This window comes from Anomalospiza imberbis, chromosome 14, assembly GCF_031753505.1.
Source record: "Anomalospiza imberbis isolate Cuckoo-Finch-1a 21T00152 chromosome 14, ASM3175350v1, whole genome shotgun sequence".
NCBI classification, from domain to species: Eukaryota; Metazoa; Chordata; class Aves; order Passeriformes; family Viduidae; genus Anomalospiza; species Anomalospiza imberbis.
In genome coordinates, this window is record NC_089694.1 from 6,269,584 (window position 1) to 6,341,121 (window position 71,538).

General features: G+C 49.4%; 1 protein-coding gene across 1 annotated transcript; it reads right to left on the reverse strand.

Annotated features, from left to right (window-relative positions):
• Nucleotides 1–1,589: 1,589 nt before the first annotated feature.
• Nucleotides 1,590–36,984, reverse strand: AR (androgen receptor). Its single transcript, XM_068204623.1, has 8 exons — nt 35,854–36,984; nt 18,536–18,687; nt 11,481–11,597; nt 5,861–6,148; nt 3,633–3,777; nt 2,745–2,875; nt 2,387–2,544; nt 1,590–2,117 (listed from the first exon to the last, which is right to left on the reverse strand). The coding sequence occupies exons 1-8, from the start codon at nt 36,759–36,761 to the stop codon at nt 1,962–1,964; spliced, it is 2,055 nt and encodes a 684-aa protein (XP_068060724.1). The 5' UTR covers nt 36,762–36,984; the 3' UTR covers nt 1,590–1,961.
• Between the last annotated feature and the right edge of the window lie 34,554 nt (nt 36,985–71,538).

Genomic DNA, 71,538 nt, shown 5'->3' on the forward strand with positions numbered 1-71,538 from the left:
TGGTGTGTAGGGATGGGGGATGGTGTGTAGGGATGGTGTGTGGTGTGTAAGGGATGGTGTGTGCTGTGTAGGGATGGTGTGTGGTGTGTAAGGGATGGTGTGTGGTGTGTAGGGATGGTGTGTGTTGTGTAGGGATGGTGTGTGGTGTGTAGGGATGGTGTGTGTGGTGTGTAGGGATGGTGTGTGGTGTGTAGGGATGGGGTGTGGTGTGTAGGGATGGTGTGTGTCGTGTGTAAGGGATGGTGTGTGGTGTGTAAGGGATGGTGTGTGGTGTGTAGGGATGGTGTGTGGTGTGTAGGGATGGTGTGTGGTGTGTAGGGATGGTGTGTGTGGTGTGTAAGGGATGGTGTGTGGTGTGTAGGGATGGTGTGTGTGGTAATAGGGATGGTGTGTGGTGTGTAAGGGATGGTGTGTGGTGTGTAGGGATGGTGTGTGGTGTGTAAGGGATGGTGTGTGGTGTGTAGGGATGGTGTGTGTGGTGTGTAAGGGATGGTGTGTGGTGTGTAAGGGATGGGGGATGGTGTGTAGGGATGGTGTGTGTGGTGTGTAGGGATGGTGTGTGGTGTGTAGGGATGGTGTGTGTGGTGTGTAAGGGATGGTGTGTGGTGTGTAGGGATGGGGGATGGTGTGTAGGGATGGTGTGTGGTGTGTAAGGGATGGGGTGTGTGTGGTAATAGGGATGGTGTGTGTGGGTGGTGTGGTGCATACAGGACCATGTACATGGGACAGTGAGTGCACAATGGTGTCCTCCTGGGCTGCAATCAGCCACTGCCATCAGCAGCAGCTCTGTGTGCTGCTTCCAAGAGCAGGGGGCCTCTTGGTGTTTCCCATGCAGCCTCCCAAAGCGCCGTGGTGGCAGCAGCCAGTTCCCACAGCCACCTCCCCACGGCCAAGATTCAGAGAGGAGTCCCATGGTCCCACAAGTCCCACAGACCCTGGCCTTGGTCTTGGCTCCAGAACAGTCATCTGCTGGCACTGGAAAAAATAGCTGGGACAAAATATTTGGCACAAATGAAGGGAAAGAGCATAGCTGTAATCCCAGGTCTGCAGAGCCATGACAGGAGCAGAGCAGGTGTGGGGGCAGGGGCTGCAGGTGCCCAGGGGAGCCAGGCAAGTGTGAGGTCCGAGGGCATCAGGCACTTTCAGAGGTGGGTTCAGCTTTGTCAGGGAGCAGCAGCTGGCAAGGACAGGAATGTGACTGTTGAGCACCCGGGGGTCTGCGGGGCAGACCAAGACCCAGCTGGACAGGCCATAGGAAGAACATCCCAGGTGGAAAACAGGAGCCAAGCGTTGTTGGGGGATTTCCAAGGTGATCTTCCTTGGCAGGCCTTCCACTGCAGCCTGTCCGCTCCGTCGCTCATCTCTCGGCAGTGCAGGCAGGTCCCTGGGCTGAGCTGAGCGGAGCAGATCCCACAGTGACTGCAGGCCCGTGAACTCCTCAGCCACAAATGTGCCTTGTCCCCCAGCTCTGCTCTGTTTCTCTTCTGCAATGTTTGAACTTATCTGCTTCCCAGCACCATAATGCAAACAAAACATCCAGAAGGAGGCTGGCAACATAACTCACACCCAAATGCAGAGCTGCAACCTGCTTAGTGTTGTGTTCTTTTTATAAAAGTCACCCCAAACCCACCAACCACTAGCACTTCTGCTGTCCCGCAGCCCTGGGCTGCTGGAGTCACAGTGACAAACAGAGGAGAACACTCAGACACTGCCACTGCCCCCACCAGTCCCCGTCCAGCACCGTGAGCAGCTGGAGCCAGGCAGAGGCCGGCGCCACGGGTTCAGTTCAGAGGTACCTCAGGAAAATAGTAATCTCAGGAATCCCAGCAGGTCTGCCACTGCCTGTCCCCTTGGCCACCACTGCAGAGGGATTCCCCAAGGCACTGCAGGACAGTAGTGCAGAAGTAACAGGCAGGAGATGGCTGGAATGGGGGTGGCAGCACGGGGGTCCCTCTGAAAGATCACTGTGCGTGGAAGTAGATAGGCTTGACTTTTCCAGACAGGATCTTGGGAACCTGCACAGAGATGATCTCAGCCATCATTTCTGGGTAGTCCACGCTCACCATGTGTGCCTTGATTAGGAGATCAAATGTAAACTGATGCAGGTCCTTGGCAATCTGGGAAAAAAAGAGAGCTGGTTAAACAAGTCCCTGGGCAGCGCTTTCTCTGGGAAGATACATAACAGAGGTCCCACCTTCCCTGGGAAAGGGAAACTGGGTGAGACTATCCAGTGATCTCTCCAATTGCATCTGAACTCCTCCTATGATGGGGAGGTTGCTCCAGGGAATGATCATTCTCACTGTGAAAAGTTTCTTTTTTATATTGTTTCTTATGCATTTAGATGGACATTATGTGTACAGATGGACATTTTCCTGTCCTCTCTTACCGGATGCACAGAGTCCAGGACCTTGGTGAGCTGGTAAAACCTCCGGGAACAGGAGGTGGGGTTCTTCCTCTTGCAGGCAATGATACGGTCAAGTTCCTTAATGTAATTCATGCGAAGCTCATCAAAGAGCTTCTGGTTCTTCAGGCCATCCACTGGAACTGGTGGGATGGGAAGGAAACAGTGAGAGGAACCCAGAGAGTGACAACAACAGGAGAGCAGGAGGAAGGCTGAAGCAGGGGACATCCCCAGCCTCCTCCTGGGAAGTGAAAGTCTAGGCACAGGGAAAGCACCAGATACCTCAAGGGCGATGCAGCAGCAGGTGCTGGAGCTCTGGGGAGGGAAGGGTGTGGACACTTACTAATACTGAAGAAGAGGAGAGCCTTCATACAGAGGAACTCCTGGGGTGTGATCTGAAGCCACCCAAATTCCTGGGAGAGGTGCCGCATCCTGATGCACTGGCTGTACATCCTGGATTTGTGCATGCGGTACCTGGCAGGGTGAGATGGGGACAGATGGCACGGAGCCCAGAGTGCACGTGTGTGATGGGGAGGACACAGCAAACCCCCCTAGCCTGGCACACCCCTCTGCCAAGGGCCCGAGCTCTGTACCAGGGGTGCCACATGCAGGAGTGGAGCATTTTCCAGAACGCCTGTGTGTGGTCCTCACTGGACACACATGGCTACAAGGGACTTGCAGCGTTTGTCTGAAGAGCGACTGCAATGATTTCCCAAACATTTCTGTCTGTGAGGGATATGAGGCCGAGTTGGAGCTCCCAGGCCAGTGGGGCATTGCCTGCTGCTGTGCTTGGTTATTGGGTTCCTGCTCTTCTATCTGTGTGCCAGCAAACCCTCCCCAGCTCTAAGCTGATGGTACATCAAGGAGAGCCCACCAGGACCTTACAGTACATTTTGTCTCTATCTCTGCTCGCCCCAGCTGCCCAACAGAGCTGGAATTCAAACCCCATAGCAGAAAAGCAGAAATGGAGCAGCCCCTCACCCCACACCAGCTTCTTCTGCTGGTGGGTGTCAGCCCATGGCAGGGCTGAAGGAGTGGGCAGAAGGACCTGGAGAGGCATCACAGTGTCCTCACTGCTCCTGGAGGTCACCATGGGTGGTGGCAGTGGGGAGCAGGCTGGGCACAGCCAGGCTGGGCTGGGCTGGGCAGCTCAGTGTAACTGCTCTAAGTGTAGCTTGTCACCTGGGCTGACCCAAAGCCCAGCATGAGGCTGTTGTTGTTTCACACTTACTCATTGAAGACCAGGTCTGGAGCGAAGTAAAGCATCCTGGAATTGACATTGGTGAAGGATCTCCACCCCATAGCAAACACCATCAGGCCCATCCAAGAGTACTGGATTATTGACATCTGGTCATCCACGTGCAGGTTGCGAAATCCTAATAAACAACGAGGGAGGGATGTTACAATTACTGCTGGCTTCCTGCAGTTTCCAGGGCTGTTTCCAGGCAGACTCCTGCAGTGCTCCTCTTAGGACAAGGTGGTCAGTCCACAGCCCAAGCTCAGCATGTCCCAGGACATGAGTCATGACATGGAGCTTCCACCTTGACTGGGAATCAAGGATAGAGAAGCACAAGCCTGCCCCTGGAAGGGAAGAAAGGGGACTTCAAACACAAAGAGGGGAGAAAGTCCCATTAGGACTTCACTAAATTTAAGTAACTGGATTTTAATGTGATGCTCAGAGCCAGCAGGCAGCCCCTAGGCCTCCCACCATGGTTACAGGTGCTCTGGTTTCTGCCCCATACACAGTGCATGGATTTATTGACTGTGGGAATGAACATGGAAACCTCAGCTACATTGCAAGAGAAACAAAAATAGCAGCTAAACTCAAATTACAATTCCCAGATGGCAGCCCAGAGTTAAACCCCAGGCATGCTTACACCACCTCCAACGCTGGTTTTTTCAATATTCTTGTAAATAGGCAAATATAAGCGAGTTTCGAGGCAATCATACATTATTTCAATCAAATATTAAAGCAATTTAACAGCTCCAGTGTATAATTACAACCCATTGAGGCAAGGATCTGTGTGCTTTGGAGAGCTCTTCAAGGCAAACAAGCTGAAGAATGAACCTTGCCCAGATGCCACCCTGGCACAGTCGGTGCTGGGGCTGGGGGGCAGCAGGGCAGCAGCTGACACTGCTACACCCTGAGGGGTCAGGCATCAGGTGCAGTTCAGGAGAGTAAAACCCTCTGATAAAGGGGTGGTTATAATAGAAAACATTTTCCAAATCACTCTCCCTTTCCATCAGCATTACTGTAGTGGTAGAGCCTCAGCCCTGGTGGCTTTGGTGGTGTCTCTGTGGATCTTGATGTCTGGTGTAGACAAGCCAAAGAGGCAGCAGGATTTGACCCTGGTTTTACAAGCCAAGTGACTCAAGAATAGCAAAACCAGAATGGGCTACTCTGCATTTAAGGGTATACAGACCAATAACCCATTGGGATCACCAGTCTAGGGGCTGCTAAACTCCTGGGAACATCAGACACCCGACCACAGTTCATCACCAGGGTTTGGCAGAAAGTGGCAAACTTACTGTGCCTCAGTCTCCTCCTCTGGCTGTATCACCCCACACATACGAGGAGTGGGGTTCCTCTTTTCTCTGGTGTCCCCTGAGGAGTGGGGCCAGAATGGAGAAGGCAGCAGGAATGGCCCCATGCTCCAGCCTCCAGGATGCTGGGAGGTGAGCTGGGTGCTGCTGTGCCCAGACTGAGCTCAGCCCTCTGCAATCCCACTCACTCAGTTCCAGGATTACAACGTGGAACAGGCAGCATGTCACCAGCCTTGCAGAGACACCTTGCAAATCCAGCTCAGTGAACACATCATTCACGGGGATGCTCCATTTACTGCACCTGCTGACCAGCATCTGGAAAATTCCTGACCCCTATTACCTCTCCGAAGGCATCACAAATATACCACACCAGGCTATCACATGGGCAACCTGAATGACTGCCAGGAAGAGCCCTTTGGGATTCTGCATTGCTCTTCTGCCATGTTGCTATTTACCCTTTTCATCACTTCAGGCTGGTCCTGGGACAAGGCTGATCCTGGTCTAGAGGGCAGTTCTGCAGGGCTGGCAGACACGGCCTGGAAGTGAAGCAAAACCTCCATGGAAAGAGGGGGAGAAGAGCAGGACCCTGAGTCCAGATCAGCTGCAGCCGTGCCATGGGGGGAAGTGCCCTGTGCCCACATGGTATCGCTGACCAGGGGCTATCAACCCAGAGTATAAGTTCCAACACATTCCATCACCCCTCAGTTCCTTCTCCCATCATCAGCCCCTCTAGAGACAAGTCCCACGCTGCTACAGGCTGCTTCCCAGCAGGGGGACACACACACTGCCCATGGAGATGGTCCCCCAGGAGCTGTGTGATGGGACACAGGCTGCAGACCACCGCCTTTGCACCTGCCCCCAGCAGTGCAGATGGGCTTTGGAACTGAGAGGGGATTTGTTTGCTTTCCTTCTCACCTGGCAGGGCCTTTGCCCATTTGACCACGTAGACCAGCTGCCGCTCCCCAAGCTCATTCAGGCTGCTCAGCAGGTTGGAGAAGGAGTCAGGCTGGCTGTTGTCGTGGCCAGCACACACCACACCAGGCTCGATGGCCTCCAGCACGTTGAGGAAGATGGGCTGGCACTCGTAGCCGTCAATGCGTGTCATCACCAGCTTGGGAGCTTGCTCCTCCGTCGGGCTGGACGAGCTGGCTCCCTCCATGTCGTCCTGTGCCTTCACGTTACCCAGTTTCTTCAGCTTGCGGGCTGTGGGAAAGATACACTTTAGTGTGATACTTAAAAATATACATAAAAAAAGTCAGGGCTTCTTGGCTCCATCATTGTTGTTACGAGGAAAGGAAGAGTGATGACCAGCAGCAGCTCCTCCCTCAGTGGGCACTGCCCAAGGAGTGCCCCTGGCATTGCAGTTCTCACCTAAGGGCAAGAGAACACATGGCGTGACAAAATCCATTTTATTGTTAATCTGACATGGAAAAGAACCAACATAATTTACATCCTCAGCAACGACTGGTCTCTAACTCCCAATTAAAACAGAGAGGAAGATCCAGGGAAGAGAGAGAAGAGATTTTGACTTGACTGAAGCTACTGCTCATATGCAATCAAAAAGAGGAGCAGCACAAGATGATAAACTCAATACATAGTCATGTTCCAGGGAGAAAAAACATTGCACTTGGATGCCAAGTGGGATTGTTCCATCCCAGACCAGGGTAGAAGCAGGATGCATCCGAGATAAAAGCCTTCTCCCTGCAATTCCTGCTGCCCCACAGCCAGGCTCTCCCAAACACACTGCACACATATTACAGAAAACACAATTCAGAAGCCAGCAGGTGGTTCCAGGGTTGTTCCCCTGGAGTCCCCACCGAGGGGGAGTGTTCCTGAGCCGGGTGGCCTCACTCTGCTGTGCAGCCTCATGAGCCCCATCAGCAGAGCAGGCAGCTTGCAGGGGGACCAGAGCAGCCGGTGACTGTGCCTGTGCCCAGCACAAAAAGGTGTTTTCCACACACACCTGGCTCTTAACCACAGCTGCTGGTCTGCCTGCAAGGCACACCAGCCCTCCAGAGGCGTGATACCAGAGGTCTTGGGGAGCCCGTGTTCCCCTCATTGATTCCAGCATGACATAGCTCAGCACAGGTGGCCTGCCATTGCCACCCCTCACCGAATCCAAAGCCCAGCTAATTAGAGAACAAAAGCCCGTGGCTTCAGCAGCTAATACAACATCAAACCAGTTGTCCTTGGGGTTTCAGCTGCTTCATTATATGATACTTATCTCAAATTTCCTTTCAGCTGTAATTAGAAAAATAAGCAGCAAAACATAAAAATGTCAAGTCAAAGGGCAGCTCTGTAAATTAACTCCAAATGTTGATTTTAAGCATTGTACTCTGTATGATCTGCTGTACAGGCAATGAAGACAAGCTTCTCCGTTAAAAGGGAGGAGAAAGGATTAATAAAAATAAAGGAGAGTGAGAGGAAAACAGTGCTGCAGCACAGCCACTCGTTTGATACAGCCTCCTCTCCCTCACCTCCAAAGTCACAGCTCTGCCAAGGCCACCACTAACCCACATCCCCAGGTGCCACAGCCACCCATGTGTTAAATCCCCCCAGGGACGATGACTCCACCACTGCCTTGGGCAGCCTGTGACAGAGTTTGGATTTAGAAATAACCACTGCCCCAGGTCATCTGTGTGAGTGACGCCAAACCCACAAGTACAAAACACACATATGGTTTGGTTTAAATGCTTGGTGTTTTTTCCTTACTATTTATTATCTATTATTAAAAGAGCCTGAGTGAAGTGAGAAGACAGCAAGTACCCATTGCATTGGCTCTGAAACCACAGCCACAAACCAGACTCCTCTGTGACAACAACTGCACTATCAGACGGGCCTTGGGTTTGTGCATTCCAGGAGCTGCTGTCCCACAGGTCACTGAAATACTGACATTACCAGGTGGAGAAAACCTTCAGAGGTAAAGACTGGCTTCTACTTAGTCACCTGTGCCAAACCCCTTTGTGGTGGTGGCTCCTACTCAGTAGGTAATATAAACAAAAATGTAAAAATTGGAATGAAAGATATCTGTAATGTTTTTACTCTAGGATGAGCTAAGCTGGGTAGAAGTCTACACTGCACTTCTTCAAACCAAGGTGGGAGGAACCTTAGGACGTGTGACCAATATTGGGATGTTCCTGCTTGGCTGTCAGCAGGGACAAGGAGCCCAGGGAGCCTCGAGGTACAGCTGCAGCACAGCACTGCACCAAGCCCTGCAAGCTGACCTGGGGGTCTCTGGGGAACTACTGGATAGATTTGGAAAAAAGCTTAAAGGACACAATTATATATCACAATAAAATAGTCACCAGTGCAAGAACCCCCAGGAGCACACAGAGCGATGGCCAAAGTGATGCACGTTTTAAGCATCTCCCCTACAGGCACTTCTAAAGCTCTGAGGAAGGAGTACTCTGGGCTCCAGCACCAATTTTCATGGTGCCAGGACTTAAGGAAGTTATGGAGACCTGGAAGAAGCTGTTCTCACACTGGATACGATGGAGAGATCCTGCAGCACATGTCGAGCTCAGCTGCCAGTGGGACACTGAGGAGCTGAACAGAACTTGATTTATATCCTGCTACCCTTTGCAGTTTTTATGAACTTCATACCAGGCTTGTCAAACCCTGAACCTGTCAAGCTATCAATTTTGTCTGGCCCAACAATTTCAGTTGATAATAATAACATTACTGGTTGTGGCAGACACATTTAAGAGATCTGAGTCAGTCAGGTCCACATTAATGAAAAGAACTTGAAGGATGTAATAGTAGATAGTGTTGCTGAGTGATTGCAAACCCCCTAGTGATACATCTCAAAGGCAACTGTAAGTGCTAAAACAACACCAGGCAGGTTTGTTTCTTCCAAGAGTGGCTCATTGCTACATTCACCCCAAAACCAAACTTAACTATTTTTACTCAACGAGCCCATATGACAATGTATGGATGGAAAACAGGGATGAACATTAGGGATGATCCCTGAACAGATGGACTGAGGTCAGCAGACAAGGGCTGATAGGTGTTGGCAAACTGCAGAAGTCACGAGGACACTGAAGACTTGACAACATGTCTTGGAGCAAGGAGGGAAGGAATGTCACTTGGGTGGCTGTGTAGGAGGCAAAAGGGTTATTGAGTCAAAGGTGACAAATACACTGTGGGGACAGAAAATCAATAAAATTAGGGGTTTTAATCAAGCAAACCAAGTTGTAATATAGATCCAATTGCTGTAAGTCAAGGGCAGACCAAATGAAAAATCAGGTATATCCAACATAACATAACTGATTGCAACTACTGCAATGGCTCTGCAAAAGCTGTGTCAGATTCCCCCTGGCTGGAATCAATCCCCACTGTGTTGGTGAGACATGGGCTCTGCTCTGCCCCCAGCAGCTGAAACTGAACTAGGACTAAGCACACCTATGCCTCAAGCTTGGGCTTCCACAAGCTTTTGGCTGTTACTACAGGAGATTTCTAGCTCTACTATAAACAAAATGAAAGGAATTACACGTGTTTTGAGATTTTGCTCCAGCCAGGACCCATATGGTTGCAGCTTGAGTGGCTGCTAGCTCTGGCTGTGGGCACAGGAGCTTGGAGTTCCCCACAGGAATAGCCCCTGGCACCTCTCGTGCTCCCTGGGTTCAGGGCTGGCAGAATCCCTGCAGCTGTGCCCATACCAGGACATTTCCCGGGCTCAGGGCTGGCAGGATCCATGCAGCATCTTCCCCAGCACCAGACACAGGTGCAGTGGGACAGTGGGCACAGGTCAGCACACCAGTAGGACCCAACACACTAAAACAGCATTATCACTGGTTTTTTGCTCCTTTTTTTTTTTTTTTTTTCCTTTTCCCTCTCTATAGAGAGAAAATCCTGCTTAGCGGATACCAGCTTTCAGGTCACTGTGATCTCAATCAATAATGAAGTGCTTCAACACATTGCCATCCTGTTCCCAAGCAGAGCCTGCAGAAGGCACTCAGTGTGTCACCTCCCCCTTCTCCTTCTCCTCCTCCTCCTCCCCCTTCTTCTTCTTCTTCTTCTCCTCCTCCTCCTCCTCCTCCTTCTTCTCCTCCTCCTCCTCCCCCACGAGAGCCGCAGGGTTGCCGGGGTTGTACCCCATCAGTGACTGTAATTAACCACCAGTTAAAAACAACTGGCTGGAACTTGGGAGTGATTTCAAACGCCCTGCCTCCGCTGTGGGAGAGGTTACTGTGGGCAACCACAAGCTTGCCTGTTTGTAACAATTGCTTTTACACCGACATCCAAACCAAATGTAAAATAGACCAGGCAGAACAGGTCAGGGTGACCCAAAGAGCTGAAGAAAAAAGAAGGGAGCAGGGTATCCGTATTAGCATTAATTTTGTCAGTGTGTTCTGCAGAAGAGGGTTACATTGATGTATGTCTTTTCCTACTTATGGAAACTTCACCAGAAAAAAGCACTTAAAAATAAGCTAAGAAAAGGGAGTGAGGGCTGCACTGCATTTGGGACCTTTGGGGAGAAATCAAACTAAGCCCTCTGCTCCTTGGTGAGTCACAAATCAGAGCCACTTCAGTAACAAGTCCTTCAAGACAGTGTTGTTGCAGCCCAGCAGCTCTGGAGGCTCAGCCCATCCCAGCAATGGGGTCAGGATTTAACCCAAAATGCTGACACACCCCAGCAGTCTGGGCTGCCTCCGTCCCCCTGTGCTGTGCCTGGCATTGCTGGGGCTCCTCTCTGCAGCCCCAGAAGCCCCCTCAATCCAGGGCTTCCCAGCAGGTGCAGCTCTGTCAGCCCCCTTTTCCAGGATATTCTCCTCCTCACTGTAACATCACAGAATCACAGGGTGGTTTGGGTTGGAAGGAACCTTAAATTTAGATCACACAGTTCCACCGCCTGCCATGGGCAGGGACACCTTCCACAGGTTGCTCCAAACCCTGTCCAAGTTTCCAAGGCCTTGGAAACTTCCAGGGATGGGGCAGCCACAGCTCCTCTGGGCACCCCATGCCAGGGCCTCACCACACAGGAAATAATTTCATCAAATGAACTCAACAAGGAGACACCCAGCAACCAACACTACTGGATAGACTATGAGCAGAAAACATCAGATTTTGGATATTGGCACCCTGTCAGTTTTGGAGGGCTACAGGTTTGGGAACAGAGACAAATTGTAACAAGGACCCTCACCAGGGACACAGGAGCAGCTTCCATCCCGCAAAAAAAAAAACAAACAAAAAAAACAAAACACTGAGGTTGTGATTTCACCAAGAAATTGCTCTTTTCTGCCGTGGAATAATCCCATCAAAAGAGGGGAGTGCTCTGCTCTGAGGCTCCAGGAGCCAGAACCAACTCACCCTGCTGTTTATATTATTTTTTAGATTCCCAAGGTTTGAAATCAGGGAAAAGTCTGTTTCCTGAAACACAAGCAGAAGCTATTGAAATTCACCATTTTGGTATTAGAGCCCTGAAAATGTTTCCTGAGTGTTTGATCACCCTCCATCAGCCTCATTTTCCAGCCACTTACTGACAGTTCATGCACCAAGTGACATACAGGGACCCAGGAGGGGACCCCGGCCGTACCTCCGAGAGTCATCCCGGCCTCGTAGCACTTCCGCAGGCGGCAGGAGGGGCAGTTTTTCCGTCGGAACTTGTCAATGGTGCAGTCATTCCTGCTGGCACAGAGGTACTTCTGTTTACCTAAAACACCAGAGAAACAGAGCATGGGTGCTGGGTACCAACGGAGACACGGGCTGGGCTCTTTTGGGATCACCAAGGGCAGCCTGGAGAGTTTGGTTCTTGTTTTTTAAATGTCATCCATCTATTTCATGGCTTTTGGTGGTTTTCTCCCAGACCACCAAACCCCACAGTTTGATCCTTCTGCCACAATACTCACCTATCACTCAATGCTCACCATGTTGCTGTACACACCTTTTTGGGACTGAGTTATTTTTTGTGCAACCCATTGATACCACTTGGGTCTGTTTTCTCCAGGTTACAGATATGGGAGTTGGGGAGCTGCTGCTCCACAGGTGAGTCTGATGCCACCCTGTCCCCTGGGACATATCTGCAGTCAGCCAGGAGGGAACTGGGACCAGCAATTCCCTGTATGGGGGACTTTGTGCAGCCAAAGGTTTTGGGGTGGCGCAGAAAATTCAGAAGTTACTTATGGTCAGAGACACTCATACCTCAGACTCAGCCTGCACTTGCTCAGAGAGCAGCTCATGCAGCTCCATGCCACAGCTTTTTTTCACTGCCCCATTTGCCAGACAAGCCAAGAATCATCACTTTTCTTGTCAAGTTTGAACACATTTACTGGATCAGGATTTATCTAATGTTCTTTAGGCTGCTCCAAACCAAACTGGACTCAGCACACAACAGAGAGCTGCATCTTATAGATCCACATGGGAAACCAGCCCATGGACTTTATTTATCATCCTGCAAGGGGTTACTTTCTGCATTCCTATAGGAATAACCCTTTGGAGTCATCAGATATCTATGAACAACCCCTTAATGTGCCAGTTTTGACATGAGATGCACCAATTTTGGTGCACAGATTTTACAACCCCCATAACCTCCCCCATTGCTGCCCTCGCTGCCACTACCTGAGGCTTTCACAGTTCCCTCCTGGGTCCCCCCAGCTCGTGCCTGGCCACAGTTTTGGCAGGACCAGCTGCCACTGTCACCCCCACAGATCCCCCTGGCAGGGCTCAGCACCCAGACCACTCCTCCCACAGTGCCCAGGGGCTGCACAAACACCCCATGTCTGACCTTCCCAGAACTGTCCTCTTCAAAGTGGATCATCACCCACCCTGCCTCAGCCCTCACCTGCATTACTCACCACATCTCACACCTGTTAAATCATTTTAATACTGTCCTCAGAACAGCTCTTCTCACCTTCTCCCTGGCTCATTTCCCATGAGAAGGATACTCATGCAAGCCTTGATGACACCTAAATCCCTAAGGACCCTAAAGGGAGTACAAATACCATCCTCCCTTTCAGCAGCTCATTGAGGAGGAAGATGAGTAACAAAGAACTTCAGCTGAAGTTACTTGGAGTTATTTTTGCACCAGGGGCACTGAGTGCTGAGGCCACACTCCCTCCACTCAGCCTTCTTAGGTACTCTCAAACGGGTGCCCTACTTTCTGGAATGGAGAGCTGGAAGGAGAGATTTGGCTGCCTGAGCCCCCGCAAGGGTGTTCCAGGATCAGGCACAGCTGTGTCAGGAGCCCACAGCCCCAGTCCCCTGCTCATCCCCAGGATCTGGACAGATCCCAACACGTGGGCTCATCCCCACCCTGCTCTGTCCCCGCTAGGCACCCACGGGAGGGAGCATGGAGGAGTTTGGCAGTGAAGTCTGAGCCTTGCTCAATGAGGCCACTGTGCTGTTTCCCATCTGCTCCGCAGCAGCACCTCCCAGCTCCAGAGCTGCAGAGAAGGGACACGGAGAAGGAGCCTTTCCCACGAGCCAGGAGCAGGTGGAGGGGCCCAGAGACGAACACGGCACGCTGGAGGAGGCTGCAGGATGGCCACAGCACAGGCTGTGAGCTGCAGCCAACAGCTCTCCCCACGGTCATGGTACAGTGACATTGCTGAGATGGCCAGGACAGCTTCATGGTTCGTGGACAGGCTCTCTGGGGCAGGAACCTGTTCTCTGTTGCCTCGGCCTGCACAAGTGAGCCCTGTTTGCTTTATGCTGTTCACCAGTAACAAAAAGAGAACCAAACAGCCACAGCTGGTCATGGTGCTGCTGCTGCTGCTGGGCGTGAGGATGAGCCGAGCTCGCCTCACCATAATTCCAGGGGATGCAGAGATTTCCCCTTAACCACCAGGAAAGGAACCACCAGCTCTAAAAGGCAGGAGAACAGGGAAGGGTGGCTGGAATGTGCATGAGTTCCTTCCCTCTGAAGTGAAGTTCCTTCCCTTCTCACACACAGAGACCTGTTTCTAATTTCAGGGTAATTCACTCTCTGCATTTCAGAGTAAGGTGAGGCATTTGCAATCAGCTGTTCTTTATTTAAAGATAAGTATTCTGTTTTGTTCTTCTCTAGATTTTAACACTGAAACTACTTCTTTGTTTTCTTTTTCTCCCCTGCAAACAATAGAGGTGTTTTCTTGTGTCAATCCAAGGCAGAGGCTCTTGCTTTGCAAACCTGTACATAAAGGTCCAAACCTCACACCCATTCTCGCGTGTTCCCCAGTGGTCCTGCTCCTTCCAAGGCCCATCACCCAGCCTGTCCTCCTCCACAGACCACTGCCCAGCTGAGGACACTGCAGATGTCACCCAGAGAAGCCCCACCTCCTCCCCTGCCACCCAGGTCCTGTTCGACACGTGCACAGGTGAGGGGGGAAGTCACACCCAGCACCCTCTGCTTTCCAGACCAGCACAGGCACCCCAAGAGAGCATCTTTGCAGCAGCCCCCACCATGAACACACTGCAGTGCCCGTGTCCCCTCTGCTGGGAACATCCCCCCCACCTTGGGCCCCTCCTGGCCCCCCTCACACCAGGCAGAAATACTCTTCCTCCACCTCCGAGCCCTCCCACTCATCTCCTGGGACCACAGCACACACTGGGAGCCAAGGGGAAGAACTGCTCTCTAGTTCTTCCTGACTAAAAATAATAATTTTATGGAGGTGAGTTGCTCAATCCAGAGGAATCATCTAACAGCCTGTTGCCACACGAGCTGCTGTGCCCAGACTAACTTTCTCCTCCAGACAACAAAGTAATCTCTGCAAACATCTGGAGCTAGATAGATGACTGCAAATGTGAAAAACCAGTAAATACCTTTTGGAAGACAGAGATCCTCATATTTCAGGGCATGAACTGAATTTTAACAGCTGGGGGATGAGGCCAAGCTTTCTGCGAAAGCAACTCCCCTGGGTCTCATGTAACCACGCGGGCTCTAGAGCTCCCCTGGAAAGCCTCTGGTCCTTGGGGCTGTCACCAGCAGGGCCATGCCCAGAGCTGAGCCTGTGGGTTTGGTAGTGGCACCCTTCCCATGTGATGCTCCTACTAATACCTCAAGAGGGCTCAGCCACAGGACTGCCAGGAGCCAGCACTGAGCCACTGCTGAGGAGCCTTTGCAAAGTCGTTTTCTGAACAGCCCTCTCTATTTACCAGATGGTTGCAGTGAGCACTCAGAGCTTTCCCTAAACTCTGGTTGTCCCACCTTTTGCTCTCCCCATGACATTTTAAGGCAAATAACACCCAAAGAGTCGTGAGAAACCCACCACTGGAGCATCTTCTGCAGACTCAATTTCTTTGTGTGTCACAACAGCCTGGGAAGGAGGAGAGAGATTTTGACAAGATGGCAAGGCTCTTTGCTAACGCTCACTTTAACTTGGTGTCATCTTGAAATCTGGCAAGAAACTGTTGAGTTGGCCCAGAGACATCTCTGTGGTGTAAGGCTAATCCTCAGCAGGTCAGAACATAGAACACTAATCCACACGGAGAATGATGGAGGCACTCAGAGCAGCCTGCACAGCAGCCTGGCTGGGTGCCTGCTAGGAAAATTGCCAAATACTGAGTTATTTTTTTCGTTTAGCTCTCTGCTATTTAAAGACAGCCCCATCAGGAGCACAGCCCAAAGCATCCCAGTCCTACACTGCCAGGAATGCTGTGTGGAGGCAGCTCTGGGCTGGCTAAGGTCACCACCAGATCTCAGAAACCTCAGAGGGACAAGGAAGGTCTGCTTCTCTCCAGGGATGTATGCAGAGACATGATGATCTCCCTCCTGGACAGAATGGGAGATCAGGAACCCCTGGGCTGCTAACTGATGCAGGAGCTGCGTTTTTTGAAGCATTTTTCTGTTTCAGGGACAAGGGTGGCATCACTTGGTCTTCAACCCACCCCAGCCATGCTCACCTCACCCAGAGGTGTCCTGCTTACTCATGTAGGGAAAAACAACATCTGTGCTGAGCTGGAAGAGCTTTTTGCTCACCAGATGAGGAAGGGGAGCCTTCCTTTGTGGGCAGCAGGTCAGCAGCAGCCCTGGTGACAGGGCAGCCACCCAGACTCTCCCTGCTGGGACCCCGGGGCAGGTGACTGCAAGGGAGGGCTGGGCTTGGTCACCAAAGGAGGGTGGTGACCCTGCAGGCGGGGCAATCCCCACCAATCTGTGGGGTGTGCTTCAGGGCTGGCCTGGACACAGCTTGGACATCTTGAGAGAGTCTGTGAATCACGAGAGCTGGCAAAATGAGACAGGACAATTTCCTGTCTTTTCTATTAACTCTTCCAGCAGCTGAACCTGAACTTGTGAAACCCCTCAAATCTGTCAACTATTTCGTCAAAGCAGGGGTGGCCTGCTCCTGCCCATAAACCCCTCAGTTTGTCCAAAGGGAAGAAAAATCAGTGTCACAACTTTTTTTTTTTTAATATTTTCTCTTTCTCACCCCTTAGAAGCCAGTGCATGTCTCTAAAACCTCCTTAAATATCCCCGAATCCCTGCCAGATAAGTTCACTATTATCTCAGAAGAATATAATAAAAAGGAAATGATGTGTCCAGCTATTTCCCTCCCCTCCAAGATGCTGTTTGTGCTGCTCTAGCCACAGCCCTCTGCTGCTCCCTCCGCTGAAGGCTCTGGCTTGACACCAGCACCAGGAAGGTAACAGGCTTCTTTTCTCATGGGGAAGCATTTTCATCTACTGCTGTAAAGTCTCCAAGGGCGACCTAAGGTTTTCTGAGAGGCATTTTATGGACTTTAAAACATGAGAACACGCTGAAATATCAGCTGTCAGTAATGCTCCTCAGCTTTAAGAAGGAAGAGATGTATCTGGAAACTCACCAAAAGTTAGAACAGAAATCACCACCTGCCATCTCTGCATTCAGTACCTATAAAGGAGCACAATTTATTGTCACTTCCCCAAAATAAAACTTAGCCATGTGCCTCAGGGTAGCATAAGATGAAACCTCACAATTTGGCAGCCCCCATGCCTCTCCCTGCACACACATATGGCTCCTCAGGAAAGACAAAGGGCTGCTGCCCAATCCCAACAAAACCAAACACTCCCAACCCTCTGCCACACTGCGAGGCTGGAGAACCACGAAGAGACATAAATGCCATTTAAATAAATGATACAGCAGAGGGAACAACTCCACGGTACGTGCCTCGGAGCAGCCTGGGCTGCCCCTCTGCCCATGGGCACCTCCAGTCCCCGTCAGCCACAGCACAGAGCCCACCCTGGTGCCAGGGGAGCACAGCTCCACACCCAGCAGACACAGGCACTCCAGCAGCCGTGCATCTGACTGAGAGCCAAGGCTCCGCTTACTATTAATCAACAATGACTTGCTGACTTAGACAAGCATCTGCTATTTACTCTGGCTGCACAAGCTAACCCACTTGGCTTGACACAGAGCTGGTGCTCAGCAGAGACAGATCTGCAAATTATTTACTTGGGAGAAATATGCAAAAGTTTGTTAACTATTATTTGACTGCCCTTTTTGGCAACACTGATGTCCCCTGTGGCATAGCCCCTCTTCTTCCCTGCACCAGCACTGACAAGTTGGCTCCTGGCACCAAGGAATGAGGGAAACATGACTCCAAAAAGAGGCAGGATAATGATAATTGATCTAATTGATGTAGAAGCAGCATTCTGACAACAGCAGGTGAGCACCCCTAGCCTGGGACTTCTGCTGATATACAGGAGAGGTTGAGCACAGGGAAAGGTCATGGTGAGACAGAAGCTCCATCCTCTTTTTGCTGCCAACCCTCTCCCGAGGGCACCACAGCCAGTGACACCAGCTGCCAACGGCGTGCCCACATAAACTCTGTTAGCAACAAGGAAAAAGGATGGCTTGTATTGGCTCATCTCTCCTGACAGCAAGCCTGATCAGTGACTACAGGCACGTTACATTGCTGGACAGTTCATCTTCCACACCAGAGGCTCTCACTGCTGCCCAAGAACCACGACTCTGAACTGCAGGTAGAGACCAGCCATTGCTGAGGCACAGCCTAAGGAAACAGCTGGGCTGGGTGCTTCTGCTTGCTCATTCCCCAGGAAAGGTGGTACAAAGTCCTTGCTGTTGAGAGGGAACATTTGGGCTCACACTTATCCCTGACACTACGGAGCTGGACATGAAGTTGCTTTCTCACGGGCTGGGGAGAAGGAACACAGATCCCAAGGTCGGAGCATGGCTCCTGATGGACAGAGGGTTGTGCTGTTTCATGGGCAGTCACAGAAGGGACCCCCTGCAAGGGGTGCAGGAGAGAAAAAGCCTCCCCTGAACACCAGTTGTGCATCTGAGACCGCAGGTGGGCTGATGGGATCTTAAAGTACTCTGGAGAGTCAAGAAGAGAAGCAGAAACTGACTGCTCCAGGGTCTCACCAGGTCACTAAGATAATCATGGAATCACACAAACATTTGGGTTGGAAGGGACCTTAAAGACCATCTTGGTCCACACCCTTGCCATGGCAGGGACACCTTCTAAGAGACGAGGTTGCTCAATGCCACTGGAAAGAAGTGTATTTTGGCAAACTGGTTTGGCTACTTTTTGAGAGCAATCTGTAAAATGAAATGACAAACACAGGAGAGAAAAAAATCAAATTATCTTTGATTTTTCTCCCTTCCCAGTTTAAGAAATCTTAGAATGCCACCACAGTGGGGCAGTGACCTCCTCCCTCCTCTGTCCCCATTACCTTCAGCTGCCCGTTTGAAGAACACTTTGCAGCTCCCACATGTGAGGGCTCCGTAGTGGCACCCAGACGCTTCATCCCCACAGATCAGACAGGTCTTCTGAGGTGGGAAGTAATAGTCAATGGGCAGGACATGGTCACGGCCAGTCTCCAACCTGCAGCATAAAACAGAGAGAGCAGGAGAGGGGTCAGCAAACGTGGTCAGGACAAGCTGTGGGGAGCACGGTCATGGCAATCCCAGAACTGCAGTGATGGATCAGCCAAGCACTGAGCAGCAAGAGGGTGAGCAACAACTGAGCCAAGCCTGGCCCTGACCATGCAGAGACCCTGCTGGGTGCCCCTCCTGACACTGCCCACTGCGGGCAGCATGTGACAAAGTGTGACAAAGTACAGTGACAGTGACACACAGTGACAGCACAGCCTAGGGACAGAAGGCAACTGAGACTGGCTGCTGCAGTGCTCATGGAATTTTGGCTTCAATAACGAAGCTCATGCACCAAACAAGGCAGAGCATGGCACTGCTGGCCACTTGATGCCACATTAACCACCATCCCAAGATGTCCCAGCACCTGACTGCCCTTCTCCAACACCTCACTACTCCTCACACCCAGATTCTCCTCTCTCAGCTGGTACTGTCCCCTCCCCAACCTGATCTGATCTGTTTGATCAGATCCATGGAGAAACTGCTCTTCCAGAGGGGATGGCAAGAGGAGAGAGGCTTATCCAAATCGGGAGCCAACATGTCCAGGCAGTTTGGAAAGCACCAGCACTTAATTAATTGAGTTACTTATCAGAACTTATTTATCTGCAACCACTGGATGAGGCAATTAGCTTTTAACAGTCTGCAAGTCACTGGAACTTTTGGGTAAAAATTAGATCCCCTTTCATTTTTGGCATTGTTTATTGCTTGCAGGTGAACTCTGAGAAATCAGGTTACATCAACAGCGAGTGTGACAAAGATGGGACTTCTTGAAAAAACACTTATAACCCAGCAAAGCCCCACTGTCCTTGCCTGTCCCTCACCTGGGAGCTGTGCAGATCCCACCTCAGTTTCGGGTCAGTAACTGGAGCAGCAATTTCATCCTCAGTTCTTATGGTGGAAACCTTCTGAGTGATTTCTCATTTCTTTAACAGGAGCAATCAGTGACTGATCTGTAGATGCAGCTACACCACCCTTCCCCAGCCAGCTCCATTTCCAAGGCTTTTCTGGAATTACTGATTAAATGGAGGAGACACAGTTGGCTGCACCATGCCTGCCATAGTCAAGTCCTGTTGCAACCAACGTGTTCCTTTCTTGGCTTACGTGGCATCCCACCTGTCCTCCTGGTGTGATCCCACCACCCATCTCAGGGTACTGCCACATCCCCCAGCCATGTGCTGCAGAGCCCTGGCACTGGGTGAGAGGGGCTGCTGGAGAGCTGACCCTGCTGAGGAATACCAGCAGCACACAGAAAAGACTGGCTAAAAATGTCTTATTTACCCAGTGTGTTTTAGATGCACACGTAACAGACCTTCCTGCTAATGACCTAACACCTCTTTCTCCTGTCTGTGCAGTCAGAAATCCAAGAGTGCTCATTTCCCTGTTCCCATAAGGCTTCCCCTCTGTCTCCCCCGTGTGCCGTGAGCAGCAGGGCCTCTCACAGCAGGTGTCGTGACACGGGACTCCCAGAGGACCCTGGGTCGTTTTTGAGGATCAATTATCTGAAACTGCAAAGCAGGTTTGCAATTGAGTGGCTCCTGAAACAGCTTTTAAAGAGCTGCTCGTGTATGCAGAGATTTGTGCAAGTACAGAAACACCTTCCAGCAGGTGTGCATCAAGAGTACCCCATACACGTGCCCCTGCCAGGGACAGGGCTGGGCAGGGCTCCCTGCACACCCCTCCATGCTCAGCCACCCTTGTCCCCACTGCCACCAACAGATGGAGACTGGAGGACACTGGCTGACATGGAAGGTGATTCCTGGCCGTGGGACAGGCTCCTCCTGGGGTAAGGCTTGGCAGGGTGTGCACAGCCCCAGCACCCCAAGGGGCAGGAGATGGTGTTTAGGCAGATGGGGAGTGGTTCTACCACAGGCCCTGCAGCACCAATGTTGTTCCCTGCCAGCAGCCACTGCCCAGAGCCGAAGCATCTGCCCAGGAATGCCCTTGGCTTTAAAACAACGCCAGTTTGCCTTTTTTATTTTTAGAGAGAGAATTGCAAGAAAAACATAATGTAAAAATGTTCTAGCAACTCAGAATGAGCTATGTTAATGGTTCCCTTAATGATCCATTTTCCAGTTTCCAAGGGACATTCACAGGGTGTTCTCAAAACGTGCAGGTAATACATAACACAGGCCAATGAACCAAAGAGGTGCCTGGAGAAGCTGCAGGGCTGCAGGAGTGGCAGCGCTCTGGGCAGAGCCCCAGGTGCCACCTGCCCCAAGGTGCCGCTGCACAGCAGTGCCACAGCCCCTCACTCCCGCTGAGGGCACAGGAGGGACACGACGGGTGGCACAGCGGCCAGCTCACCCCCGGCAGCTCCGAAGCTTTCCTCTGGCTGGAAGTTTGTGCTCCGTGGGGCTGTGCTGGCCCACAGAGCCACAGGAGTGCTCAGGTCAGGCCAAAACAACTGCGGGGGGCTCGCAGTTGGTGTAATGTGTGGCAAGTGTCAGCCCCACTGCAGAGCCCAAAGCAGGGCGATAGCGGCCGGGGCAGACACAACTGGGGTGCGATGACGGCGGCGCCGATGCCAGACCCGCCGCACGCCCCCAAGGCCAAGGTCGTGGCTGTCACAAAGGAGCTTGGTGGCTTTCGGGGGCAGGGAAAAAACAACCTCGGTATCTCTTTTACAGCTCTAGGATGAGTTTTACTCTCATTGCAGAAGGGTTCTGTAAGGAAATGGAGGGTTTACTGAGCTCCCCTCACACGCAAATATTTCTGGGGGTAGAAACTGTCATGTGATGAAGCATTCATTGTCATTAGTTAAATTTCACCAAATAGCCACATTTCACAACACCCCCGGAAAGCCAAGAGCAAGCGCTGGTAAAAGAGGAGCCAACCACTTCTCCCGACCCACAGAGGAAGTTTCCATCTCAGCAACAGCCGGCACAGGCTGCTCAAAAGGAGCAATGGCACAACTGCCCCCTTGCCCATGACTTCCCACCCCTAAGCAAGGTCAGGACAAAATGATGGCAGCTGCCACACACTCCCAGCTCATCCCACACAGGAGCCCCAGAGCAGAGTGCCCTGGTCCCAGACTCCCTGAGGAAAGGGGGTTTGCACCTTCACCGTGCGGTATCCAAAACCTGCACATCTGTGATGCTCAGGAGGGTGCTGAGACCAGAACTGAACCAGCACTCACTCTCTCAGGTGCTCAGGAGGATGCTGAGCTCAGAACTGAGCCAGCACTCACACATGAAGTCAGCTGACACAGAACCCTATCCAGTCATTTCAAGCACTGTCATTTCTGAGACACTCTGATGTTATCAGGGGGAATCTCTGCCTTTAAAACAGCATCACCTGTGCATGACATTCTCCAATGCAATATTAAATTTAATTGGCTTCCCCTCAGTGCAGCTGTGGTGCTCCTGCCTGGATGAAGTTCTGTGACTCCCATCAAGAGGCCAGACCCATGCTCAGCAAAGAGCACGACTGCTCACTTTAGGCACATCCTCGTGTCCCCGTGCACTGTCATTTGGCTGCTGCTGGCTCCAGCCAGAGCTGAGCCAAGCCTTGCAAGCACAGCCACCACATCACACTCGTCCAGATAAAAAGGCCTGCACAGAAACTTTGAAACATTGATCTGTTAAAATGCTTTCAGCCATTTAATCTATCAACATGCAGCTTTGTACACTGAATTCATGTCCTTTCTGCTAAATAGCCTTGAGTATGTTTCCAGTCTGCCCATGCCTTGCTTTTGTGTGTGATGGCAGCAGAGGCACGATGGCATCTAAGAGCAGAGCAGGGTGCAGCATGAGCCCCAGGCCTGGTAAACACACATAGGAACAGGATCCTCACCGGATTTAAATAAATATTAGCACATGACAATGGGTTTCCAAGCATCCCAGCGGTGCAGGCTGCCAGGAGGAGCACACTTCAGAGAAAGCAAATGCCCCCCCACCAGCAACTCACAGGAGCAGGCTTGGCTCTCCAGCCCTGGCACTGCCTCCCAGCCCAAGGGGCACAAATAGCTTCCACAGGTCCACTGCACAAATCCCTTCTCAAATCCCCAAATTAAACTCGGTTTCTTTGTTTTCAAACACTCTGTTTACTTATTTTGACAGTTTATTTTTCACACAGCGCATCCCCACTGCAGCTGAAGCCCCACCATCCCAGCCCCTTTCTCTCCTGTGCTCCTCTGCGGTGCGTGAAGGCTGCTCCAGGCCTGGAGCTGCATGGACCCAGCCACTGCTTGTCCCTGCCCTCAGGGGACAGCCCCAGCGTGCCACCTGACTGGCTGAGGCAGTGCACATAACCCAGCCTGCCAGGGAGTCCCCTCATTTAATGGCCATCCTGGGCTCCCACCTTCCAATCTTCCATAAGGAAGAAGCAGGAAATGAGCTTACAAAGGTGAAAGGTGGCAGGTTTGCTACACCTGGAATGCAACGCCTGGGAGAAGCCACCCTGCAGCCTCTGCACCTCACTGATGGCCACAGCAGAGGCTGCTGCCCACATTTGGTATGGCTCACACCAAAACTTCTGCCTCAGAGCCTGAAGTCCATCCAGAGGCTCAGGGAGCCGCTTAAATAAATCAGCTCAGAGAAGATGGAACACTTGATCCCCCAGATGGAGCAGGTACCCACAAAAAGAGATGGCACAAGGACATTGCAAGGCCTCTTCAGATGGGAACTCACCTGATTACGAAGCACAAAGGGGACAAAAAAGCAAACAAGGAGCAGCAAGGCTGCAGGCAGGCTGCAGCCCTGAGGAGCACTCCCGAGGTCATCAGAGCCCTACACTGTATCCTCCTGGTGACTGCAGAGTCACCTGGAGTCACCAAGGACAGGACCTTGGCATCCTTGTTGCATGGAGAACCCTACTTATTTTCCAAGGAAACCCTCTGTCCTCACTGATATTTATGCAGTTAGTTTAAGCCACACCATAATCCATTTTCAAATCCATCTCCTCTGCTCACTAAAAGAAAATGTGCCTGTAAAGAAAATCACAAATAATGAGACACTTGATACATATATTTCATGCTGCAAGAGACACTGCCATCATGCCAGATGCAGGTACAGGCTTACAGCTGCCAGGAAAGCATCCAGGGTACAGACTTGTGGTGCCACATACCAACATCTTCACCTGCAGGAAAGCTTTTACCTTTTCCTCTTCCAAAATCAAGTGCAGTGATGCTTACAAAATGCTCTGGAAGAGGGGATGCGAGTTCTCAGTGCCTTTTCTCACAGCTGGTGTGCCAGGCAGATCTCCAGAGGAACAGAACAGTACCAGTGTCCAGCCATGGGGCACAGCACCTCAGGTGAACTGGCCATGTGGCCCCCAAGGCCACCATGGTCCCCCAGCACCCCCAGCTAAGCACAGCATCTGGTACAGGGCTACCAAGAGAAACCCAAGGCAGAACGATTCCAATCAGTGTCTCACAGAATTCCAAATGTATCTGGAATTTAATTCGGCAACAAGGATCAAGTTGTGCTGATGGCCAGAGGTCAGTGGTCGGCTCCCAGCTGGGCTGCTGAAGGAGATGCCAGGATTCATTCCCAGACTCAGATATTCAAAACACAACATATTTTCCCCTCTTCCTTTGGCAGTGGAATTATTGCTAAGGAAACCAATGCTGCAAATTCTGCATTTTTATTTCTCCACTGGAGGATGCACAAAGCAAAAACAGTCAGCAACAAGGGTGGGACCCCGCATGGAAACATGAGACCACAAATACCACAAATTTGGCACCGAGCTGGGGCGGCACATGGCCCGAGCCAGCACCCTCCCCATGGCACAGCACAGAGCCCTGGGGATGGATGGGCATGGGAGCAAGAAGCAGAGCCCTCCATCTCCTCCCACCCCTCTTGCAGTGGGGGATCACTGCAGTGGCACTGCAGCGCTGGTCCCAAAACTTGCCAGCAGAACTGGGTTATTTTTAGGCACGTTTCTATCAAGACCAAACCTTTGCAGAGACCAGCTGCAAGGGCATAAAAATCCTTTGCCTTATTATGTCTGGGAGTGGATACAAGCTCTATCTGCAGAACTTCCTTTCAGCTCTGCTGGCAAAGCACTGAGTTTCGAGAGGAAACTTCACGACTTGTACAACACTATCATCTTCCCGCCGTGTCCTCCGAGTGGATCGTGCTGTGACTCATCCCCGACATAAACACACTAATTATAACGAAGGTTTCACATATTTAGTGCCAGGTCACCCTGCAACTCTTAGCCACAGTCTCAGCAGAACAGACAACATAGAAGCAAATCCCCCAGCAACTCACAGCCATTGGCTGGCACCCACCAATCCCTCCGGCTTCCCTGGTCCAGCCTTCCTGGCATGCCTGCGGCTCACAGCTGCCCACACCTGCCAGCTGCACACGGATTGGGGCAGGAGCAGGGCAGGACTAGGACAGGAGCAGGGCAGGACTGGCCCCTCAGCAGGGCTTGGATGGTGGGGATGGATGGATGGATGGATGGATGGATGGATGGATGGATGGCAGCGGCACTAGTACCAACTCCAGTGGCACAACCAGGGTATTCCAGACAGACATGAGCTGGGAAACAGAGCTTTGATGCCAATTTGCACTTTTAATGACATATGGCAGGGACAGCCAGACCTGCTGTTTTGGGGGCTGAAAGCATTCCCAGGAAAACACGGAGAGCAGAGCCCCACAGCCCTGCACCCGGCTGCCTCCAGGGACCTGTGGGTATGGGTGGTCCTCCAGTTATCACAGACCCACACTGGAGCTTTGACTGGCCCTGCTGAGCAGCCGTGTCCAGAGAGAGCCGTGGCACACCAGGGATCAAAGCCCTGCCCACTACCCCTTGCCCACGCTCTTCCAAGCAGGCGAGGAATGAAAGCAGCCAAGAATCATTTTCTTTCAAGCCCGCCTGCAAACCAAAACACAGATGCTACATCTAATTTTAGGCCTCCCAGCCTTGAGAGTGTTCTCCCGAGTCTCTGTGAGTGAGCAGTGAGATAGTCATCTCAGGACACGCCGCAGCCACAGTGGCTGCGCACCCGCCTTGACCCCAGCTCTGGATAGGAGGGCAAGGGCACAGCAGGGCCAGGAGTTAACAGATCCCCGTGGATCTCAAGGGATCCTGCAGGACAAACTGAGCCCCCTCCACTAACTGCAATCGAGGGCAGAGGGACTGGCCAGCCACCCTGCTAATCCCAGGCTGCCACCTTCTTCCTGCTGGACATGACAACTGCTTCAACTCAGGCCATAATCCAAGGTTTAAGCACCCACATAGCAAAAGGGACTGTGAACTGAACAAGAAGAGAACAGCTACCTCCAGAACCGTAGTTCCCACCTCAGCTCAGCTCTGCCCAACCCTCAGCACAGCCCCAGTGGGATGTTCTGTCCTGCAAGCTTCCCAACACCGTGCTCTGCTCCCTCTTCAAACCACCCCCAACACAGCCCAGAATCAAAGACCTGGCACTTGGCACAGGCTGTGCTGTAAAGAAGAAAGGGAAAAAGTCCCTGCTCTGCTATTGTTTATCTAACCATTTAAAGATGCTCCAGGGCACTGGGGAGCAGACTGGGAAGTAATAGATTTCTTTGTAAGGGAAAGATCCTATTATCAGGGAAAAGACTTTTTGACCACAGGGAACACGTGAAAACAAAGCCAATTACAGAAAGCTAGTAAAACGAAATCCACGTGAACTGGCTGAGTTCATCGAGACGATGTCACATGTTCTGGAGCACAGGAGCATGCATAGGGACAAAGCCCAGAGCCAGCCCACAGGGATTACAGCCCACACTGGACCCATGGCTCCAGACATGTGTCCCCCAGACTTGCCCTGCTCACAGAGCACTGCCAGACAGCAGGAGAGGGAGTGGGGGTGAGTTTGGGGCTGGTTCTCAGCGTCTGAGCAGGGAGAAGCAGCAATGCCGATCCCACACCAGCCCTGTGCTGCCTGCAGAGGCTCACAGAGCTCCAGCCACCTCTCCTCCCTGTGGGCAGCACATGGCACAGTGCCTGCCCTCCAGGGACATGTGTGCAGAGGGAACGCTGCAGGCCCCAGGGTGAGGGGTGAGGATGTTCCTCATGCAGCAGAGAACACACACATAATCTATGTGTGGTGCTCATGGGAAGATGATGAACAACCACAATGTGCACACACACGATTCAATTGAAACAGTCAATCATCCGCGCTCTCTTTGCAGGGGGATTTCATTTTCCAGTTGACGCACCCCATTGCTTCCCAGATGTACGCTATCAACCCAATCAGCACAAGAATTCCTTCCCAGTATTTCTCTTTCAAGAGGAAAGTGGAGCTGCCGAGATATCCCGTTCCAGCCCTCCCAAGAGCAGGTCGGGAGATGTGCGGACGCTTGCTCTGCTGATTGGCGCGAGGGGGAGGAGGCAGGAGCCTTCACGAGGAAATTTGTGATACAGAAACTTGTGCTTGGGCTCTGTTCTCAGCACACAGGCCAAGGTCAGCGTGGTTTTTTCTGCCATTTCTAACCGGCAAAGAAGCAAACACAGCTAAAATCTGTAACAGCAGCCAAAATGCTGAGGGCTGGTAAAAACTCCAGAGAAAGAAGGTTGTGTGATTTTGGGAGAGACAAGAAGCCCCCTCCATCCACCCCCAGGCAGAGAGAGCACAAGGGGGAGGAAGCAAACCCCAGGGTTTTCCCACCTCATCCCAGAGACTGAACACATCCTCTGTAAAATGTATTCTGGAGATCTGCAGCCTCCCCTCTGGCATTTGCAGGGATTGCTTCTCTTGGCAGCAATTCCAGAAGCACTCAGCAGGATGGGGGTCTGGAAGGTGAAGATGCTGCTGTGACACAGAAGGAACTGCCCCGAGGTTCTTCCCAAAGCCACTGGCTACAGACAGCCCATGTATCATCCCTGCTGGAGCATATTGGTGCAGAAGGAGAGGTCACCCACCAGAATGCACCACCCATCCTTAGGTGACACAGCCAGGCAGGACACGGCTCAGAGCAGCACGGTCTAGTGGGAGGTGTGCCTGCCCACAGAAATGGGCTTTAATGCCCCTTCCAAAAAAAACATTCTCTGAGTCTATGACTGGATTCCCCAGACTCCAGCAAGAGCTGGATCAGGCAGCCAGCACCCAGGACATCCCCCCAGCAGTGCCTGTCACAAACACCTGGCTACAGACATGAAAAGTAAATCCTCATGACTGCTGCCATTCCCAGTGCATGAGGGCTGGCTGGGACTCTGCATGGAGCTCTCAAACAGCTCTCCTGCTCTGCACAGCCCAAGCAGGGCTCTGCCAGCACAGACACACCCCAAAACTGTCCTAGGAGCACCCAGATCCCAGGGCAGACACACCAAATGGTAAATGTGCCTGTGCCCGGCTGCTTGCCCAGGCTAAGGCTGCCCACAGTGCTCCCTCCCCACACCAAGGGTGTCTGGGGCCAGCACTGTCAGTGTCCCAGCACTGGTGCCTCTGCACTGACTCTCCCATCCTGACTTAAGCCATCTCTTTTGCCCCTAGAGCTGTTTAGGAAGTGACAACTGCCTTGCCTGTCGCGAGGTGCTCAGCATGGTCCATCCAGCCCCCAGCCAGGCAACAAGAGAGACTGGTCCCTTAGCAGAAGCAGGGGCTCATCCCAGGAATCATTATTTGCTTATTAGGATGGGCTCTCCTTTGGATGGCACAGGGAAGCCACCAGGACACCAGTGGAAAGCACGGGTGTAATCCAGCCCTGTGGACACCCGAGCTGCCTGGAGCCGGGTCGCCTGGGAAAAGGGCAGAAGCTATAAATACCTGGGGAACTGGTAATGAAACTGGAACTGGAACTGGCATATACTTTTAAGATTATTTCTATTAGTGCAAATCACTTAATCTGAGGTCTGTGTCCCTACAGACCAATCCCACCACTCCTGAGGACGGACGTGTCAGCACCTGACTTCGCTGTCACTATTTGCAGAGGCGTCCCCGGGCGGGGGCTGGAGAGCTCCGAGGCAGGGCGCAGCGGGTGACCTAGCCCTTTCTGGCCTCTGTTCACGCTGCGCTAAGCGGAGAGCAAGCAGCACCACGAGAGCAGCTGAGCCAAGCTGAGCCCAGGCAGACCGAGCCTGCCCTGCCCTCCCGTCCCGCACAGGTCCCCGGGGAGCGGCGGCTCCTGCGCGATGCCGAGGCGCGATGCTGCGCTCCCGAAACCCCTGGCCTGCAAACGCTGTCCCGGCGGCTGGACAGGGCGCTGCGGCCAGTGGAGGCGAACGGGGCAATGATGGGGTGCAAAGTCCAGCACGCTGCTGCAGGACGGTCCCCAGCAGCCGGCACAAAGCCGGCACGGCCCCCCTGGACCCCAGCGCTGAGCCAGGGCTGCGGCCACTCACACACCGAGGGGCTGCTGCCAGACCTCAGCCTGCAGAACAGGGACAATTGCTGTTTCCACAGCTGCCTGGAGGCTGAATGAATCGCTGCTCCTGAGCGCTTCCGCAGTAAACTACTACTACTGGGAGTGTTTTTATTACTGTTAGAGGATACTCTGAATCTCACCTAAAAACGCTGGCAAGAAGAATCAGGGTGGCAATGGCTGGATTTAGAGCAGAACAAAGGACAGGCCCACGCCGCAGTACCCCCGAGCACTGCCCACTGCAGCTCCCTGGCCAGGGTGAGCTGGGCTCCCCCCACAAGGAGATCTCCCCAGGGAGGCTCATCCCTCCCTCTGCCCCTCATCGGAGCAGGCAGGGGGATTAAGTGTGGTTGGACATGGAGGAGTGGCACCGGCAGATCAGGGAAGGCAGGCAGCAGTGCTAAGAGCGAGAGAATATGGATGGAGAGCCTCCGTCACAAGTCTTTGCCATGACAACTGGGCCAGTTCCTTTTCATTTCAATGAGCTCCCTCATACCACTGCTAACAAACAGGGCTGGCTCCGGTCCCCACAGTGTGCAGCAACGGTCGATACCAGGGCCACCAGCCACTGCCAAGGCCACCACGGGGCATGCCTGCACTGCCACCCACTAAGGGGTGATGTGACCATATCTGCCTCTTGTTTACCTGGCATAAAAGCTCTGCTACAACAGGAGATGGGACATCTGCCTCCTGTGCATGCTGCATGCTGGATCTCTGGAGGAAAAGAAAGAGCTGGAAAGGATCCAGTATCGCCACAGGAAGTGTTGCCATTGGTATTTTCCTGTGAACATGGTGTAGAGCTGGGCTCATCCAAGGTGAGAACAGATCATTCTGGTCAATGCTTACCCAGTGATGACCCCAACGGGAGGTGCCTGTGCCCCCTGTGCCATGTCACTACATGCACATGGTGGCACCAAGACGCCCTCTCCAGCTGGCCCAGGCTGTCCATGATGGCTTTGTGGCACTTGTTTTGCATCAGTCTGAGGTGCAGACATGCCTTCTGCAGAAAATCTTCTAAAAAGAAAATTAACTTGCACAAAGTAATGAGGCTGAGGAGCTGTGCAAGGAGGAATCTTCACTTTTCCTATATATTTCCAGTGTTCCAGAGCCATCCACAGCTGCACAGATCTCCAGAATCTACCAGGGAAGCGCTCAGAAACAGTTTTTACTAGAAGTCATAGAAAGTCTCCCACTGAATAGTTTTCTTTCAGTAAACACTAACTTGATAAATTTTGAATTTTCCACGGGATGATAAAATAAATAGAATTTATTTCTTTTGTAATTTTAGTCCACAATCACTAGCAGAAAGTATCCACTGCAAACACCAACCCAGCAGGCTCCAGTGAGTGCTCCAAGTCTAGACAGCAACTGGCAATGGAGAACTGGCAAACTGGGACAGGCACCTTCAAGAAAGCAATTTATAAAATATGAATGAAGGTCCGTGCCAAGAGTGGAATTCATAGGAATGACAGAAAAACACAAAGAACTGAGCTACTTCTCTGTACTACAAATTGTTCTTAACCCCGTGTAATGAAACTATTTTCATCACACCAAAACATGACGACGAGATTTCCAATATTTTGGGGAAATTTTGTGATTACTTCCTGCAATAAAAGGCAGTGTTTCCAGCTTTCCTCCCAGCTCAGGAGCATGCCCTCCTCGCCACACAGAGACTGACTTCTGATCTGCTCCATTTTCCGCTGTGCCTGTTCCTCCCACTGCCCATCCACAATCTGCTCCCGTGGGGACCCAGAGGTGACCCCTGGCACGGACACAGAGCGGGCTCTTGTCTCTGCTGGAGCCCAGCGTGGCCTTGGAGGGTCCTGGTGTGGGGGCGTGGGGAGCTGGCATCGCCCCAGGGATGCTGCTCACATTGGCTGCCTCGCTACAGTGTTTCTGCTTTCATCCTTCCCGGGACTGTCTCACACCTTCCTCGCTCTGAGAAAGGGGACAGAGGCAGCGATTCCCAGGAACTGTAAGCTCTGTGCCTCAGCGACACGATCCCAACTCCAGCACCCACTGATGCCCATCCCCAGGGGCTGGTACCTGGGCCCATGGTAGGGCTCTTGTCTCAGGGGAAAAACCCATCTCTGCAGTGGGAATCCTGACCCGGGAGTGACTCCTGTCCCCTGGGCTACAAAACACACTCTTTTGTTCCAAATCAATATTTTGACATGCTCTTCTGTCCTCAGAAGCAGCACCAAAGCACTTCCCATGGTTAACTGGCTCTCAGTCTGGAATGAAGTTCTCCTAGGAGGAAAACCCATGGTTATGCCAGACTGGCTGCAGGGAGTGGTGCTCATCTGTTCAATGGATAAACACCTGTGCAATAGGGAATCTGTAAACAGCAGGAAGAATGTAATAACTGCATGAGCAGAAGAGCTGCCATGAGCAGATCCTGTGCAGCTTCCAGCTCTGAAGCCTTGGGAAAATACACAAAATAGCTGTGTGACTCCGACCCACCAACACTCTGAAAGCTTTTTTGTGGATTGCTTCTTTGGCAAAACTTTCTTATTTGCAGCTGCTGCTTCCAATACCAAGTGCCACATAAAGCCTGCCTTCCACTGCAACCAGCACTTGAGAGGAACCAGGGTGCAATACTCACTGCCAATACCAAGCACAAGACTGTGGAAGCAGCTTCCAAAGGGTGTAAGAGCTCAAAAATTCAAGACATTTGGAAAATAGAATGGGAAAACCTAGAGGAGGATAGGGCAAAGTCTACCTTTGAGCAGGGAAGAGGCAACAAGACACTGCGTATCCTCAGAGCAGCTGGGTAGGTCCTACAGGGACACCCCACATATCTGCCCTCCAACCCCTGACAGGTGATCCATCTCCTCTTCCCAGCAGTAAGGGAGAGCTGGAGCACAGGAGAGCAGGGAAGAGAGGGAGGGACAGACAGAGGAGGGAGGGGAAAATGAGGAGACCATTTTATGAGATTTGATATATGCTCAGGAGTGAGGAAAAGGAGACACCAGTGCCGTGCTCCAGCGCAGCGCTGCTTGGCTGCTCCCCCAGTCCTGACAGGTTCTCCTTGCTGAGCACATCTCCAACACCCCTGCAGCTCCAGTTACCCGGCCTCAGTGTATCACTTGTTTCACAGCCTCAGTTCCAGCCATGACAAACATGCAACCTGCCACTGCCTGCTATCATGCCAGCTCACATTCAGCCAAGCCCTGAGTTCTCTATTCCAGCTCCAGCTGGATTATCGTAGTCATCCTGTGTCTCTGAGCAAGGAAAGGGTGAGAGGTGCTGAGGAAGAAATTTGTTTATCTTTTCTCTTCTCCATTTATCAGGAACTGACAACAAGCTTTAGCACATCCCCAACTCCCCTGGCCACCAGAGGCTCCCTGTCCACGTGTCCGTAGGGGCCGAAGGGACCGGCTGCCCGCACGACGTTTTGCCCTGCTCCTCTTGTCTTCAAAGAAATATTTACATCCTATGGCCAATTGCCAGAGCAGAAAGGTCACACTGACAACAGCAGACAGGAGGGTCAGCCCCTTCCCAAGGGCTTTGGAGTTCTGCCAGTGCAGCGCTGGGGGTCCCCAGAGCCCTCCTGGGACTGGGATGCCAGAGCAGCTGCTGCTGGGCACAGACTGGGAGTGAGAGCAACCCTGAGAACGACCTCCTGCCTCATTCCATCTCTCGGTGTAACAGCTGCCCTTCACTCCTTCATTTGTCAGTCTTATCTCCTCCCTCCATAGGAAGGAATTACTGCAGGTTTTATCTGTAAGCCTATCACAATTACGGAGCAGAAACGATTACAGAGCCATCGAGCCAGGTGATGAATGAACACGTGGCGCCGGCCCAAACTGACCGCAGCCTGACTAGGGAAGGGAACCAAAGGCAGATGTAACCAGCAAACACCGGGATTCCAACCAGTATCAGCACCAGGTAACAGCAGTGATAGCAAATGCCACTTAAAAACGTCTGAAGCTACATGGACAGCAGATTTTCCTGAACCAAAAGCCCCTTAAATCTTTTTCTCCCCTTTGATTCCATTGCTTCAGTGACAGCTCCTTCTCTGATTCCATTTCATTCTAAACCAGAGGCCATCCCCACAATTCTGCCACTGTAATTTTTCTTTTGATGGCAGAAGCTTGGATTTATGTTGACAATGCTCCATCTTGCTCCTGAAACAGGTTATTTTGTTACCTCAAATAGTGCTGGTAGTAATGATGCAACAACCAGAGCACAAAGATAAACAGCTCCAAGTCCAGAGTAACAAAACATCCGATCAATTTGCTAATCACATGCAAGCCTGACTGGTGCAGTCAGGGACACTCTACCAAAAGCTTTAAATTAAACCAAATTGTGTTAATAATCACAGTGTTTCTGAGATGTGCCTGCACTTCTTAACCATGACACTTCCCCAAATATTAAAAACTGCTCATGCTTTAGTGTCGTATGAAGGGTGTTTAACTCAAAAAATACCTAGCCATACCCGGTCCCAATTGCAGCAGGGTAGAATTGGGGCTTGGGAGAACTCCATCTGTGAGGGAAGAGCCATGATCCTGCTGGAGGACAGCAGGACCACCCAGAGAGGAAAGAAAGTTGGAGCAGCACACCTTGAATGCTCCTTATTCTCCAAAGCAAGGGGGCCTGTGTGTGCCTCTGCTCCCAGCAGCACCCCGAGGGACAGGGCTCTGAGGTGCCCATTGCCCCGGGCTTATACAGCCCCAGAAGTGCCCCTCACTGTCCTCACAGAACACTGAGGTTGCATCTTCCGAGGCTACGAGGGGAAAGCTTTATGTGCAAGGTCAAGTAGGGCAGGAGATCAGACCTAGCACCAGACAGCACAGGGGTGCAGGTTCAAAAGGCAGTCATCCTTCCATCAGGGAATTTTACTACAGAGCCTCTCAGCTCCCACAAACCTTTCTTCCCACCAGCTGCCTGGGGTGCTGGTACACCCTCCGCCGCTCCAGGAGCAGCAGAGGCTGTTCCTGTGATGGCATGCACAGATCCAGGAGAAAATGCAAAGCTGCAGGAACGGGCCAGCAGCATGCTGTAAAGCAAATGGAGACTCTGGTAGGATGAAATGCAAACCTGGCAGCGATTAACACATGTGGCTTGAGCCAGACCACGATGAGCGTTGCGCTTTCCTTACGGTGCTTGGAAATTACAACTGAACACAGAGAGACGATGTCCCTGCATTACACCTTTGCAGCAGCAGGGTAGTGCTGTACAAGCCTTGGAGTTCAAAGGACAAGACACTGGTGTTGTAAAGGTTGCTGTGTCAGCTCCAGCCCTGCTGGTCCCACAGAAGTCTCCTAGGGGAAGTAGGCACAGCACACACAACAGAGCTGCAGGGAAGAGGAGTATACAGCACTTCCCACAGGAATGAGGGAGATGTCGCTCATCTCTAAAGTAACACCTGGGCAAAATGTACCTGCTGCTGCCTAGTCCAGCCTCCAAGACTGCCTGCAGACCTCCATGGGAGCCCACTCCTGCTCTCCTCAGTGTGACATTCCTTGTCTGTGTGGGATCCCACTGCACAGCTCTGCTGGCAGAACGGCACGGAACAAACCTGCACCGCCACCACCGGCATCCGAACGCTGAACTTTTCCAACTTGATTCCTCCCTGCCCCCTCTGCGCCAATTCCAGCAGAGATTTATCGAGACTCCAGAGACACACCCAGAGCTTGCATAGCTCCTGCCACGTACGAAGCTCACAGCTGGATGATGCTCACAGCTGCACTCTTTCTGACCTACCATTACTTTTATTCTTTTTTCTTTTGCCAGGCCCTTGACATCTCTGTATAATCCCCCAGTAAATCACTGTGTGAATGGAAATTGCCCCAGTACTCAAATAAAGCTGTGAGCATTTAAAACAGAAACCAGCCCAGAGGCAGTGCACTTGCCTGGTGCTAATTTAGAGGTAGAATCTAATTGTTCATTTCAGCCTTTGCTCCCAGCATCCCAAGCATCATGGGGTGAGTGTGTGGATGCAGGACTCCCACGATGCAAACTCCTGGATGGGGCTGCCTCTGAGCCAAAAGAAAATCTCTTGGGCAGCCCTTTCTCCCTGCCATTTCCATCAGCTCGGCCACGTTCTGCTGTACTATAGGTGAGAATGCAGGTGCACACTGCTTTAAATGCTGTACAGGTATTTCACAGAGATGGCTCATCTCCTTTTTTTGAAGTTAATCCACCAGGAAAAATTATTCTTGATTGAATCCTACTTCTCAAAAAAATCTCCCATCCCCTGGTTCATTCCCAAAACCTGTTCTAGCTCTACTTTAAAACACATTTTCTAACTGTACTTAAAACAGCCCCGAAGCACAGGGGATGTTTCTGTCACTACGTTCGGGGTTTCCTGCTCTGCACAGTGCATTCCCGGCAGGCAGCACTCGGCGGGACAAGTTGCTGGGAGGATTTTAACTCGATGTCAGCATCCGTCCGTGCTTCGGGGCTCAGCGTCCCGGTCTCGCCCGCTCCCAGCGGCCGGGAGCAGCGGGATAACAGATGCGTGAGGAAACGAGATAAACACAAGGACCTCACAGGACGGCGGGGACACCAGGCGTGCACCGCGGTATTCCTGGCATGATCTCGCCTAGTCAGTCCCAAATGAGAGCATCGCGGCAAAAGGGAAGATTCGGCAGCGGAGACGTGTACCAAAGCGGGGACAGCCAGGGCACAGCGGGGTTGGACCCGCGGTGAGCGCGGGGCACCTGCGGCAGGCGGCGGGGAAGGCTGGGGATGGTGCGGGGTGCCGGTGGGATGCGGGGTGCAGAAGATGGCATGAGGGATGCGAGCACAGGATGCCGGTACTGGCGGGATGCAGGATGCCGGCGGGAAGCACAGTGCAGGGTGCGCTTGCCGGTGGGCTGCGGGACGCGGGTACTCACCGGAGGTCGCCGTAAGTGCCGGGGTAGCCCTCGACCCAGGGCTCCAGCTCGCTCTTGATGCCGGGGGCGGGGGCGGCGAAAGGCGCCCGGCCCGGTGGGTACCAGGCATCGGCAGGGCAGTCGGCGGGCCCGGCGGGCGGCTCGGGGCACGGCCCGTAGAGCTGCCCCTCCTCGGCAAAGAAGGTGGGCCAGGGGGGCGCGGAGCCCGGCGGGACCAGCTCGGCCCCGAAGCGACACGGGCCGCCCCAACCGCCGCCCGTGGCCGGCCCCGCCGCGCTCTCCAGCTTGACGCGCCCGAAGCCGCGGGGCAGCCCCGGCCCGGCGGGCGGCTCGGCGGCCAGGGCGGCCTCGAAGGCGGGCGAGGGGTCGCGGGCGGGCGGGCGCGGGGCGCGGAGCGGCCCGGCGGGCACGGCGAACATGCAGTCCTCGCGGGGCAGCTGCTCGGCCGGAGTCTCCAGCGCCTCCAGCGCCAGGCCCATGGAGGCGGACACGGCGCGGCACAGCTGCCGGGCACTGTCGCCCAGCGGATCTTCCTTGTCCGCCGGCTCGGTCACGGGCGGCGGCAGCATCGGAATCGCAGCCGCCTCGCCCAGCAGCTCCCTCAGCTCTCCGGCGCAGGGGAAGGACGAGCCCATGGCGGGGCCGGCGGCCGGCAGTGCCTTACCGGCGGCGCGGGGCTCGGGGGGCGGCAGGCAGCCCGGCGGGGGCAGCAGGCAGGCGGGGGAGTCCGGCGGCGCTCGGGGACTCGGCGGGCAGGGCGCGCTTGGCGGCGGCTGCTCGGCACCCGGTTCCTCTCGCGGCGGCTGGAAAGCGTCGCAGACGCTCTGGAAGAAGCTCTGAAAAGCCCCGCGGAAGGTCCTGCCCGCCGGTCGCGGGTAGACGCGACCGACCCCCAGCTGCACCTCCATGCTCGCCGAGCGCGGGGCAGCGATCGCTGCGGCGGCGGCGGAGCGAGGCGAGGGCGGAGAGCCTTGGCAGCGCTCCTGGCCCGACCCCCGCGGGCCGCCTACCCGTGGCGCTGCTCCGCGGCGCCCATGGCAGTGCCTGCCGGGCACGAAGCTCGGTGCGCGCAACAGGCGGGGAAAGTTATCGGCGGGGGCGCGGGCAGGTGCGGCGGCGGAGCGAGGGGCGGGCGGGGGCGGCCGCGGGGAGGGAGGCGCGGCGGGGAGACCGCCCCGCGCCGGGGCTCCGCCGCGATTAACTCTGTCTGTCACCGCCGCGGCGGCAGCGGCGCCCGGCTGGCCCCGGGCTCGGCGCGGCCCCAGCGGCGACCCTGGAGCAGCGCGGACGCGGAGCCGCAGCCCCGCCGCAGTGTCCGGGCTTGGCGCCTCAGCGGGCGGGTCGGAGCAGGATGAGGCGGCCCGGCCCGGCTCGCTGGGGACATCGCCCGTCTCCGCGGCCCCTGGGTGAGCGCCCGACCGACCCCCGCGCCCCCCTGGCTGGGCGGGACGGGGCGGGGATGGGGGCGCGGCGGCGGCTGCCCGGGCTCCCAACTGGGCGGCTGATGGAGCGGGTGCGTGCGGGCCACCCGCTCCGGACCGGCTCGGCTGCTCTCCCGCTTTCCCGCTCTCCCCCCGGCTGACAGCTGGAGCAGCTGGGCGGACTTGGTCAGGAAAATGCTCCATTTCGCGCTGGCGTGTCGGCGCTTAGCAGCTCCCCCCGGCTGGGTCCGAGGCGACCCCCGCACCTCTTGGTTCGCCTCCTGCCTGAAGACCGGCCGCCCGCTTCCACCTCCCACTGCCCCGCGTCGTGCCACAGCCCCCGCCTGCCAAAGCACGAACCATCCCGTGGGCATTCCCGCCCGGGTCACGCACTGGGATGAAAAACACCTCTCTAGCAGAATTAGTACGGGACCTACCGTAAACAAGGCTTGAGCTCCCCTTGCTGGTCCTGGAATAACAATCCTAAAGCAACTTCTGGGAGACACCATCCCCAGGCAACCTGGGAATAGAATAATTTTATTGGAGGGAGCTTAAAACAAGCCCATTACTTTGAGTCCCTTTGAAGACAAAGGGAAAAAAGTCATAAATAAGCGGAGCCCGTGGGGAAAACAGAGAGACATATCCCATCTTTTAAAAGCCTTTTTACAAGCTGTAGAAGATAAAAATAAAAATCGAAGTCCAGCCAAGCAAAATTTGGCAATGTCCTCCATCCTGCCTGCGGGAGCAGAGCAGCTGGGGGAGGAGGGCTGGTGCGCCGGTGGGGACGGGATCACTGCCGCTGGCTGCTGCAGCCTAGCACGGGGGCTGCCACCCCCCGGGCCATGGCGGGCCCAGGACTGTGCCCAGTTCTCCCTGGCCACCAGCGAGGAAGAGCATTTGCAGAGAAACCTCATCAGCTCTCGCGTGTGACACACCAAGTTGGGCTCTAATGCTAAGTCCCACAGCCCCTAAAGCACTGAAGGCAGCTCAGCTAACGCCTGAGATGGTGAAAACCAGGGGAGATGCTGTAAGATATCTGCTGCCCAGTGGATTCCAGTGTTTTTGCTGTTCCAGCCTCTCAGAGCTGACAGGATTCTGGAGTGAAATATACAGATTGTGGAAAACATCTAGGGAAGGATCCTCACTGCCAGCCTCAAGAACTGTATTGAGAAGGGCTGGGGGCTGGGGCTGCAGCGTGGTATTGCTGCAGGAGCAAGGGCCTCTTTGCCTTAAACGAGACATGGGTTGTGACCAGACAGCTTTGCTTGACCCCACTGTTCCCACAAGGAGGAAACAACCTCAGCTTGTACACCCTGAAACACCACAACCTGCAAAGACCTCAGCACAGTTTGGACTTTTGATGTTCCACCAACCATCCCATCTGGGATAGGACATGCTGGGGCCTCAGCTCCTAGCTCTGGACCTTTGGCTTTGGTGGTGTTGGTGTTGCCTTGCCCTTTCCCCTCTCTGCAGCATCAACAGGGCCCTGGATTTTCCCCTGTTTGAATGTTGCTGTGGCGTTTTTGGAATGTTGATCACTGCAGAGGTGCAGAAAGCAAGACTGCAAAATTGTTTGTCTACTTCAGCCTGCAGAGCCAACACTTCAGTTCTGACTGATGATCTGTGGTAAAGATGTTTTTAATTTATTTCTTGAACAGGCATCTTCCAAGGTTTGTGTTCTTTTTTTTTTTTTTTTTTTTTTTTTAACTTGGTCCTCATGTTTCATTTAAAATTGATGAAATGTTAGTGGATTTTCTGGCTGCATATGTGCACAACTGCATATGCTAGGCTTAAAGGCTCTGTGAATTTTAATCTTTATACTTGGTTGCTGAAGTCATCACACAGTGTTCTAGAGATGTCCTTTTCTTATCTTGAATTTGATACAGATTTCAATTATAGTTTCCCATTCTCCCAGCAACACATACTCAGGTAATTTATACCTGTAAATGGTTATTAAAGTGTGAATTTAACATCCCATACAGGTATTTATAAGACTTTCTCCACAGGCTGAGGTCTGAGCTGTGTATGTCACCAACAGTTTGGTCTTTCAGTTCAAAGTCAATTTAAATGCATGAGGAGTTAAAAAAATTGAAGATGGTGGGCTCGACTGTGCATGATAGAACAGGCAATTTGCCTGGCCTCATAAAAGCAGAGTGAGCTCCAGTTTGGGCAGGAGGAGATGCTGAGGACACCTAATCCAACAAAACACTTCATCACATCTTCATTTTGAAGTGTATAAATAGGCCCACTGAAATCTAGGAAATACTCCTGTGCTTAAGGGTAAGGATTACCTTAAGTGCTTTGCTGGATCAGAACCAAGGCAATTATTTACCAAGCACTGTCAAAAACATCAGACACCAAGAAAAAACTTTTTCTGATAAAATCCTTTGGCTCAGAATGTCCTGTGTGACTGCTCAGAAATGCAGCAAAAAACATTTTTCAGAGATAGGGACCATTCCATGAAAAAGTTTCCCTCTAGACCCAAGAGTAACAGGTGGTCCTTTTTTTGTTGTCTGAAAAAACATTTAAAACCAGGTGATCTCTAAGAGCTCAAATCTACAGCCACAGAGAGCTCAAATGTTATCAGGACAGTTCCACAGAACTTACCAGGAATAGAATCAATCATTTTTCACCATTAATCTTTAGTAAAATGAGGCCAGTAACACAGAGTCCGACAGTTTTGCTTCCATTCCTTGAAGCCAGTTGCAAGCATAAGCCATTAGCCATCGCTTACTGAATTACTCTGATTACACTCCTCCTTTTGTACCATCCCAGCTGTGAGGAGATGTCAACAGCTGTGAACCTGTCTCTGAGCCTGCCCTGCCGAAGTCCCATAACTAATGAACTCATGGAGTTTTTGCCAGCTGCATGGGAAAAAGAGGAATCGTTTCTGTGGAGCATTGAAAATGATGGCAGAGATTCAGGAAAAATCTCTCACAAGTGCTATATCCCACTCCGTGCCGGGGCAGAGGCAGCTGGATGAGCCAGAGGCACTTTGAGCCTCAGTGGTGCCTGTGCAGGTTGGGATGTGCCTCTGCTCTCACCTAATTGCCACTCAGCAAGGAAGACAAGGTAATTTAGGGGAAAGCAGCATGCACACAGGTGAGGGAGACTGGTTTGTACTCTCCTGGATGCTGTGGCCAGGGTGGGAGCCCATTAGGGCTGGAGGAGCAGCCAGCCCAGCCTTTCCACCACCCACACCTGTGGACAGCAACCAGGCAGGACCCTGTAGAACACCAGGTTCATTAATGCTGCCTCCCACAGCTTTTCCTCATTATTCCGTGCACTCTATTATTCTTAGGCTGTCTAGAGCTACACAACAATACAGTTTTCTTAAGCTTTTAAATATTTTAGCCATTTGTGTCAATTCTGGACTGCTGACTGCCTTGTCTCATCAGACAGGTATGTGAGTTCACGTGGGTGTGTTAAGAGTCTTTAAAATTTGCAGGAAGGTGCAGACAATGTTTTCACTTTAATCTATTTTAATTCTGAACATTAATAATGTCTCCCATCTCTCATAGCTTGTACCTTTCTGATTTAGGGCGCAGGTTGCTTAACTCTTGCTTGCACCTCTCCTTCATGGCCAACACTGATGCTGCTTTTACCCAAGAAAGCCCAAAGCTCAGTTGTCCCTGGAGCAGGAATCATCTGCCCCTCACTGCTGCCCTCAGCGAGTTTTGATCAAGCATTTGGGACAGATCAGTGAGAGGATCCTGCTGTGCTGTGCTCATGTCACCCTGCAAGCCTTCTCTCAGCAAGGTGGGATCGATTGAGCATTGTTATCTCTCAAAATCCAGAAGAAGAGTTTGAAAAAGACCTGGCTCGCAGCAGGGCTCCCTGGCTGGACCCTGCCCAGGGGTGGCATCAGCCCAGCAGCATTAGAGGGAGGCAGATCTGCACAGTGCCTCTCAAATGCCTTTATTCACATTTTGGAACAAATCCTGCTTTAAATACAGGGCTAAGCAATGTCTTAGGTAATACTTCTGGAACAATCACCTGAAGTGTTATTCTTCTCTTTGCCCAAATTCATTCCTGTCACCTCCACAGAATCACTAGCATGTTTTCCTTCTCTGACAACTTGGAGGCCAATTTTCAGAACAGCCTGTTCATGCACCTTAGTGAGATGACTGAAGTTCTTGGTCCAGTTGATCAGTCCTTGCAGTGCTGAGAACAAATCTTCACTCCTAATGAAACACACATTTGAACCATTTCCCATATCTTACACAATTGCCTTTTGGGCAGAGTTTGGAGATTCTCAGGAGCCAGGGAGGTGATACACAAGTTTGTGACGAGTTCCAGTTTGAAATCTGGTCCAAGGCAACAGCACTGGCAGATCCATGTTCCCAGCCTGCAGCTGGGAGAAGACTGGGATAAGCCCACTTCCATTGCTCAGCAGGGATGCCCACCTAAAGTGAGCTGCCAGAGGTTGATGAAGGTTCAGTGGCTTCATTGAAGCCCGTGGGCATTTTGGGCTGCCTTCAGCAGGCCAGGACTCATCCAAGCTTCAGCGTGGAGTTGTGTTTGGTTATTGCTGTGTGTTTGAATACCCTGAGGACTTCAGGAAGTGTCAGAATGTTTTCCTTTATCTACAGTTTCTAATGCTGCTGTGCTCAGCGGGCACAGCTCTTCCCCAGCACACCTCAGAGGTCACTGTATGCCCCAATTTCCAACACTGCTGTTTAAAGACCCTGTAACACCTCTAAAGAATATCAGAGAGGAAAGGTGTGTGTCAGGGCTCAGCTGAGAGTGACTGAGAGGATCAGGTTGTGTTCATCAAATGTAAGAGCTGATGTGGGAAGAAAATTGCCCATTGGAAACTTCAATAGAACACACCTCTTTCATGTTGTTACAGCACAGCTCACAAAAAACTCTGATGCAATGTCCTAGAAGTGAAAGAGTGCATAATTAACTTCATAGGCCTATTTTTACTGGTACTTGGATTCTGAGGTGTCCATTCTTTCATCAGGAAAACCTCCCATGCTCTTTTAAGTCATTCCTCTTGTACTTTGACTTCTGTCTCCCCACCTGCTGACTCTGAACTCTTTGCCTCCCTTCACTGAGCATGGAGCTCTTCCTGCATGGGCTGGTGGGACAAGCACTTTTTGTTGCCTTTAGAGCCAAGCTTCTGAAAGGAACAGTTTCCATCTCTCCTGTTCTCCTCTGTATGTGGTTCCTTTGCTGCATAACACACACTCAGGGCACTCACTTGGAGGCAGGTCCTGAGATGCTGCCCCTGCATTCCACCCTGCAGGCTGCACAGCATCCCAGGATAAAGGCAAGGTGGCTCAGGGGTGTCCTTGGGCTCGCCCCTGGAGAGGTAAATCCAGGCCTGGCTGGTGTTCACTGCTTCTTGCACTTTCTGATGCACTTCCCTACCCCTCTGGTATAAGGAGGAAGTGTCCTTGGTAGTAAATTAAAGGAAAAATCAGAATAGTGCATCCCCAAGGGAGACAGTAGAGATGAAAAGTATTCATCACAGCATGCCTCACTTAGATGACCTGGAAAAAAAGACATAAATATGGGTATTGTAGTGTCTCCAAAGTGCCTCCAGTGAATCAAAACAAATAAACCTTTAAGCACAGGAGTCTGAAGTCACCAGGACAGTGACAACACAGAGGTGAGAATAATTTACAGAGAACCCAGAGAGGCCAAATGGGTTTGTGTTCCCCACATGTTCTCCTGCAGCACAAAAGTAACCTGCTGGTAGAACAGGTTTTCAGTGATTAAGCTCCTGCTGCCTTTCAATTAGTATTGAAAATTTTTTACTTACAGTATAAAAACCTGTTAGTGACATCATTCCAGGGCAGTAAATCCTGGCATAAGGAGGCCACAGAGACTCCCAGCCCTCTGCACCTTGGGCAGAGGTGTAATTTCTGTAATGCTGCTGCTGTGGGCAGTGATATGGGGTGTTCATTCCTTAGGCTTTGTCTTCCTGCTCCAATTCTAGCCTCAGCAGCACACACAAGGGTGTGCACACACAGACACAGACACCTCACTCTGGTCCCATACTGGGAACACAGGTTACAACAGTGGTTGCAGCCCTTCTCTGACACTTCAGGGCACTGGCCAGAGACCAGACTGAGTGTTGGTCTGGGCCTTTCTCAGCCAATAACTGACATTTACTGACTTTAAAAATTTAATTTTTATCTGGAGCCACATTGCCCCAAGTCTCCTTTGTAGAGCTCACTATTGTTTCTCATGTGATACTCTCTGGGTACTTCCATAAACTGTTGTTGCACGTTTGGGAAGTCTCTATGGTTGTAAATCATCAGCAGATGTCTCATTTTTCTGAAACATCAAGAAACTGGCAGCTTTACTAACAGGAAAAATAAGGGAGAACATTTTTCTTGTTACGTGGTTGCGTTTCCCGCGCATATTTGTATTTTGTTGTTGAGTCTTGCCCCCAAGGAATCCATCCCTCTGCTATCCAGCACTATTTTGAAACAGACACTAGAAATGCCATTTCTGTGCTGTCAGGTTTTGCAGTCCTGACAGATCCCCAGGCTAGCCTGGTGTCCACTCTGCCCAGAAAGCCCAGCTCATTACCAGGGTCACTAATTGCCCCCGCTGTGATCCCCCGCTGCTCTGCTGTCCCTCTCCCTGCAGCTGCAGAGAGCTGCTGGCTCCTTCCCGCCTGCGGGAGGCCGAGGGATGGCTGCATGTGCCTCTGCAGCTGGAAGCCAAGCACCACATCTCATCCCTGGTCTCCTCTCCTCCTAAGCCTGAGACCACATCAGCCACAGCTGGCAGGAAGAGGCAGGGAGTTAAGCCATGCCTCAGTTAGTTCCTGCAGAGCTTTACTTTGCTTGTTTTGATGAATTTTGTTTCTTTTCTTTTCTTTTTTTTTTTCATTTCCATTTAGACACAGTTGTAACCCTGCAAAAACAGTCTGGTGCAGCATCACGTTCTAACCCAGAGCCAGCCCAAAGCACCAATTTTCTGGGCTTGTTGACACCAAACAGGCACTGAGAATATAAACCACTGTTGGATGGTGCTCCTTGCTGCAGCACAGCCCAGGTGTATTACAGAGCTGGTCCAGCATATCAACACACACACAGCATTTCTTTCAGGCTGGCATATTCTGTGGTCCCTTAAGGACACGCTCTGCAGTGCCCATCACTTCTGCAAAGAGAAGAGGCTTTTGGCTGTGTTAAAATGTGAGCCATCTCCCTGGATTTAGAAAGGGGAAGAGGATTTCTTTCCTGTCTGCTGGGGGATGAACCTTGTGTTTGTAAATCTGCAGCAAAACCTGGGCAAAACATTTGTATTAGAGAGAACACAGCCTGAAAGGAAAATGGCATTCCCCTGCATCGCAGTCTCTGTGAGGTGGCTGCCAACCTTGTTTTTCCTATTTTCTGGCAAGCCAAGAGTTTCAACCTATAATTTAGTGCTTACTTCCTCTTTACTAGTGCTGCTCACACCAACTCATATCAGCTCATCATTTCTGTGCTGTTAGACAAAGTCCTGTTTCATGTTACCAAAACAAAGGGAAACAAAGCATGAGCATTCAAATCCACTGCCTCACAACAGACATTTGAACATCCTTAAATCCATTCTGTCTGCTGAACAGGACCTGAACTGAGCTGCTTTTCACCTGAAAAACCACCACCACCACAACAACAACAACCCAGCCAAAATGTTTTTATCATTTTCAGCCCAAGAAAAACAAGTTTAGAAGAAATGCAAAATGTGCATGTCCCAAAGACCACAGTATAGCCAAGAAATAATTTGCCCATTTATATCCATGAATTTACCACAGGGCAAGGGAAAGGCAAAGGCTGTACAATTTTTGGCAGCTAAAGAACAGGGAGTTAGACCAGCAGGAGAGGCTTCTCTGCCTCTTTCTTTTAGGGGCAGTAGGTCCTTCCTTTCCCTTTTTGATCTTCCTACAGCACTGCAATAGGACAGGAACCCCTCAATGCCTTTGTGGTTTTTTTAAGCCCAGTGAGTCCTGCAGAGCTCTCCTGGGGCCAGCAGCCCAGCTGCTGTCCCTGTGCTCACACGTGGCAGATGCCTCTGTCCCCAGCTACAGGCATGCATCATCCTGTGCCGTGTCCAGTGGGTCTTGGAAGATCCTCCAGTCCTGGAACTGAGTTGTCATGGATCAACAATGCAATGAGACAACTGATTTGAACAAAAAAGAATGGGTCTGTTTTATGTAGAAATAATTCCGTTAGACCTGGAACACACACACATTGAGCATTGGGTCAATAAGCCATGAGACAAACAGCAAGGAAATGCGAACTTGCTGTTTCACACCCCAGTGCAACCAATACTCAGAAAGGCCACAGAGGCCAGGGAGGGGATCTAAGAATGGGATTTCTGCATGTCCTTGAGCATCCACAATCTTTTGGGCCCTGATGTTAATGTAGAATCCAAACTATTTGCAGTTTTTGGTGGAATCTAACAAAGCATGAGGAATTCCAGAAGAATCAGAGCCCTGATTCAAAGAAGGAGAGAACAGTCTGTGTTGCAGAGCTGCAGAGAAGGTCGGAGTCTTATTCGTAATTTTCTTGGAAAAAAGATTTAAGAATTTAGAAAAACAGTAACATGAAATGAATCAGTCATTTTTACCAGTGCAAGAGCAAATATTTAAAGTTCCATTGAAAATCCCCAGAGTGTCTCAGGGGTGTGGAATGGGCCAATTGATTGTATTTCCAAGTTGTCCTTTTCTCTGCAGAGAAAGAGTCTTTTCAACAGATTATCTGCTCTTGTTCCAATCCTCATTAATAACAGTGCAAACCCACATGAGCTGCACGTTGGGTGACTGGGATGTGCTGCCTCTGTGCTGCCTAATCTGCCTGTCCATCTGCAAGAGGGTGCCAGGTCCTGCCTTGTGTTTACTGAGTGATTGCTGCCTTCATTGTGTTGACTAATTTGGCAAAGTGAACTACAATTCCTTATCCAGTTCTATCTTCTTCTCAGCTGTGAAAGAAGGTTTTGCATGCAATCAGTTTCATGGAATGCTTCCAGTCGCTTTAAGGGTGGGACCTTACTGCTTTTGGAAGAAATTGTAAATTTTGAGGGGAAAATGGAGGACCAACAGCTGCACAGGCTACATATAATGGTAAATAAAGTAAAAAGATGTTGAGGAAAGAATCACCTTTCATGTAAACTCTCCCTTTCCTTAGGATGGTTACTGGGCAGCTATATTGGAAAAGCTGTTTTTCAAGGAGAAAGAAAACTCCATTCCCTCTGTGTAAGGCTCCTGGCATGAAAGAGAGAATTCCATCTGTGAATCTGTCCCTCTGAGTGGGCCAGCCCTTCTGCCTCTGTGCACAGCCCTTCCCCATATCTCAGTTTTGTTCAGTGCTGCTTTATATATTTGTTTATTCTTTTACTCATCCAATCACTTCTGCTTCTACTGCTGCTGGAACTGGAGGGCATCCATGGCTCTCCTTGCTCATCCATTTCCCATTTCCCACGTGTGGGAGCAGCTCAAAGCCCGTGGGCATCTGTGGTGAGGATGTGAGATATATTTTTGCCGACTGTGTTCAATAAAAATACCCCCAAACGCATCTGTTGGGTCTGTTGGGTTCCCTGAAAGAGAGGGTTTGAAAAGCCACATATGAACTGATCTCACAGGAAGGAAGTATTGGGAATGGCAAAGGGGCATATTAAGGTTAATCATGATTAGGAGCTGTGTGTAAAGCAAGAATGATGCTCTTAGGGCACACAGGTAAGGAAAAGGTCCAAGGTAAACCAGTATGGTCTCTGATTCCTTCCATTGTTTTGGCGTAATTCCAACTCACCTGTGAGAGGTGCAGAGTCTGCTGGACCCTCCTGTGCTGCTGCAGGGACCCAGCACAGTTCTTGGTCAGAAGGACCCTCAGCATGGTCCCAGGCAGGTCTGTAGCCCTGCACAACCTTTAGGCCACTGCAAGCACCTTGCATTGATGGAGTAAAGGAACCTGAGTGTGATGTACATGGGAAAGGGAAAAGGACAGGACTCCTGTTTCCTCCACCCTCTGATCTCCATCAAGGATCACAACTTAGGAACCTGATAGTATCTGAGCAACCTCTTGTTTCAGAAGAATTCCAGGAAGGGTTTGCATAAACCAGCTGAGGAGTTCCTCATTCTTTATGTGACTCTGTGACTCCAGTATCTATTCCGTGCCACCGTGTATGAAGTTACTTTCATTATCCTTGTTTTCTTCTCACCCAAACATCTATTCAGTGACTATTTCCGAGGACCACTAGATTGTCTTCAGTCCTATTTCCATCTTTGACTCCTCCCTGAGGCATAATTAAGGTCATTCCCTACTGCTCAGCTTCAATCCAGATTCCAGTACTGGGCAGTGGCTGCCCAGTGTCCTTGAGAGTCCATTTGGTAATTGCCAGTCGCCCTAAGGAATTCTTGCTCTTTGTGGCGAAAGTGGGTCAAGGCTGTCACTCCTCGACAGCCTCATGGCCTGAGAGATGGTATTTTGTTGTTTTTTTACACTATTCCCATTCCTTTCTGTATCTGAACCGTTCCTGTTGCTCCCACTGAATTTGTAACAAACGTTTTAAAGCATTCTCCGTTTATCTGTGGTAGTTTGTTAATGTTATCAGGTGTATGTCCTGGCACCTTTCACATGCAGAGCACTAGGAAATACACACTAATTAACCTGCCAAACCTCCTTGTAAGGTGGGTGAGCTTTCTGATCTTCCATCTATCCGTGCTGAAGTTCTCTGGTTTCTCCAAGCTCATAAAGCAGTCAGTGTCAGAACCGAGGTTAAACGCAGAAATCCTCAGCTCCTGTCGCTGGGATCTGACCTTGCTGCTCCCACGGAAACCTCCCCATTCGGTTTGCAACTGGCACATTGCACATTGCAATCCATCCCTGCCCACATCAGCACTGCCAGGAGACTTTAACCCCTTCCTGCCCCCACCACATCGGGAAGGGCTGCAGGTATGTGCAGGGATGGGTACACACAGGGTCTCCTGCCTGGGAACAGTTCAGGGAGCTTTCCCCAAAGGCCAGAAGGAGCCTTTCAGCTTAGCGTGAGATGTCCATGTTCAATTTTACATGCCCTGGATTGGGCATCCCCTTCTTGCACTAAAAGTCACAGTAATTACACTCCCTATAAACAAAGATTTTAATATGCTATGGGGAATTCACTTAACTGAAGCCATGGCAGATTTATAGCTATTAAATGGAATGCCAGGAGGTTGTTAGCACTTTGGGAATACTGCTTTGTTATTTCATAATCACATATTTATGGTTCCCACAGCACATTGTTTTTGTCTTGCCATTCATTTATGGCAGGTCTATTAAACTGCCACAGGTTCTTGGGCTGTAACTCTTTCCAGCGCTGCTGTGATTCCACTTCCATTCTTCTGGGGCTGGTTTGATGGAGATCAATGCCAGAACCCTGGGGAATATAGAGAGAGCATGTTCTGCCTTATGAAGCAGGCACAAAATGAAGCCTGTGAACGATCTATCATCTGAGGAACACACTCCTTACAAGAAGGATTTGTTATCTACAAGCCCAGGTGTTGCCTCTTGGAGTGAGTGTGGATAAATTGATCCCACAGCCTCCAGACTGGTGAGCTGAACACTGGGTGTGCTGCTGGGCCCTGAGGAGAGGGAGCAGCCCCTCACCCCTGCCACAGCTGCCCCCTCACACAGAAACTCCACAGGCTCTCCTGCCCAACACTGCCAGCACGTGTCCACACCCTGCTTCTACCTTCTCCAGCCTTTATAGGTTTTTCAGTAAACTTGGAAGCCTCACTTGCTCTCATTTTTTCTGCTGTTAATTTATCTCTCTCTGATCTGCGCTTCTCCTCCCTCTCCATTTCCATCAAGGCCTGGGGTGTTTGTGAAGTTTTGCCAGAACACCCAACCCCATGATACTTGCCACATTTATGGAGGAGGAGGACTAGAGCCCAGCAGTGCTACTCAAAAGTTAGGAAATCAGGTGAATTTCAGCAAGAATTTTTTCACAGAAAGGGCTGTAAAGTATTGGAAAGGGCTTTCTCAGGGAGCTGGTTCCCATCCCTGGAGGTGTCCAAGGAATGCCTGGATATGGCACTCAGTGCTCTGAGCTGGTGACAAGGTGGGGATGGGTCACAGGTTGGACTTGATGATCTTAGAGGTCTTTTCCAGCCTTGGTGATTCTGTGATTCTGTGAAACGAGGTGCATTTGTTAAAAGCTGTTATTTCAAGGGGCCTTAGAGAGGTAGTCTTATCACAAAGGCAATTCTCGGTCTGGAATTCTCTCAAATTCAGGCCACCAATGTGCAACTGCCCATCAGTGAGGACAGTGTTTAGGGCAGAGCTTGAGTCCACTGCACCACAAAGAATTCATCATCCCAAGAGAGATTTTTCCTCACTTTTCTTTTTCTTTTGTAGTAAATAATTCAGATGATGCACTGAAAATCCTTGTCCAAATAACAATTTGTTAAGTTGACTCATTCTCACACAGGGAATAACCTGGAGAATGCTCTTTTGTTTCCCTCCATCATACCTCTGCCTCTTCTTTAGAAAATCATAAATTTTAAGTTAATGGATAATCTAGAATGCTACAGCTTTTCAGTCAAGTTTAAAAAGCACATACCAAAATAAACCCAAAGCTTCCACTTTGTACCCAAAACAGTAAAAAAAAAAAGGCAAAGCAGTGCATGAGGGTTTTAATTCAGAAGCCAAATCACTGACTGCATGTTCCCAAGGACAAACAGGCATCGCTGAGCCTGTGGGAGCTGTGGGAGCAGCTCCCAGGGACCCCCGAGCTCAGGGAATCTGTGGCAATAAGAGATCATAACTGTGGCAAAGTAAAATACCAAAAGGCATATAATGAAACCGGGGAGTCATTTGGATCATTTAAAAAATGGAGAATTAGCAAAAGTTGCAGAAAATAGAGGAAGAAAGAGTCTGAGGTTTATTCAGTTGTTACTGAAGAGAATTCCTGAACAGCAGTGGAACCAGGGCCAGAATCCTGGGCCCTGTGAACTCAGCTATGCTCCTGTCCTTGAGACTATCAACAAAGTTTGTTTTCTCTCCAGGTCTTGCATTCATTTCTAGGAAGAGAAGTCAGCAGGAACAGTGGGAGCTGTTCCCTTTTTCATATAACCAGCAACGTTTATACCTAAGCACTGCTGTGGTGCTCTTTTCCAGTCCTGATGCCCCCAGGTTGGGAAATAATTAAAAAACATTAGCCATAAGGCCAGGAATAGTGGAATAAGGCAAGTGCCATCAGTGTCCTGCCCGGAGCACACGCTTGCACTGGGGGAGGTGTCAGTCAGCAGAACCAGCACCACTGGCAGCACCTCAGACATCGACACAGATGCTGTTTGATCGCCAGTCCTGCCGTGCCTCAGCTCCTCGGGCAGGGTCAGTTAATCCTGCCCAGAACCAGGCTCACACACTTTCAAAGGAACTCCAGGTCAAATGAGGATTCGTCCTAGTTAGAGAGAGGTGGAACTTTCCCCTCGTTAGCCTGCAGGATCTGCACGAAGCACCTGTTGCCTGCCCGTATTTTGGCTTGGGCTGGAGTGGGTGACTCTGGTGGACAGACAGAGGCAGGGCAGGGGAACTCGGCAGGCTCAGCCTCCCCTGCGCTGCTGCAGCAGCAATAATTCTCATACCTCACAGTCTGTGGTGGGTGGCTTTGGCTTTCTTGGCCGGCATCCAGCAGACAGCAAGGATATCAGCTCTTGTTATTCCAGCTCGTTTCCTTGTCTGCCTTCTGGTCCCTTTGTGGTGTGAATGCTGAAACTGCTGTGCATGTGTGTAAAACACAGCAGTCCATTCAGACACTTACAAAAAGGTTTAAAACTGGTTGGTTTTGGGTTTTTTTTGTGCTTAAAAAAAAAGCAGATGCAACTGAAATTCTGCTCAACTGGCATCAACTGAGGAAGCGATGAGTATTGTGTTTGTATGGAGGGAGGGTAACAAATAACAGAGTGGTTAGCAATTATTTGTTTCCATTTTCAATATTTTTAGGTTTTATCCACTCTGGAAGTTTCTCTGTCAGACCTGGATATTTTAAAGAGACTTTTCTGTGCAGCAAATCAGCATTACCAGTGCTGCCCACTAGCATCTGTCCCTTACCATGTGTGATGGGGATCTTTTCTGTCTGACAGCACCTGACGGGAAGTTTTTCATAGGTGTTCTAGCATCAAGCAAAGCATTTCCTACTGATGCTGGTCAGTTCTGGGCTTTCATTAGACTGTCCCAGCCCTCCTATAGTGCCTAGGCCAGCCCCAGGCTCTGTCAGTATGTGCTGGGATGGCTGCAGTGTTCCTGACTCACCCTGGCCAGCCCCATCTCAGCCTGAATGCACTTCAGCTCCTTCCTATCCCCAAAAACCACCCTTGCCAAGGCCTTTCACAAAGCTGCCCCTCACCAAACCCAAAGGGTGCCCCTGGGAGCTCCCACAACCCCTGCTCACCTCTGCATTCTTGTCAGCCAGCTCAAGCAGCTTGAGCTCACGGTGTCGAGGTCAGGGTTGGTGTGTGCAGCTGATGGATTTGTTACTTCAACAAGCTCACACACTGCTGGCACCCAGACAGCTCACCCCTGTCCTCAGCAGTCTCACCTCTCACAAGGATGTGCCCCGCATGATCCAGTCAGCACTGAAGATCAGAGTAAGGAAAGCAGCTGGAATGCAGAGCACCTGGGACAAAGTGCTTCTCATTAGCTGGAAATGTCCTCCAACCATCCTGCCAGGGCACAGGGGCTCCTTCTGTCCCTCCCTGCACACTGACAGGCTCACAGCTGTGCAGGCTGTTTGTACTGAATCCATCTGCATGGAATTTGCTGGACTGAACTGCTAACAAATTCATTAGGAATCATTTTTTGCACAGCTAACACTAAATGTAATTCTAGGTATAGAAGAGCATTTTTGAGGTCCAATAACCACAGTGTCTTTGGAAACAGGGCACACACACTGAAGTCGGTGTTGTTAAAACACAGAATTGACAATCTCACGCAGAATCACAAAATCATGGAATAGTTCCGGCTGGAAAAGATCTTTAAGATCATGAAGCCCGACCATCAACCCAGCATCACCACCATGTTCTCCAGTAAATCCTGTCCTCAAGTGCCACATCCACAGGGGTGAATCAGGATGCTGAATGCAAACTTCATCTTTCAGCAGAGCTTACAGCCGAGTCTATGCTATAGGATAAAATATAAATGTGAAGTGTTCCAATTGTTTAGACATACAAATATTTCAAGTTTTTGACCAGGTCCACAGGTTCACACTGAGTGGGGTCAGTTCTGAAGTAGAATAAGAGATAAGGAGACACTGAGTCATATCCCAGAGTCTAGTCAGCCCTCAGTAAATAACCACCCAGCATGTCACACGCCTCAGTTTAGGAGCATTTAAAAGCAAAAATCATGTGCATAATCAATCCAAGCACTAAGTCACAGCAAAGCTAATGGTAAAAACAGCTCTTGTACTTTGACTTTTGCATGCAACTGAGAAAATTGTCTATTCAGGGGAGTCCCAGCTCTGTGATGTGACTGTACAACTGAAACTTTGTCCCTCGGTGATGTGTGCACTCATGTTTATGGATTGCCTGGGATGAATTTGTGTCTTATCAATCACACCAGCACAGCAGGAAGGCTGATTTTGCCAGGGATATTTACAAATTCCACCTCAGGCAAGGTGCAAGGGTGCAGACATTTCACCAGGGAGGCTGGAAGTGGTGATGCAGCAATTCTACCCCATTATTCAGAGTTAGGAATTACTTGTCTACTGCAAAACATCTCTCTTGAGCACATAAAAATCTGAAATAGGCAGCATCATCGGCAACATTAGTTGGCTGATTTAAATCCTTTTCTGACCAAATCCATCTCTTCTGTCTGAGGCTGCCATTTCCCACCTCCCTGAAAGGGAAAGGTTTGGTGAACCACAGAGGATGGTCACAGCACCCAAACAAGAGAAATGCCTGATTTAATCTGGTTGAAAGCCCATGAAATCTACCTTACTCTAAGTAGATGTTGTCCTTTTTTACAATAACTGGTATTTTTAAACATCCATATTTGTCAAGACCTTTCTGAACTGATGAAATATTCATCCAAATCCCTCTGCATGGAGAAATGAACTCGATACCTGTGCTCAGACCCTTCTCCTGCCCTGGCTCATCAGCTTGCACAGCCCACACTGAGGGGCATGATCACAATTCTAAATTCTATTTCCAGTTAAAATAAATTCATGTTCTGTTTTGCACACTTCAGTTCACATCTCAGCTCCTTGTTTTAGGCTTGACACCCAGCATGAAAATGCTACCAATATGTACAGAATTTGCTTCTATTAAAGCCAGGTCAATATTTTATGCCTGATTAATATAAATTTTGGAAAGGTTGTTAGTTTGACAGAAGTCGGAGCTCTGTTCTGGGCTTTGTCACTGGCCTGGGAAAATCTGCTTTCTGTTGCTCTCTAATCTTCATCTCATGACCTTTCCTGTGCTTGGGTGCCAGCTCTTTTGCATAAATGCTGTCTGCAGGTACAGTGCCTGGGGGGGCTGACCTGGGTGAGGCTCTCCTCGAGCACTAACACACTGCTCAGTGCCACTCAGCCTGTGTTGCAGCCTCCTGTGTTCTGGTACATGATGAAGGGAGGAAAAACCCTACCCACAGTTTCTTTGCAACTGCTCAGGGAAGGAGTGACTTGGGATTTCTATGACAGCCACTGCCCTGACTATCTTGGTAGCAGGGATTGTCCCCAGTGGCTGACATGCTTATATTCAAAGCAGAAAAGTCCTTCTTGTCCACTACAGTGCTAAATTATTCACAAGTTCCTGTTTTCCCTGTAAAAAGCTGAGAGAAGACGCTAAACAAGGTACGAATATCAAAGGTCCTTTCCCCTGAACATCCCATGTGAGGTGCAGCAGTTTTTTTATGATCCCTCCATTCCCACAAGAGAATTCAGAAAGCAGAAACCTTGCCTAAATAAAGACAACCTTGGCAATGCACATAGTTCCAGCCAGAGTTTTCTGTCAAGGCAGCGCGCGGTCACCGCAAGGCCATGAGGCAGGAACAGGGAGCAGAGGAACGGGAGAGACATTTTTGTGGAAATAAACAAGAGAAGGAGATGATGGTGAGAGATGCATGTGAGTGCAGGGGCTGCCTCACTGCTGCCCAAGGGAGCACTCCAAACAGGGCTGTTTCCTGACAGACTCTCTCCAGAGCAGGGATCCCAGCCTTTACACCCTTCCTAAATCCCAACAGCCAATGGGAGCAGGAGCAAAGCAGCACAAGTGCTTGTAAACATACTACACATGTCACAGAGCTTAATATGTCACATATGTGTGTTAATTCTACCTATATGTTAATTTATTATAGGATCTGAATTTCCCTTGAAAAGATGGTATTCCTTCAAGAATTCAAAAGTGGGATTTCATCTTCATGGAGCTCAGGGAGAACAGAGTGAGCGCAGACAGGGATTACCTCCAGGGGTGGTCTGGTGCAGCAGCAGCTTCTCACGATGTGAATTCTGCCAGTGATGATAGACTCAGGCACACGAGCCTTCTCCCTGATCCAGCCAGGTGGTTGCACACAGACCTGGGACTAATTTAATTCTCTGAGTCAGGTCCTTGGAAAGTAGAAACCCTATGCAGAAATGTCCCTGCTGTTTAATACAGTCTCTATTTAATACAGTAAATATAGTCTTAGATCAACTATAACTGCCATTCAATCAGCTGTGGAACTCATGATAGTTGGGATGAAAATGAGGTTGGCAAGGAAATGTTCTGAGATACCCTCAGCAGAAACTGGAAATAAAAGAGTGAAGAGCTGAGCAGGTCCTTTCACACTTTGGCAGGAGCTGACAGGAGTAGGCACCAGGAGTAGGCAGAAAAGTTTAACAGATATCTGGATGTTCATTCTTCTCCTGACACATGGTTTCTCCTACCTACATCAAGGGAACAGAAGTGTAAGTGAGGTGGTCCCACCTGACCCCACCAGTCCCTGCAGGAGACAAAACCCTGTGAAAACTCCTGTCCTGTCTCTCACGCTACACAAAAATGTGATTATGGATTTTTTTTCCTCCTTCCTCTGTTGTCTTTTTGCTTAAGAAATTAAGTGAATGCAACTTTAAGGCCATGTTCCTTTGCAAAGGTTGTATGTTGTAAAGTCCCCTTGACTTTGGAGCATTTCTAAAACTCTGTGCTGTCCAGCAGTTTTGCTAATCTCAGAGCTGATGACACACTCATGAATTCTTCTGGAAGCCACATGTGACAAACCAGCAAGTGTGGATCAAACAGGCCTTCTACTCCCTCCACCAGTGCAGCATCATTACTTCTGTATCACACAGATCCTCCGAAGACAAAACCATCCGGATTTTGATCCTCAGATGCCTGACCCAGCAGTGGAATTAAAATGCTGACCATAAAAGCAAGGTACCAAGGTCATGTACTCCATGCTTTCCTGTCAGGAGTCAGAACACAGTTCCCTGGGGTCCTGTGAGGTACATGGAATTACAGAGGCAAACAGAAGCCCTTTCTGCTCAGACAGGGTTTTTGGCTGTTGTCCTTAAATGAAAAATACCAGTGTGGTGAGGAAAATGACATACATGGAACCCAGTTTCTAATTTTGCACTGGATTCCCACTTAAACTTCTGAAAAAAACAGCAGAAAATATCCATCTCAAGATCAGGAATGAAGACAAATAAATAAATATGCAAATACTGTCATTTGTCTGGGTTGCAGTCACTGCAAAATGGCCACCAAATTCAACAGGGCGAGTAAAACTTTATAGTTTGGTTGTTATTTTGGAACACTGACAACTGATATCATCTTGCAAAGAAGAGTGATTCATCCAAGTGCTTAGAGGATGGGAGCCCTGGACAGGTTCTGAGGCTGATGACCAACATAAACAGGCTGTAAATTCAGGAGGTAATAGTGCAAGTCAAAGGAAAAGAGGGAGAGAAAGGAAAACATATGGCCAGAGTCAGAGAAGTAGATCAAAGTTTGAACAGTGAAAACAAATCCAGAAATTCAGGCAAGGAAATATTTGCTCCTGCCTAAGCACATACAGCAAATCCTGCTGAGGAGATTGTGTGGGACATGGTTCACAGAGCCTCAAATGGAAACTGAGCTCAGACACCTCTGAACTAATGGAATCTGCAAGAAGGCCCTTGACTTGAACTCTGGAGGAGTCCCATTACAAGTTCTGTGGCTCTGGGCCTCTCTAACAAACACCTCCTCCAGGCTGTTCTGCAGCAGCTCCACTGTCTGGTGACGGCTGACACAGCTCAGTGATTGCACACAGATTTTAAAATGTGAACTGAAGGATTTTGTTCAAGAGCTTGACCAACGCTGAGGCATAAAAGAGGTTGTAAAGCAATGTAGAGACATGAGTGGTGTTCCCCCAGAGCTGACAGTGGCTGGTACTGTGTGCAGGTGGCTCCATAGCTTCACCTCTGCCAGGTAGGCAGCAGGTTATTGAAACCATTTTATTGTTTGCATGTTACATGGTGAGCTGCGGCTTGCCTGCAGAGGAGTTTGCACATCAACATAATTTATTTTTGGCCTTGACAACTCCTAACTTCTGTGGTGAGTGAGAGCACTTGTCAAAACCCACTCAGATGTAGATAAAGATATCGCTCTTAATGGCTCAACATACCCAGCACTGGTAACTAATCTCAGTTATCTTTGAGATCTCATGACAAAAATAATTATGTACAAGAGTGGATTATTGCCACAGACCTCAACAACACAGGGCAGGTTGTGCACAATGCCATGGGTTCCTCTGTGCAAAATGACACAGCATTATGAACTGTTTCCTCTCAGGGAAGAAGTTAGTGAGGAAATTGAAGTGGACTGAGGTAAAATATTGATCCTGCACAGCAAGGATGTATCTTGTGCATCATCACACCTCCAGTTTGTGTCCCATGCCTTTCAGTAGTGATAATGGAGACTCTCTCCAACCAGGCCATGCCCAGCACTCACTGCAAACAAGGAGGGGCTGGGGCTGCTGTGACCAGAAGCAAGAGGCATGCTGCATTCCTTTACATACTGTCCCAGCTCTGGCTCATCAGGCAGCACAGTGAAACCTCCCAGTAATGCTGAAAGGAAGGAACCAGTCTGGGTTTGCAAACCCAGCCTGGACTTGGAGGTAAAGACGGGTTGAATGCACCACAGGGATGTACAAACAGCTAAACACCAGGTGGGCAGAGGCACAGAAGAGGTTGGAATTTGGGAGAGAACTGATGCTGGCAGAAGATAAGAAGGTATCGGAGTAGTGAATTCAGCTTGGAGTAAGTTTTTCTTGGGAAGAACGATGTGTGTTTGCCAGCACAGTGTGTATTGACAGTGTGCAGCTGTGGACAACAGCTGAGTGTGGATCTACCTCCTGCCTGAGCAGAAATCATGGGCTTGGAAAGTACTTGTTCTGGCAAGCAAGTGTAGAGAGCTTACATTGGAGAGCTGGGTGACACAGGCACAAATACAACCCAGAACCCACAGTTAATTGGTGGTGAAGATTTACCCTTTGTCCTTATTAGCTTGCCTTTAAACAGACATGATAAATGCTGTTCATTACTCAAATGTATTCTGAAGGAGTCTAAACTTCCCCAGCTCACCCTTTAATCATCCTCTGGCTTACATATTTGTCTTTCCTTCCAAGATGCTGGTAATAAATAAATGTTGTTTAAATGGCCACAGTGCTGTGACAAGCCTACAAGTCCATACATTTTCTCTTCGGGTTGTTGGTGGTTTTTAACTGCCTTTATATTTCTTAATTTAAACACTTGAGAAAATCAGCACTTGTTTCCTGCCTCAAGATGTCCGGTGAAATGTCTGCTGACATCTTGTCTCTAGTGTTAGTGCCAATGGCAGGTGAATAAGCAAAACAAGAGAGCAGCTGCCTGAAGCCTGGGCCACAGCACAGGGATAAGGGAGAAGTGCTGCTCATTTGTCTCCTTCTTGTCCTCCATGACTGGACATGAAGACAAACTTCTGTGTGAGCTTATATCTGATGTACATTTATACCTAAATAAAAGCTTTTTTACTCTAAGGATCATCAAACACTGGAACAACTTGACATGAGAGGCTGTGGAGGCTCCATCGTGGAGATATTATAGCCTTTATAATATAAAGAGAATCAACAAGACTGAATATTCTCTCTGCTGCAAAGCAAGAAACAGTGCTGGCATCAAAACCACCTCAGTGCTGGAGTGAAAGAGGAGCTGATGTCTCAGTAGCAACAGGAGATAACAACACCCATCTATCTCCAAGATTTTTTGCCAGTTTGGAAAACTGGAGGCTGGAAACATGACCAGAATCACCTAGGATAATCTCAGGCAAACTACAGAACAAATTAATTAATAACCTGTTTCTGGAACCTCTGGAATGATGGATCTGTGGCTGATTAATTGTGGTGGTGTGTTCCCCAGGGACTTATCATGTCAGCTGTACTGCTTTCCGTGGAGGGAGTTCAATCACTGGCTTGGGCAAGTGTTGGTACAGAAGTTCTATGATGAAAGGGAATTTGAGCTTTTAAGATACTTGGATCATTAAGAAAGAGTTATTATGTGTAGCATTGATTCATCAACTTGTGCTTTTAAGTTAATAAGTTCTGCTTGGCAATTGCAATCTCTCCTTTTTCTGGACTACAAGCAGTAATCAATCAAAACCCAGCTCTGAAGCGACTGGAGAAGTACTAACAGCAAACTGTGCCCTTGGCAAGGATCTGGATATTCACTGGAACCTGCAAAGAGCTCTGGCTGTCTAAAGGAACTTCCCATCTTACACCCTGCTGAATCACCAGCCTGGGGTTGTTCTGGGATAGACAAGAAGAATGGAGAGAGCATTACCTGTCAGAGAGCTGTCAAGCACTGAAGAGAAAGGAATTCCTTTATTGGGATTTTTCTGGCAAAAATCTCAAAGCTCAAGGTGCTCACCAAGTATTGGACAAGTCTTCACGTGAATTGCAAATCCAAAATCCAGAGAACTGAAAGGTCCCAGTACATACTCTAATTATTTTCCAAGCACTCACCAGAGTTAAAACTTTCCATGCAGTTTCTCCACAGTCTCCTCGGTCAAGCTGTAAATCAGGGATAAAATTTACTCACTGACTCCTGAACAAATGAATGGAAGCATCACAGCTATTCCACAATTGCAGTTCTCCAGGTCCTGGAGCTGAGTTCCAGTGGTCTGTTCCTACCTGGCAGTATGTTTCCATGAGCACTCAAAGCTGCACTCAGACAACATTTATATATCAAGTCAGAAAATATTTTAATTTTTGAAAGACAAATACCAGAACTAGCACGACCCCAAGGTCTCATAGGAGAACTTCCTGGAATTCCTTATGGATGGAAAGAAGCCTCAACAACTAACATGTGTTGATTTCTTCTTGAGGCTGGGAAAAGAGAACATTAAATGGAGGAAAATAATAGTTTGACTGAAAACAAAAGCAAAACTTGTTCTAAAGTCAGGACTGAGCTGGAATTTTTTTCTAGTGTTTGCAGAGGATAATAAAATTAAGCACCATGAAAATATCACAATTATGAATGTGATTACATTAGACTTTCTAAATACAAATTGATTAATATGTGCAATAAATACAGAAATAAGCGCAGGAAAAAAATCAGAAGTAATTTGACTTTAGGTAGTACAACTCTAAAAACCATCTGTGTTGTGCACCAACTCTTCTGCAGGGTTTTTCCAACCAGAATTACAAAATACTTCACAAAAGTGGACCAGCTCTTTATCCTTTAAATGATTTGGGGAAATATTTCCCTTTGAATGTGGGAGATAATTGAGTCATGGAAATGAGCAGAGGTGAAGGAGTGATCCAGTGGCACAGGCAGGGAAACCCTCCTCTCCTTCCCTCTGAGGATGAAGGTGCTTTGGCATCAAACAGCAGCACAGCAGCCATGAGCCAGTGCTTGGATCTGCTGCAGGCACCAGCAGCCACTGACCAACCTGATAAACCAATTTTGCCTTAGTAAAAATGTAAAGCTTTAGTAACATGCTAATAAAATTAGCATTAGTAAAATGCTTTATTCAGGTCAGCACCATTACTTAGGAAAGATACACAGCACAGGTGTGAGAACCTGTGAATGTGAATCTCAGGTGGTTCACTGGCATGTTTTAGGATGCTGTGAACACTCTGTCTCCTGTGGAAGGGATGCTGGGTCTTCCCCCCCAAAGCAGAAAGGGATGAAATCCTCAGTTCAGAAAGGAATTCCTGGAAGCATCCCCAGTTTGACTCACCTGGACTCCTGCAAACATTCCTCATTTTCCGGGATGGACACATAAATCATGTACACATTTAGAGCTCATGCTGAATTCACTCTGTCTTTACCCCTGCGTTCTGGTTTGAAAACAAAACCAGTGAGAGACTCCAAGTCAAAAATACAATTTATTAGGAAAAGCGAAAAAGAAAACAAAATACATGCAATAATACGAAAGGAAAACCACTGACAGAGTCAGAATACAACCTGACACCCTTTTTGGTCAGGGTGTTGGTAACTGTCCAAACTGGAATGGCTGCAGTTCTCCTGGAAATCTGTCAGAAAAGCTGAGTCTGGTGTCCCAAAAACCCAGATTATATCCAGTTAGGAATGCTTGGCTCCTCCCTCTGGGCGGAGCATCTCACAATGGGACACTGTAACTTTTCTCAGTCACACAGCGACATTCAATAGCCCGTTATCAGCAGATGTCTCCCCGGAGGGAGAACTGGTTGTGAAAGAGGTGAGGAAAACTGCCCACTTCACAGAAGACAACTGCTACACAGATGGCAGATGGAATACATCTTGTCTTGCAATCTGGGACACCCTGTCATGGCTGAGGAAGTGCTTTCTAACACATTTTCCAGAGGATAATGTTGTTAGCAACTCTATGGCATTATTTAATTTGATTTTACTCTGCTAATAAGCCACAAAACAACATCAGAGAACCTCCTCACGCTACTCATAGCTGACCTCCTTTCTGTGGGATGTACAAATATCCATCCACATCACCCCAAAACAACGTGGCCTGCTGCTCTTGACTGCAATACCTGCCTCAGGTTACCTGGCTTCTGCTGCTTTTGGCTCTGTCTTCCTCTCCCTGTTGATCTCTGCAGCTGTTCTGGAGCATTTTTAGTTATCAAAAGACAGCTCAAGTTCCAAGAACACAAAGTAAATAAACCATTAATGGTGCCTGTACCAAATTAAAACCTCTCTAATCTTTGTACTTCTATCTTTATTTATTCTACTAATTTCATGGCTGGAACAAGTCTAAACATAAACAAAACGTTCTCCACTATCCATCCCCACTGCCCAGAGTGTTGGCTCCAAGGAAATGTGCTGACACGGTGAAAGGAAACCCACAGTAGCAAAATCCAGCAGTTTTCAACCTTTCCTAAATGACCACTCAAATGCTGTGAACTGGGATGAAATCAGTAATCTTCAGCCCATTAAATAACATGGAAAATTGAGCGTGTTCATCATTTTCTGACAAGTCTTCCCACCTCTGAGGGCTCTCAGAGGGCTTCTTCAGAGTTTCTCTCAGGGCAAGAATGCAGGCAATCAGATCTGTTTCCTGTGCACTGAAATTACCCAGTGGATGGAAAGTGAAATTCTTCTCTTTTAGACAAGACTGTCAAGATGGAATATCTCAAAATTATTTATAACAATGTCTTTTTAAGACAGTGGAGTTATCTCTTATTGAAAGTGGTTGACAAATCCATCCAGCAACCTTTCAGAAGTGAACACCACATTATTATGTATGCACAGGCAGATGGAGGAATGGATGATTTCACAGATTCTTTTAATTTTCCAAATGCTGTAACTCTGCTGCTTTCCCTTCCCCTGTCCAACATCAGCCAGCCCACACTCTGAACACAACCACAGAGGAAATGCATCAAGACAAGAGTTCTTAATAGTTGCTTAAAAATGAGTTCTAAAAATGGATAAATGCTTGCAGTGATCTAGACAGTAATATACTGTGAAATACTTTTTTTTCTGCTTGTACCAAACAGTATTTGAGAATGACTAATACACGATTTCCACTGGCTCCAAAACATGCAGGTACAAATTATTGCTTGAGAAAATGGAAATATCTGCTCTTCCCCAGCCTATTGCCTTAAGACTGTGAGGTTTGAAATCCCCAATTTCTAAATGTTAATGACCCATATATGGGGTTGGTTGACCAACCATGCGTGGCCACAGAGAGGAGAGTTTCTTTTGAGGAGTTTCTTTCTTCTAACACAGCATGAAGAAATTTAAGTCACCTGGGTCATCATGGTCCTCTGAGGCTCCTCTGAGAGTCATCAAATTCAGTCTCCTTAGCAAACAGTAAAACACAAGGTAAATGTCAAATGATGGGGCTTGTGCAAGAAGCATTGTGGGAAGGAATATTTCAATATCCTGCCATTGTAATTTTCTGTGCCTGTGACACTGTAAGCTGCTTCCACACTGCCTAATTAACACAGTCATTAATATCCTGTTACAGGAACCAGAATGTGTTGGGAGTGTTCCATGGGGTTTTGCTGACTGGCTTTATTTATTCACACAGCTACGGTGAATTCATTATCACATTCCCTGAATATGCCCCATAACGGTGGTGAAAATCTGTCTGTGCTAAGAGGATGGTCCCTGACTAAACAAGCAGCCCTTTGCATCTTGCCTCTCCCACACCCCTCCTGTATCCTTCAAGGCTCAGGGAGGCCACTGCCAGGTTCTAGTTTGATCCCTGAACACAAACCATGGCAATTCTGCCCGGTAACACCTGCACTGAATGATACTAGGATACAGGCTGCCTTGCTGTGCAAAGTTCTCTTCAAGTTTGACAGCTGCTTATGGAAGTAGAAATCTTTCATAAAATCTCCCAGTCCTAATTAACTTATCTGAAGTGCTGAAAAATTTACAGCCTTTCTCTTGAGAGCCCGTTGCATTGGCTGCCCACCCCACCTTTAAAAACCTGTGCTATGTTCCTTGATTGAAGTTTTGTATCTCGAGGCTTCAGCCCTGGCATTTCATTATGCCTCCACTGGGCATCAGGGATAGAACAGGCTGTCCTCCCAGGATTCTCTCCAGCAATGTAGCTCTGAGATAGGAATTTTGGTTGCTCCAAGCCAAGCTGCAGCTTGGTATCAGTCCCCCTTTGCCTGCTATGGCCAATTCATCAGAAGAATTCAGTAGTCCCTCATTGTTACCTCCTTGTGCCGTTGCAAAAATGTTTACCTTTTACAGCTGCAAAAGCTAGCAAGAATTGTGTGGGGGAAGGGAATATCTGGGTGAATGTGGCAGGGAAAATAATAGTTCTTGCTCTCAGACAGCCTTGTGACCCTCTGAGCATGTCAGGAAACGGAGCTCTCTGACATTCTGGCTTTAGTCTCTGAGTGTATTCACACCCAGAAGTGAGAGGATGTCTGTGTGTGTGCTCTTGCACACAGACTGACACTCGTGGCTCCCACGGGCCATCTAGTGCTGTACCCGAGTCTCCCGCTCCCAGCACTGCCGTGCCCAGAGCTATCCTGTGACAGACGTGCCTCTGCCCAGGGCCAGTCCACCCAAGCCCATCCACTCCCCAGGTAATGTATCCTCCAGCCTCTGCTCATTCTGGGGGGAGCAATAACTGCCTGAGAAGTGAGCTGGAAACACAACCCGTTTATCTGGGGGATGGATCAGGTGCTGTGGCTGGACATCAGGAGCTCCCTTCCCTCTGCAGTCCCCTCCCAAACTTGCAGTGCATCCCTGCCCCTCCTCTGCCTGTGCTTTCATACCGATCTTTGGGGCAGAGCTGACAGGCTTGGTGACTGGGTACTTCCACTTCTTTTGCATTAGTTGGGCTTTGACTCTCTGACCTCATCAGGGATCAGGTGCTGCTCCCTAAATTCCTTGTACTGCAGAAAGCATTCCCTGTGGTCAGCCAGCAAATCTCTCCTTTCATCAGGGCAGTGCATGTCTCTTCCACACACACACACAGGTTCATACCTCCACCTGCAAAGTATTCCATATTTATTCTTTCCCTCTGTTACTTCTCCCCATGTTAGAAGACAAAAATACATCCTCTCACTTCTGGGTGTGAATACACTCAGAGACTAAAGCCAGAATGTCAGAGAGCTCCGTTTCCTGACATGCTCAGAGGGTCACAAGGCTGTCTGAGAGCAAGAACTATTATTTTCCCTGCCACATTCACCCAGATATTCCCTTCCCCCACACAATTCTTGCTAGCTTTTGCAGCTGTAAAAGGTAAATATTTTTGCAATGGCACAAGGAGGTAACAATGAGGGACTACTGAATTTTTCTGGCAAGTTGGCCATAGTGGTCTTATGGGGAATCCTATTGGCAAGTTTTTATTAATAAAAAGCAAAAATACAAATGAAAACTCCCAGGACACCAGCATCAGAGTCAGATATTCATGTTTCTTTTCCTGCAGAGCCCCCACTCCTGCCCACCAGCTATGTACTAAGTTAACTCCAGCATTATCATAGCTCTGTGGAAGTAGCTCAATTAATTTATGCCTTTTAAAAGTGAACAGTACTTGCTCCAAGGCTTTCCAGTCTAGAATAAAAGCACAGACTGCTTCCTCAAATTCCCAGGAAGAGAAAAAGCGAGAGATATCACAAGTCATTAGGAACAGTTCTTTGCAATTTCCACCACCATTTCATACAAGCCAAATCAAAACTATCAGAGAAAAGGATTGGGTTGTTTTCTCCCCTCCTTTCTGTTCGAAAGACCTGTGGAAGAGGCACAGGTCACATTTCTAAACAAAGGGGTTTCTTTCTTTCAGCCCTCAAGCCACTGAGTAAGAAAACTCAGATACCTCTGGCCCATGTGGCAGCCTGTACTTTGGGTATAGCTCTGTTGTCTGACCTCCCAAGATTCTTTCTCAAGACCTGCTCCAGTTTGAATTTTAATTCCTAAACCTCCTTTGAAGATAAATGTGTTGGAACCATGGCCTGAGACAGAGCTGTGCCACCATTTAATGCCATTTCTAATCTTGCATCTTATACAAGTCAGTATTGCTTAACACCTATTAAGTTCTCATATGGGACAAACAGAAGTCAAATCTCCCAATTACAAGAAAGAACCACCGTGGGGAAAATCCCCAAAAGTAGAACCCAGATAAGCCATCTACGTTTTCCTTCTTGGCCTCTAGGGCTGCAAAATTTATCAGCACCCATCAGACCTCACCAAACAAACCCACCCAGTCTGAAGCTGTAACATTGCTTTCTGCTGAGACCACAGGGGCAAGCAAAAGCTTTGATCAACTAACCACTGCAAACTTTTATTTATTTTTAATTTCCTTTTTACATAGCAGACATGGTTTGCACCAAAAGGTCATTTGAAAAAGTGATTTGGCGAGTGCACAGAGCAGCAATGTTTTCCACAGCACACTCAGCTTGGCTGTGTCGGGGCTAGGAGGGTCTGTCCTAGGGCTACCAGGGGTTATGGTCATTACTGTCATCCAGATTTTTGGCTATGCTAATTTTTTATTCAGCTTTTGGAACAGGATGGGATGGGTTGACACGGAATAAACCTCTGCCTGGGAAGTCTGGTAGATGCCTTTGAAATGTTTTCTTGGTGCCTCTTTCACTGGCCACACAACTACGGGGTTCATTCTGTCCCAATTCTTACATAACTGGTATATTTTCAATTTCAAATCCCTGAGTAACCAAGTGATACAAATTCCTAGGGACAGTGGAAGGCAACAGACCCAGTGGTGCAGCTGTGATTGGAGGCAGGTCTGGCACAGGTTTCTATCCAAGCCAGTACCATAGCACCTGGATTAACCCCGTGACCTGACAGAAGAACAGATCTTCTTTTCCTCTTTTCTTTTTCTTTTGTTCTTCCACCTTTCAACAGTGCACCTCCATTCTTGTGCTACTGACCTGCCTCATTGGCTCCTTTGAAGGGAAATAAGGACGTGACTTTCCTCTGTCCTGGTCAGCAAACCCAAGGGATCAGAGATTAAGGCGAGCTGTCCCTGGCTGTGCACGTCACTCAGTACTGCAACCAAGAGACTGAGGCAAAACCAGCTAGTTATTTCCCCAAAAGCAGCTCTCATCTGTTGGGGATGAATATTGCATCATGATCAGGAAGAAACCTGTACAGGGTGCAGCCAGTCTGACTGCATCACACAACAGCCCCTAACAAAGTTAATTAGGGTGACCCTAAGAAATGGGTAACGACCAGGAAGATCATAGGAAGTGCTCTGCCAGCACTGCTGCACAGAGGGAGTGGGATTTAGGATGCATCAGGATTTCAAAGGAGATGAAAACCCTGACAAGACCATTCAAGAAAATGAATAATGACATTTGCCAACAATTGCAGATAAAGGAAAAATCACATACAATTTTGAGGTTTCATAGTAATATCAATGGTATCCTATTTCTGTTGGGTCTGGAAGACCTTACACATGACATCCTTGATGACTTCATTGGAAATTCTTCAGACTCCATTCTCATAGAGTTTGTAAACAATGAAAATTCACCCTTGGCAAAATTTGCTACACCACAGTGGTTTGAAGAGTGAGTTCACACTCTTTGCTGAGCCTCCTGCAGCACACCAAGAGCGCAGGACACAGGACTGCAGTCCTGGAAGATCAACATCAGCTTCACAGAAACCAGAAGGGACCTCAGAGAACAGGTAATCCAACTTTTTACCACAAACCAAGTCTAACCAAAACCAAGCACTCCTGACCTGCTCTTAAAGGCCTTCAGGAACAGACCTCACCACGTCCCCAGACAATCTATTCCAAGGCTTTCACTGTCCTTTGCCAATACTTCTTTTTATTTTACGTCTCCCTTTAATCATTGTCACTGCAGTTTACGCACATTATTTCTTGTCTTACCCAGTATGAGCTCACAGAACAGATGATTCCCTTCTGTGCAGCAGCATTGCATGGATTTGCCACAGTTCTCTGTCTTTGTAGGTTGTGAAGGCAAGTTAAAGGATCTCTGATGATTTCTGTTACTCTGCCTGCAGGCTCTCCAGCCAGTTTGTATTTCCCTTGAAGAGCAGCCCCTCTAAGCAATGGGATTTGAGGTTTTACCCAAACATAGTTGAACTGTAAGGACATCACTGACAAGACTCTCCATCCTGGGTTACAGAGGCAAACAAAATACAGTGATCCATGCAAGGTGAAAATGATCAGCAAGTGGCTCAAGTGGTAGGCTAAAATGTGATAGAGCTCTCATTGATCTCATCCAGGCATTTGCTAGGACCAAACTGTTCAGATTTTTGAATGTGAAATGGAATCTACAGTCTAATTCCTTTTGGCAAGAAAAAATACCTGAAACTCCCTAGGAATCAGCAAATGAACTCCTGAATTTAATTGCATGACCACTCCATGCCATCTTTCACATGATGAAACAAATGTATCATGATTGCATTGTCCTAAACCAAGATAATGTTCTTTTTCTCTCATGTATTTTTTTTTAAAGTCTGAATTGATACTTGGTTTGGGATCACATGCTGCTCATATTGAACAGACAAAAGTTGTCAGAAAGTTTAAAGACTTACTTGGAATTCCTGCTACTGAACTATACAAAATGTGTTGGGGAAACTTTTCCTTAGGGTGTTATTGTGATCTCAGTTTCCAAGAAGACTTCCAGACTTGTTTAGCTTCAGCCAAGCTAATAATCTCCCACTGTGGCATTTGGTTCTTTTCCTTCTATTCCTTATCAGGAATTTTAAGGTACATATGAGAATAGAGAAAGCATAAAGTGACTAAATATAGTCAGCAGCAGGCTGGCCATCTCCAAAATCTTCAGCAAACAGCTAATTTTGACTGGAGGATAATTGTCTGGCTGGGGACTTGTCTTTGGTCAGTGGCTGACTCAGCTGCAGGAAATCTGCTGCAAAAAAAAATATTTTTTTTTTTCATTTGGGATTTAACTCAAAGATGGGATAAACCTGCCATGTCCAAACTGGTCAAGGAGCATCAGTGCCACTGAATCTAATGCTGCTGTGGCTGAGCTGTAACTGTGCCTCCTACTGAGCTGTGCTGACCACCTAACTTACAAATCCTGTACACTGAGAGTTCTTCTCTAGTACCTAAATCACTGACTCTGCCTGGGAAACAAGGGCATGTTCCTTCTAGCCTAACCAACTAATGAATTTTCTTTGGGGAAGGTTAAAAGCAAAATAATAAGGAAAAGGGGAAAAAAAAGTCACAGAATGCAGCCAGTTCCCACCCCTGCTCTCTTACTTGCTGAACTATAGTGGACACCTTTGAGCATCTGCTTAAAAAAGAGATGGAAAAATAAATTTCAAAAAACCACAACAATTTCCACTGTTAGAAATGCTTTTAGCAACTCTTCAGTGTCCTGGTTTTAGACCATTTTTCAGTTAAACTTAGCAATTTCTAAAGTTTAATTACAGAGTTATTTTGTCCAGCCTGACAGCAAATAATTTCTTTGAGATTTCATTTTGGATGTGCACTGGAACATCTTTCTGGAAATGCTGCCCTTGATTTGAACATTCTTCCAAGGGAGACGTGCACAGATTGCTGCAGTAGGAAAAAAAAAATCCACATCCAGCAGTCACATAAGTAGTGTGTGCCTAATTAGTACAACCAAAGATAAAGATTAGAAATATTGCAGATGAACATTATGGCTACACACTGCCTTTTCTTTTCCCTTTGGGAGCAATGAAGGAAGCATTTAGCTAAAGCACTTGTATAGGTAATGTTGCCATCTTGCTTTCATTCTGAGTTGACAACTGTCTGCAATTTTTCCATGAAATATGGAGCATAAATACTGCTTCACCCAGGGGAAATAGGCTATGGTGAGGTAGAATTCAAAAAAGAAGTGGGGACTAAAGGGCCATTAAGTTTTTTGATTAGCACTGCCTCACAAATATTCCAGCATGCTGATGGACTTCTCTCACCACAAACTCTCAGTGCCGACTCTAGGGCTGCCCAAGGGGGATAGAGCAGGATGCCAATATTTGGAAAGACTAGAGAAAATTAGACAGAAATGGAAAAAAAAAAGTTAAACTTTAGGACTGTTTGTTCCACTCTCAAGAAACTGAGGCATCTCAGGGGAGGGCACAAGCCTAACTTCAAACTCTCATGAAGGACTTGAGACTTCTCTGCTCACTGCTTCCTCTTTCTTCCATGAGTATTCCACACAGATCACACAGGATTACCATAAAGCACTGGGTGATCAAATTAACTTGGCTCACCCTCCCAGTCTCTCACCCTACTATTCCCACAGCCCTCACGCCCCCCACACCTGTGTGCATGACAGCAAACTCTTACACTGGTTAAATGAGTTCCAGTGTGCCTGAGCTGGGGTGAAGGGGGAGGCTGGGGTGAACTTGTGGATCTGAGAACAGTTCAGCACTTCTCATCTCAAAATACCTTGCAAAAGTGCTTAAAATATCTTCAATTCTCCTTGAATTAAATCCTCCTTCAATTTTTTCTTTCTTTTGCTGTTGTTTTTCCTACCTTTGCCATTTCTGCAACAAAACAAAGAGTAGCAGAGCCCTCCAGATTTCTTTGCTTCTACGTTTTGACAACCTTCTCACAAAGCCACATCACTGATCCTATTTCCTGCATTCCCTTTACCGTGCAAGTGTTGTGCTTTCATTATTGTGACATCCTATTTCCCTGCTTTAAATCCTCTGTGAAAGCTGAAGTGACAATCAAAGCTAGACACTATTTGAGGAAATGATGGTTTGTTTTGTGGTGCTGTCAGAAGATCATGGCTTTGGGGACTTGAAGTTCCACAGGATTTCATAATCCTACACAGCATCTTTGTCACCAGTGTCTCCCTGCCCATCCTGTGCTGGAACAATTCCTTACCTTCTGTTCAATTCACACACCCTCATCCTTCCAAGCTCCTTAGGCAGTCTTACATCCTCCCATCATTTTTTCACCGCACAGATGCCTTTCTAGAACAAAAAGATGCCTTTTCCATGACACGAGCATCTGTCTGCCGCTTTGCACATTCAGGCCCCCACGCTTCCAAACTCTCCTCAGGGGCGATCAGGAATTCACACAATCCTCTGGGTTTGCTTTAGTTTCCTTTCTTTGGTGTCCTTTCCAAAGGCTGAGGGTTCCTTCAGGTTCCATCCTGACCCTGTCACGATGCCTTAGCACAGTGAATGCTGCAGACTCCCCTGGCTGCCTCCCTGATGTGCCTGGCCCTGCCCATGTCCAGGCACCCTATGAGCAGAGCAGCCCAGGGCTTGTTTGGCCCAGCTGAGCACCCCTCTGGAGAGCCTCAGCAGGAATCTGCCTGTCTTCCAAAACCTCCTCTCCTGCCTCAGGCAGGATTTAATTCACCACTTGTAGGATTCAGCACACAAGGCAGGAAGTAGAGAAGATTGGCACAGAGCTACTCACCTCTGCTCCTTGCAGAATTCCCTCTGCCTGTGGTGGAGCTGAGCCACTTCCAGAGGAGTCAGGGGGGTCAGTGCAGCTGTTGTGGTTTGAAAGCAAAACCAGTGAGAGACTCCAAGTCAGAAATACAATTTATTAGGAGAAGGGAAAAACCAAAATCCATGCAATAATACAAAAGAAAAACCACTGACAGAGTCAGAATACAAGCTGACCCCCTTTTGGCCAGCATGTTGGTAGCAGTCCAAATTGGAGTGGCTGCAGTCCTCCTGGAGTGGCAGATGTGGTTCTGTTGGATCCTGTAGAAAGGTGTAGCCTTCCTCTGAAGGTTCAGTGGAAAACCCCAGCTGGGATTCCTCTTAGGAACCAGTGGAAAAGCTGAGTCTGGCTTCCCAAAATCCCAGATTATATCCAGTTAGGAATGCTTGGCTCCTCCCTCTGGGCGGAGCATCTCACAATGGGACACTGTAACTTTTCTCAGTCACACAGTGACATTCAATAGCCCGTTATCAGCAGATGTCTCCCCAGAGGGAGAACTGGTTGTGAAAGAGATAAGGAAGACTGCTCACTTAACAGAAGACAACTGCCATACAGATGGCAACAGAAAACATCTTGCTTCTCAATCTGGGACAGCAGCACATCCAGCAGCCCCCACTCCACACCAGCTCCAAGAGCTTCAGGCTTTTCCCATCCCTGCTGCAAGTTCTGAAGTGAATCAGCAAGCCTCAAGCATAAATCCACAGTGATTTATGTGCCACCGGCAGGTTGTTGGCTTAATCTGTACAGGTTCAGGTGTATGAGATCCATATGAAGGCTTTAGCTACAAAATTTTTGCAGTTTTATGTTCCATGTCCCTGATTGCCTTGGCATGTGCTGGAGTTTGCTTAGAACTTTGAGAAGGAAATCCTTCTCAAAGTCCTTCCAGCAAGTCCTGCTGCTTCCAGCTCCTCAGATCTGGTTCTTCTCCTTCTCCATGTCCATAGCACAACCCTCTGCTACCTTCTGCTCTTCTGCCACTGACAGATGCTTGTCCTCTCTGGGTTTTAATCT

Bases quoted from the DNA above. Each gene is read 5' to 3' on its own strand.
- AR (XM_068204623.1), bottom strand. From the start codon at position 36,761: ATGGAGGTGCAGCTGGGGGTCGGTCGCGTCTACCCGCGACCGGCGGGC. The intron at 18,688-35,853 runs GTGAGTACCCGC...TTTATGCTGCAG, and splicing joins GGCACTTACGGCGACCTCCG to GTTGGAGACTGGCCGTGACC. The intron at 6,149-11,480 runs GTACGGCCGGGG...TCTTTCCCACAG, and splicing joins GGCCGGGATGACTCTCGGAG to CCCGCAAGCTGAAGAAACTG.